This window comes from Panthera onca, chromosome F1, assembly GCF_046562875.1.
Source record: "Panthera onca isolate mPanOnc1 chromosome F1, mPanOnc1 haplotype 2, whole genome shotgun sequence".
In the NCBI taxonomy this organism is placed as follows: domain Eukaryota; kingdom Metazoa; phylum Chordata; class Mammalia; order Carnivora; family Felidae; genus Panthera; species Panthera onca.
The window spans coordinates 32,647,745-32,719,833 of record NC_138355.1 but is presented as its reverse complement, the minus strand read 5'-3'; the positions used below and the strand labels follow the sequence as shown (position 1 = coordinate 32,719,833).

Below are 72,089 nucleotides of genomic sequence, written 5' to 3'. Positions count from 1 at the left end.
TTGGCCATGTATTCTGTCCAGGTTTTATACTTGCATTCAATGGAAGCGAAAGTATGGTGTGTGCTCACTTCATCTTACCTGGAACTGGCTGCCTCACTGTTGTTTGAATGCACATTTCTATGGGTATTTGTGAGATTGAGTGCCTTTTCACGTTATCAATTCCCATCACGTATTTTCTTCTGTGAATAATATTCATATCTTATGACTATTTTAATTCCTAGGTTTTCCCCCCTTATTAATCGTAGGAGATTTTTATCCTGAATCGGAAGGCTTTGATTATTTTCTATGTGACAAATACGTTTTACCCTTGAGTTCCTCCTGCGTTTGGTTTTAAATTGTTCATAGCTAATGTTCTTAATGTAATCAAGAATATAAATTTGATAAATCAGTCAAATTTATTAACCTTTTCCTTTGACTTCTGTTTTTGGTAACTTTTTTTTTTTTTTTTTAGGATGGGCTTTTTAACTCCAAGGTCGCTATTATATTCACCTATTATTTCTAATACTCATATGTTTGCTTTCTTATATTTACACATGTTATTCACTAGAATTATTCTTTGTGAATGATATATGTTAGGGATGTAGCTTAGTATTTTTTCCTAAATATGTTGCCATTTTTTCCAACACCATTTATTATACTTTATTTTATCTGCTGATTTTATCAACTACTAAGTTTCCATATACACAATGCTTTGTTTAAAAAACTTTTTAATGTTTATTTTTGAGACAGAGAGAGACAGAGCACGAGTGGGGGAGGGGCAGAGAGAGGGAAACACAGAATTTAAAGCAGGATCCAGGCTCTCAGCTGTTAGCACAGAGCCTGATGTGGGGCTCGAACTCACAAACTGGGAGATCGTGACCTAAGTCAAAATCGACACTTAACTGACTGAGCCACACAGGCACCCCAACAATGCTTTGTTTTATTTTATTTTATTTTATTATTATTATTATTATTTTTTTAATTTATTTTTGGGACAGAGAGAGACAGAGCATGAATGGGGGAGGGGCAGAGAGAGAGGGAGACACAGAATCGGAAACAGGCTCCAGGCTCCGAGCCATCAGCCCAGAGCCTGACGCGGGGCTCGAACTCACGGACCGCGAGATCGTGACCTGGCTGAAGTCGGACGCTTAACCGACTGCGCCACCCAGGCGCCCCACAATGCTTTGTTTTAGAATTATATTCAGTTCCACTGACCTATTCATTTGTTCTTTCAAAATATTATATTATTTTAATGAATGTGGTTTTATAATATGCTTTAGTAAGTAATAAGCCAGTGACTTTCCTAACCATTTTTCTTTCTCAAAATTGCGCTTAATATTCCTGGCATTTGTATTCTTTCATATAAATTATAGAATCAACCAATTTGGGGGATATTGAAGTGCATTAAATTTATAGGTTAATTTGGGGAGAATTTTTATAAATACTGTATTTGAGTCATCTTATTTATGAACATGGTGTATACCTTCATTTATTCAAGTCTCCTTTTATGTTCTCCTGGAAAGCTTTATAGCTTTTTCTCCATGGAGATGTGTGGGCATTTTATGAAATATATTCCCAGATATTGTATAATTTTATAGATATTTTAAAGGGTATTATTTCCAATATTTTTAGTTTTTTTAAGTTAAATTATTTTGAGAGAGAGAGAGAGAGAGAGGATAAGTGGGAGAGGGGCAGAGAGAGAGGGAGGGAGAGAATCTTAAGTAGGTTCTGTGCTGTTAGCACAGAGCCCAATGTGGGACTCGATCTTATGAACTGTGAGATCATGACACGAGCTGAAACCAAGAGTTCAACGCTTAACTGACTGAGTCACCCAGGTGCCTCTCTATTTTTATTTTATCCTTGATTATTGTAGATATATGAGAATACTATTGATTTTTTATACTTATCTTGTATCCAGGGTTTTACTAAATGTATTTATTAGTTCCAGCAGTTTTTTAATTAAACCTTTATATATTTATGGGGTATATGATCATATTTTCCATAAATAATGACTTTTTATTTCTTTTATTCCATATCTCTCTCTTTTCCTCCTTAGTGCATGTGTGTGTGTGTGTTTTGTGTTAACTAGGAGTCCCAGTATAATGTTAAATGTAGAGAAGAGAGAAACAATCTTTGTTTTATTTCAATTTCATTAGGAATTCTTTTAATGTTTCACCATCAAGTGTAATGCTTGCTATAGATTTCCAGTAGATAGTATTAATCAAGTTCATGAAGGTGATTTTATTTATGTTGGGTAATAGTTAAAAAAATTTTTTTAATGTTTATTTATTTTTGAAAGAGAGAGAGAGAGAGAGAGAGAGAGTAGGGGAGGGGCAAAGAGAGAGGGAGACACAGAATCTGAAGCAGGCTCCAGGCTCTGAGCTGTCAGCACAGAGCCCGACACGAGGCTTGAACCCATGGACTGCGAGATTGTGACCTGAGCCAAAGTAGGACGCTCAACTGACTGAGCCACCCAGGTATCCTGGGTAATAATTTTTTTTTTAAATTACAAATGGATATTGAATTTTATCAAACGATTGTTCAGCATTTATTCAGATTGCATAAACCTATTAATTGTTTTCTAAAATGGAACCATCTTTGCTCTCTTAGGTTACTGTGCCGTGGTGATTTTTTTTCTTTTTTACACAGAAATATTGAATTGAACAAAGAGTTAATTTGCTAATAAATTATTTAGAAGTTTGACACCTATATTTATAAATGAAATTGCTTATAACATTTTTCTTGTAGTGTTTTTGTCTAGTATCGATATCAAAATTTCTATTTCCACAGGGAATAAATATTATCAGTTTCTTATGTATCCATCTAGAGATACTTTAAGCATACACAAGCAAATGCACACACACATATAATTTTATCTTCTCTGCTTTTATAAACAGATGTATATATGTGTGCATATATGTCCCTTACATGTTCTATGTACATACATGTCTCCTATGTATGTGTGCTTTAATTTAGTGATTTTTCTTAAAATATATTTGTCATAGCATTTCATATTCAGTAGAAAAAGAATTTCCTCCATGTGAGTTTTTAAAAAATTTTTTTAACATTTTTCTTTATTTTTCAGAGACAGAGAGAGAGAGACAGAGAGAGACAAAGCACAAGTGGGGGAGGGGCAGAGGGAGAGGGAGACACAGAATCCAAAGCAGGCTCCAGGCTCTGAGCTGTCAGCACAGAGCCTAATGCGGGGCTTGAGCCCACAAATGGTGAGATCATAGCCTGAGCCGAAGTTGGATGTTCAACTGACTGAGCCACCCGGGGACCCCTCATTTGGAGTTTTTAAACGGCCTCATGATACACCATTGTATGAATGAGCATAATTTATTTAATCAGTCTACTCCTGGTGGACAACCGCAAGTATTTCTATAAGGCGTACTTACATATATCATTTTACATACAGGTGAGGATATCTGTAGGATAAGTTCTTAGAAGTGGGTCAAAAGACACTTGTGATTTGGATAAATGTTGCTAAATTGACCTCCATAGAAATGGTACAAATTTACATGCCCACAACAATTCTTGAGGTTTCCTTTCTACTCACACTGTTTTCCAACACAGTGTTATCAAACATTTTGATTTTTGGCACTCTGATGGGTGAGAAAACAGGTACTTTACTACAGTTTTCATTTGTAGTCTTCTTATCAAAGAGAATTGTGACTAGTTACGTTTTCCAGAATCCCTTATGGACAAGGGTGACAATGTGACATGTTTCTGCCAATGAGATGTGAAAACAAGTCATGGAGTATGGCTTCCAAGAAAGCAGTTTAAGAGGGAGGTGGGTGTAGACTCAGCTAGCCACTGCCCTTTTTTTGTTTTGTTTTGTTTTTTTGTTTTTTGTTTTTTGTTTTCTTAGACCTTTAACCTCTTCCCTTTTTCCTGTCTGGATGCTTAAGAGCACATGCTTAAGATGACTGAACTGAAAGAGAAGACGATTACTCAGTGTGGCAGGGAGGACGTCGTAAGCACAAGGGATCTCACCGATACCAAGTAAGTAGCCGGATCACAGAAAGTTCGAGTAGGAAGTAACCATGAAACTCAGCCAATCCAATGCCTCCCTTTTACAGATAGGGCCACTGAGATTTAGAAACGTGAGGTGGCTTAATGGTGCTGTCACTAAAACAGCCAATGCTCACTCCCTTGCCCCAAGCCCTAAGATTAGACGGGTAGTTTTCAGAAAGGTCTCATGAAGCTGGGTTTATAGGAAGGAGAGGGGGGCACAGAAAAAAACAGGAGAGTGCCAGTATAAGCAATTATACATAAGCCTTTTCAGAGGACAAGAATCCAACCTCTATTTGTCACATGATGAACTTATCAGATGAGGTCCATTCAATAGTGCAACATAAGAAAGCAGTATAAGAAAGCAACATTCAAAGCAACATAAGAAAGATATATCCTTCACCTCCTCCCATAGTCCATACCCTCCATATTCTTGGCCAAATGTTTATATATATATATATATATATATATATATATATATATATTTTTTTTTTTTTTTTTTTACATATGTAAATTCTGGGCATTAAGAAGAAAATTGAAAACAAATGAAAAAGCATCCATTATTCCATTAGTAAACTCATAGAACTTACATTGGAAATACATCTCAAGGAGAATCGAGAAAAGTAAAATCTCACAATGTGCGTGTCTCCTCTGTTCAAAGTATTTCGTGTAAATATCTTACTTAACCTTGAGAATACTCTGTGTCCATGTTATGCAGATGGGGAAACTGGGGCTTGTACCTCATTAGCTGTTGAAGATCACAGACTGGGTATTATCATGATTGTAAGTGGTAAAAACCCGAAAGACTTAAATTGGACAAGGAATTCAGTAGTTAGGCCAGCAGAACTCTGGGGAGGCAGAGAAGCGGCTGGCCTCCAGAACAAGCAGAAACTGCTTTGGAGGTTTCCTTGCTCCTCCAGAGGGTCAGCCTCATTTCTCAGCCCAGCTTTCTCTGCTTATCAGGGCTCAGGGCAGCCAGTTGCTCAGGCCTTACATCTCATAGCCTTGCTTTCAGAGAGGAACTAATATCATCTTCTTTGAATGGCACTGTGATTGGCAGCTTCCACTGAAAGCAAGCGGTGTGAATGGGGCAAGGAACGGCTCCCCAGAAGAAGAGGGTGGGTGCTGAGCCCAGAAGCAGAGAAAGTGTCAGGACCAGAAATTCCACTTTAGCCAACATTCATACTCAACGGTGTTCTATTCCAAGTTTCTTCTCTTAACCAGCATAACACGAAGAATAATAACTAAACTGACTAAGGGCAAAGAGAGAAAGAGAGGCGGTGTTCAGATCTGAGGGCACATCAGAATTCTCCAGCCCATTCTTCCACTAACTAAGCAGAGTCTCTTGGGCTGAGGCTGGCACACTGGGTTTTGTTTCTGGTAGAGAATTGAAAACCATGGAGGTGCCTCATCAACTTGAATGTGCACTTGAAATTACCCGGGGAGCCTGTTAAATTGCAGACTCTGGTCCTGTGGGTCTGGGGTTGGGCCACAGACTTGGCGTTTTGAACGAAATACAAGGTGATGCCCACGCTGATACCCGGACCACGCTTTGAGTAGCAAGGCTGCAGAGGGGCTTGCTCGTGAAGCAAATTTTAGAATAAATTAAAAAAAAAAAACCTTGAACTTTTACCCGGTGAGTAGTAAACCAGGAAGATACATGGACCCAACACATTAGCATCCATCCTACTGGTAGCTGCAGGGACACCCACAGTCTTCACTGGTCGACGGTCTACACCTGCCATTCTCCATCCTTCACAAGCCAGCTGTGAGGCCACTTCTGGTCCCTTAGACCTCCCTCTGTCCTGAGTCCCTCTCAAACTACAAGGGAAAGTAGTCATATCTAAATTCCAAATCTTATGTTCGGAGTAGACATAAGTTATAAAGTTCAGATGCTAAGAACATTCTCTGTTTGCTTTTGCTTTTGTTTTGTTTTGTTTTTGTTTTTGTTTTGCTCTAGCAATCTTATTCCAAGGGCTTTGCATGGGAAAGTGTATTAAAATTTTTTTAATGTTTATTTTATTTTTGAGAGAGAGAGAGAGAGAGAGTGAAAGGGGGAGGGACAGAGAGAGACACAGAATCCAAAGCAGGCCCCAGGCTCTGAGCTGTCAGCACAGAGCCCGACACGGGGCTCGAACTCACCAACTGCGAAATCATGACCTGAGCCGAAGGCAGACACTTAACCAACTGAGCCACCGTGCGCCCCGGCAAGGTGTATTTTAGCAGCAAGTGGAGGCTGACCAGCTAAACAAAAGCCATTAACGGGCGAAAACTCCAGTGGTAAATGGCATTTCACAAAATTATCTTGACACACGGGGATAATGACAGTAGTTACCTTTTAGGCCTGTTGTGAGAATTCACTGAGACCGTGTGCAGAAGGGTGCCGGGACCAAAGAGAGAGCATCCTCAAAATGTATCCAGTATTGCTATCATTAGCTTTTGTCCCCGAGTAGTCGCCCCGCCTCTGTGTCATCCGCTTGCCCGGGGTAAGGTTTGTTGCTCGCCAGGTTGTGTATTAATAACAGCAAGGAGGTAGAAGAGGCAGAGGGAGGGGTAGGGAGTCACGGGTTCGTGGCAATAGCTCCGTTTTCTTAAAGGCTTCGGTGCAAAGCCTCTGATACAATTTGTTAGCCCACCCAACCCTGCAAATCGGAAATTGGGTTTATATTTGAGCAATTTGGCCAGGCCACTGAAGCTTCATGTGTCAACAGCAGCACCGACTTATCGAAATAAAGCTCCCAGATGCCTGGCCGGCCGCTGCAGCCTCCGGTTCACACCTCCCACGATCTTGAACTGGAAAGAAATGAGCCCACACTCCTGGGGGTCGGTTCTGGGTCTGAGACTGTCAGAGACGACTCAGCCGGTCTTCGCAAACAGGGGCTCCGGTAGCTTGAGGGAGAAACAAAGGCAGCGGCCCCCGAAGCTGGAGTTTTGAAAATCCCTGTGTTTCTCATACGGCTGCTTTTAGCCTGCGAAGTATAGCCTCTAACCCGGGAAATTTTGAATATTTTAAAGCAACCCTGTTGCATGATTTGTGGTAAACGCTAAGGAAGAGCCACTCCAGGGGCACCTGGGTGGCTCAGTCGGTTGAGCGTCCGGCTTCGGCTCAGGTCATGATCTCGTGGTCTGTGAGTTCAAGTCCCACATCGGGATCTGTGCTGACAGTTCAGAGCCTGGAGCCTGCTTCGGATTCTGTGTGTCTCTCTCTCTCCCTCTCTCTCTGCCCCTCCCCCACTCACGCTCTGTCTCTCTCTCTCTCTCAAAAATAAATAAACATTAAAAGATTTAAAGAAAAAAGGAAGAAGAACAACAACTCCAGGAAGCGGTGTCGGTACCTTACTTTGTTGGATGCAACCACTTGGTTGTGGGAACCCAGGACCCAAGCTACTTTAGTGACAAAAAGAATACATTCTCTAATTATCAAAGTGAGAGCAACGTGGAATTTTCTGCGCGGGACGAGAGACTGCACTAGGGACGAGAAGGTAGCAGAAGGGGCCTGCAGACCAGGGGAAGATGTGGAAGGTGGTAGAAAGCTGGAGGCTGGGGACCAGGCCAGCGAGAAAGCCTTGTGGGGAGGAATGGCTGGTGACTTTTCCAGCCAGTGATTCCGAACATACACATTTCAGCTGGTTCCTGTTCTGTGCGGGCCCCCGGCCCCTTACTGTTAGTCTGGGTCTGATACAGGCATTGCCTTGGGGAGCTAATTAGAAGGGGTGTCTTCCAGGCGGGGCTATCAGGCAGATGACACAACAGAGAGAAGCAGGAGGGGAGGCAAGGTGCAGCGGGCACACAACCCTTGCCCCGGGCAGGAGGAAGGGGGGAGAGGACGGAAACCGAGCCCACCCCCGGCGCCTGCCTGAACTCTCCCAGGAGTCATCAGGGATCCTGGAGAAAGCAACCAATCTCCCTCGGTTCATGGGAGAGGGACTTCAGCTAGTTCATCGGCTTAGACAATGTGACTCAGAATAATGTGTTCACATTCATAGTATTTCTTTTTTTTTTAAGATTTTTTAAAAGTTTATTTATTCATTTTTGACAGAGAGACACAGAGAGAGAGGGAGAGAGAGAACGAGCAGGAGAGGAGCAGAGAGAGAGAGAGAGAGAGAGAGAATCCCAAGCAGGCTCCGCACTATCGGTGCAGAGCCTGATATGGGGCTTGAACTCTCAAACTTGAGATCAGGACCTGAGACAAAACCAAGAGTCAGATGCTTAACCAACTGGGCCCCCCAGGCACCCCTCTTTAAAAAAAAATGTGTATTTATTTTTGAGAGAGAGAGAGCATGAGCAGGGGAGAGACAGAGAAAGAGAGAAGGGGACAGAGAATCCAAAGCAGGCTCTGTGTTGACAGGGGAGAGCCCACTGAGGGGCTCGAAACCAGGAACTGTGGGATCATGACCTGAGCCCAAGTCGAATGCTTAACCTACTGAGCCACCCACGAGCCACACATTCATAATATTTCTGAAGCACAATTTGAATCCGAGAGCCATCGAAGTTTCTGCGCAGGACCTAGTGATTGAGCCCCGCTGACTGCCTACATTCGTGTCCTGAGCAGCTTCATTGTTCTCTACGTGCTTGGGCGGGTTCTATTTTCAACAATATCCCAAACTGGGAAGATTAGAAAAGTTTTGGGAAGGTGGCCCTCTAGAATCTACAGAGTCTACCGATTTCATTTCCAGAATTCAGTCTCACTCCATCAAAAGGGGTTGCTTTCAACTTACAGGGTCCTGAAGGGTGTCAGCAAGGGAAGACGTGTCCCTGTTAATAAGAACGGGTATCAGTAATGGCTCACACCAGCGAGGAACAATCTGCACGTTCCTGAGTTGGCACTTTTCACGTCTATAAATCGGGTTTCGAGAGAAAATGAACGAGTGATTATTATTGCACAAATGGTATGAGTGGATTAAGCTACTTGTTTTCAGCAGAGGGCATGTCAGACAGGGAAGGAGGAGACCTGCGTTGGAGTTCTTATTCTACGTATACCCGAAACTGATCACCTTTGACAACACTCCTTATCCTTGCTTGGCTGCGTCCTCTGTGAGAGATTGTTCTAAATCAGCTCTCAGGTTCCTTGCAACTCTAACTTTCTGTGATTTAAGAAAGTTGCATCGGAAACCCAAGTGTGGGTAATCCATTAACCTGAAGGTTCACAGCATCCTTAGGGCCTCAGTGATATGGTTCATGGTGTCCTGAGGTCGAAATAAATACCCCAAAGTTCCATCTGTTCAATGGCCCAAACAATAAATAGCTATGTCCTAATCATTTAGTAGCCATTTGAAAAAATAATACACATGAGTTGAAGTGACATGAATTGGAAGCTATTTCACGCCTACATAACCACACTTACTCGCAGGTGCTTGTGACTTTCGACTACTGCCCAACTTCTCAAATCTTCAAGGCAGACTGGACCACAGCACTGTCATTTCCTGTTCTGCATTGCTGTTTACTCAGTATTTGCTTTTTATCGCAGCAACCACTAAAGTCTAGCTTTTCACAGCTATGATGTCACCGAAAGGAGCATAGCACCATCTATCTTGAAACTGTGAACAACCTTGAAACCCTGGTGAGTTTGCGGCATCGCCCTGGGGTGCCTGGGTGCACGGTTTGGGAACCATGGCCTTAATCAGTGTACAAGGTCTCCCTCTCACTTTCAATGGTACCGCGGGCACCTCCCCGTGGCAGACATTTTTGGAATCCGTGGGCTAAGCACAGAATGAGATGTTTTTCAAAACTTGAGTGCACTCCCTCTCTGAATCCTGCCCTGTTAAATAATGAATCACCCAGGGTGATCTTCCCCGCGTCCCAGCACTGGGCATTGACATTCCAGAGATGGGCAAGTTTCATTCTGACTCCACTGTGGCCCCTGCTTGCTCCCAGGGCACACACTGGGCTTTGTCAGCCCTTGGAACTCTCCGCCCTCCTCTGAAAGCCCAGGATATGACTCTGCTGTCCTGCCTACCACTGGGCTCCGTCCCTGCTCCCGGCCCACTTGCTGTTTGAAGTCATGGAGACCCGCTGTCTCCTGACTTTTTCTTGTTAATCTCCCGAGGGGGCTTCACTTCTCTGGCCAGCCCTAGGATCTATCCCTTCTGCCGTCTTCTCCCCAGCGCCCTCAGTGGCTTACAATCCTGCAGAAGCTCCTCCTTGCTTCAGTCCAACGAATCATTTGCATCACGCCTTCTCTCAACTGAGTTCAGAGGAAGTAGTCCCCCAAACGGGTGCCTTGGGGCCACGGCGGGTGGTGATCTGTGGCCTCAGCTGGGCCCTTAGGTTCCAGGGCACATTTTAATGCAACCAGATAAGCCCCTTCCCATCTGCGCCCCCAGCTCCCAGTAGAACACTGCCTGGTTTCTCCACTCTCCTCCCTCATCCCAGCCTCTCTTGCTCAGCAGATAACCTTGTAGCTCAGAGCAATGCAGAGCTCTGAGAAGCAAGCGCCAAAGCTCCGGCCTCTCTGCGAGGCCTTCTCCGCGAGGCCTTCCCTCCTGCAACCCACCTTCTCATTTTGTCCCTCCAGGCTCGAGGAAGAGGTATCGCCCCTGCGCCAGACCCTCGCTCTGGGGCCTTGATCCCCTCCCTTCCCGTGACTCCTGGCCCTGCATCTGGCTCCACTGACTGAGTCATTCCTCTCCCTGTGATGTTTTCAACATCCCCTTCTTCGCCGGTTCCTTCCAGGTAGCCTATGAGTGTGTTTTAAGTCTCATACTTGAAAAAAAAAAAGTCTCTGACAACATCCTTTCGATAACTGGTGCCTGACCGTCCTCCTTGCAGTAGCAGACGCATTTCTGGCGAGGAGTCCGTACTCACTGCCTCTATTTCTTGACCCCCACACACTCCTGCACTCCCTGCAGGCAGCCCCAGTCCTTCACTACCCTCTCCAGCCTCAGCCTGTCACTTCACTTGTCCCCACCCAGCCCTCCAGCCGCAGGAGCCACCTGCCATCTCAGAACAGGCTGTGCAGGCCACTTTTTGATGTCATTGTTCCCCACGCTCACTTTCTCCCTGGTCCACCTGGTAAGCACCACTTAATTCAAAACGTCCTCTGAGAAGCCTTTCCGGACTCTCCCTCCCTCCTCCGCCCACCAGGGAGACATGGTCACTCCTCCATTGTGTTTTCAGCTGTCCTTCGAGTCCCAGTGTCTGTGACCATTTACTTTCCATGTGTCTGTGCTTTTTTTCCCCCCCAGCAAATATCAGAAGCTCCTGGAGAGCTAGGATTGTGCCTTAATTGTACCTGCATTTCCAGTGCCCAGAATACCTGGTGCATCTCCATGACCCCCAGGCAGCGAGCCAGGGAATGAGGTTTGGTAACTCAGTCTCCCCACACGGCAGTGGTGGGGTGGAGGGTCTGCCTCGTGACGTCCCTGTAGGAGATACATGATCCCAGAGAGTTTCCTCTAGATCTCTGAGCATGCATGGCACTTTCTAGAAGCTATCTCATTCTTCCTCATGGCAACTCTCAGGTAGGTAGTATGACCTATGTTTGACAGATGAAGAAACTGAGGCGCAGGGAGTCGAAGTAAGCTTGCCCTGGTCACACCGCTGATAGCGGTGGAAGCAGGATTCCGGCCCCACCCCGGCGCCTTTCCACACACCCAGGCACCCCTCCATGGCCCAGCCTGTCTAGGCTCCTGGACCGCCACCTCAGTCGTCAGCCTCCAGAGACATGATTAAGACGGCGGGGCAGAAGCAAAACCGGTAAGTAGTACATTCAGATCCCAAGAGAGTCCTAAGTGCTATGGGTTATCAATGTTTGTTTGGGGGCATGAATTTGTGCTTTATTTTTGCTAATTTAGCAACTCTCGTTCCTTTAATTAACAAGTGCACCTTACTGAGAAATTAGACTTTACCAGAACTATCAGCAATGGCACCCTGAGAAGCCCTCAGCTCTGTTCATCAAGGTATGCGTGAACATCCCTCTTAACACCCCTGCCTGGGACAGTCCAAGAAGTCCCCTTCGTGGACACCAGCTGCCGACTCCCACCTTGAAGCATTTGCAGGGCTTCCCAGTGGCCTGCGGAACTGAACCCCGGGGCTGGGGTGGGGCGACGGGAGGGGGTCGGCCCTTCGGGGAAACTTGGAGAAGTCTCCTAGCTCCTCAGAGCCCCTCAGCTCTCGTCCTCCTCCCCACCCTTCCCTTTTTGTTTAGTTTGACCTTGGTCACTGATGACAAGGCTTCTTTTCCTGCCAAACCAATCAATAAGCTAAACAGACAGAAGATGAGTATTTAGAATATGGGAAGCCAAACTCAAACACAGATAGGTTATCAGTCTAGACCAGAGCAGACTTCTGAGCAAATATTTCATTAACAAATTTTTCATGGCAACTTGCATGTTAAAAAAAAAGAGGGGGGGGGGAGGGAGAAAGAGAGAGCAAGAGAGAGAGAGAGAGAGAGAACAGTGGTAGGGGGTAAAGAAAAAGGCTGGCTGCATCCTTGACGTTGCACTGCCCTGGGAGGGGGTGCTTTTGGGAGTGAGGGGCACAGAGTGGGGAGAAGGGTAGGGCGCACCGAGGAGCCCCCAGGAAGGGGAGCCCCAGACCCTTAAAACCTTCCAGCTTTAAACCTCCCTCTCCTTTCAGCACTGGTCTGTGTGATTCATCTTTAGCCATCTCCACGCACTGGAGCGGGTTGAGTCTCAGCATGCTAACCCCACTCGGGGACCAGCAGCTGGCTGCAGAGCCCTGGGCTGGTCACACCGAGGGGGCTTGGGAGAAGGGAGGGGACACGGTGCTTAGAGAGCCCCACTGGGGAGCTGGGAGACAAAGGGAACACTGACCATAATAATAGTAAGAGCAACTGTTTACTGGTGCCTAAGTTATAGGAAGGCTCCCAGTCTCCATCACTTCATCCTCCCACCCAGGCCTGAGCTGTGGCGAGCACGGGTACACAAGCCCACCGCTGTCTGCTCTGACGGCTCAATATTTTGCACATCGTACTCTACGCACGGCAATCTACGGGTAAAGTACTTTGGTTTTCATTTATAGGTGAGGAGCCTGAGATTCAGAGAGGTGAAGCAGCTTGCTCAAGTTTGCCCAGCTGGTAAGTGGTAGGGGCAGAATTGGGAACTAGGTCTGTCTGACTCTGAAGACAAACCATTTCTGGCTCATTTCCACTGCTTCCATGATAGTTTTAAGAATACAGTAAAGCCTTGGATTGCAAGTGACTTGTTCTGCGAGTGCTCCACAAGACGAGCAAGTGTTTCTAAAAAAATTTAACTTGATAAACGAGCGATGGCTTGCAATACGGGTAGCACGTGACGCCGAATGTCATCTGATCACAACCGAGCCAATGGTTCTTAAAATTCACTTCGATGCACAAGTGCTTGGGATTACAAGCGTGTTTCCGGAACGGATGACATTCGCAAACCAAGGTTTTACCACGCTTTAAAGGAAGGGTCAACAAAACGTGGAGTTACTAATATTCAACTCTTTTAAGTGCTGAGGGAATAGAAGTAGGACAGAGTGGGTTTTCAATTCCTTGTGTCCTGTGCTCCTTCCACCTTAACTTGTGTAGACACAGCTCCTGCCTCCTGAAGATGCCTTCCTGCCTTCATCTGGACTCGTGTGCATACCATTCAGGCTTCAGCCGACAGCCACTTCATGGGGCAGCTCCCCGGCTCACCCTGTGCTATTTGTTCTTGTTAGTTTCCATCCTTCCTTCAGAGCCCTCTGCACCAATGCTAATCTTCACGTGCAATTTATTGATGCATCTCTGTGTCCCACATAGACTGGATTAATACTAATACTGATACCTAACCTCTATTCACTGGTTCCTACAATCCTGGCACTCTCTTAATGGTTTTACATATGTTAACTCATTTAATCTTCTCAAGGGCTCTGCAATAGTAACTGTTAGTGTTCCCATTTTACAGATAAATGAGACATAAAGGAACTTGTCCGATGCTACTTCACTAGCGCTTGAGCGAGTGACAGAGCAGGATATGAACTCAGGGGGTCTTTGGTTCCAGAATCCACGCACGCCCTCTCTCTCTCTCTCTTGCGCGTGCGCGCACGCTCTCTCTCTTTTAGATAGAGAGCCTGTACATGTGCACGCAAGCAGGGAAGGGGCAGAGGGAGAAGGAGAAAGAGAGAGAAAATCTTAAGCAGGTTCCATGGCCAGTGCAGAGCCCCATGAGGGGCTTGATCTCATGACCTCACTGTGAGATCATGATATGAGCTGAAATCAAGAGTTGGATGCTTAACTAAGGGAGCCACCCAAGTGCTCTTAATCATGATGATGGCCACAGAGTCCTCCCATCTCGGTCTGTACACTCCTTAGAGGTGAATTCTGTTTCTCTACCTCGAATCTGGGATGCTCACGTGATTTGCTTTGACCAGCAAAATGCCATAAAAGCGATGCTATATGACTTCCAAGGCTAGGGCTTGACTTTGCAGCTTCTGCGCTCTGTGTGTGTGTGTGTGTGTGTGTGTGTGTGTGTGTCTCAGAATGCTGCCCTGGGACTACTGCATAAAGAAGCTGGAGGAGAACAGAGACACTCCAGCCAACAGCCTGCACCCACCGCTGGACTTGTCGCTAGAGTGAGGCTATCTCGGACCTTGTGGCCCAGCCAAGCTTCCAGCTGAAGGCAAGCACACGACCCAGCCAGGCAGTCAGCAGGGGAACCAGCCAGCCAGCCCACAGAATCATGAAAATTAATAAATCATGGTTGTGCTCAGCCGCTAAGTTTTGAGAAGTTCTGTCGCACAGCAAAGGCTAACTGGGCGAGAACTGTCTTGCTCATATTGTATGCCTCGTGCCTGGCGAGATGTCTGGTTCATTGTGCTTTCGTGGCAAAAATGTGTCGACTTAGTGAATAAACAGAAGTGGAATTGAACCAGGGAGACCCCTGAAAGATGGTGGCTGGCTATACAATACGTTATGGAATCCATTCCACATGATGCACTGTGGAATACCAGAACAGATGATAATTTCAAAACACTGGCACTCTTAGTTTTCTGTACTTGTTTTCAAGTCCTTATTGACCCAGTTTGAGAATAGGTTATAAAGTCACTTGTTGACATTTTAACATTTAAAAAAATTTTTTTAATGTTTTTATTTATTTTTGAGAGAGAGAGAGAGAGAGAGAGCCCTTGAGCAGGGAAGGAGCAGAGAGGAATGGAGACACAGGATCCGAAGCAGGCTCCAGGCTCTGAGCTGTCAGCATACAGCCCTACATGGGGCTGGAACCCACAAGCTGTGAGATCGTGACCTGAGCCAAAGTCAGACGCTTAACCGACTGACCCACCCAGGCGCCCCAACATTTTAACTTTTTATCCTTTGTGTTCTCTTCTTTTTTAAGGCTCTCCAACCCATACCTTGACATTTTACATTTGTTTGTATGATTATTTGATTGATGTGGGTCTTCCTATGAACTCAGACAGGTCAGGGACCCCGTCTCATTTTGCTCATGGTTGTAGCCCTTGTTCTGGCTCATATCAGGAGTCCAGTACGTACTATTCCATGGCCTGAATTAAAAATGTGAATTTTAATTTATCTTAACTTCCGGTTTCCTTAGGCTGGTATTAAGCCCTCATCTACATGTTTGAGCTTTCCTTTTCAAATTCTCAATTACAGAATGCTAGCGGGGGCAGGGGGCCTTTTTTTAATAGGAAAAGGACATTCAAAGGATAGCAGGATGTCCCGTGGTCACACAGCTGGTTTACAGCAGAGTCGGGACATTAGGTCACATGGTCGTCATCCACTGACTTTACATTCTTCCAAAGGGTAGACTCTGAAGTCCCCATCGTACAGATGGGCAAACTGGGCCAGAGCCAGTGCCGGACCACAGATGACTCATCTCTCAGCTGAAATCTGTCTTCATGAGTCCAAGCTGGCTCTAGGGTTAAGCTTCTGCCAGCTCCAAGTGTTTTTTTTTTCTCTTTCATGTTGCTCTCAAATATATTTCTATCCTCGTCAGACCATCCCCCTTGTTCCCATTTAACCTGAGAAAGTTAAACCCACTTTTGATCATCATGTGAAAATCTGAAGCAAAGTGCTTCCTTCAAGGCAGATGTTTGGAAATGCTGAGCTGCAGGCGTTCAACTTGTCAAGTAACTTTTCAAATGATGAAAAAAGGGGGAAATGTAGGTCAGAAAGCAATAAACTATATTCACATCCAATATATCATTCTGGTTAAGGAGCTGACTTTGAATCTCCACCTTTTACTAAAATGAAACAAAAATCCAAATCCAACCCAAAGCATTACAGCTTTAAGTACTGAAAGTATTTATTATTTCTAGTCAAGTAATCCAAAAACATAATCTCAAGAACATCTATGCTCCAGGAATGTCTCAAAACGCCATGGATTTGATGTGATTCCTTTATCCAGATGTTTGTAGAAAAGACTCTGGATGGCATGAGGGGAATTAAAGGTTTATTTTTAATATTTGAGAAAAGTCATATTTCTAATAACAGTGAGCCTTAAAATGTGTCCTCAATCTTTGCTGCCTCTCTCATCTTTCTCATTATTATTTCCTCAAGTAAGAGCTCTCTCCTTCCAAATTATCAGTCTGTAGTTTTCCACACATTAGTATTTAGATATTAGAAGAACAAGGTCATTGAGGTGCCTCCACTATGACTTTGGCATTTACATCAACTTCATTTCAAGAGACAGTTTTCACCCACTGGGTACGTTAGAGCCAAGTCCTACAAAAAAATCACTTTTCATGGGGCTAAATCTCCAATAAACTGCCTGAGTCTTGCAGTCTTGCAGTATAGCGTGACTTGCCTTTGAGGACGATGATATGTTTCCCAAGTGTCCCTGAAATCTAGAATCATGGCACCAGAGACCCCAACAGTTGCTGTATCCGTCCTGTGTCCAGACATCTGACAATAAAGTGGCTGGGAGTCGTGAGCTTTTTATTATTTGAAGGCATCTCCCTCACCCATTATCCTCTTACCCGTAGAGAAGGATATTCTAAAACGTGTTAGATTGTATGAGTTGACTGAGTTTACCTGCTGGAGAAGATACATTTCAGGTTCTGGTGGCAGAGAGAAATTTAAAATTAGGTCACCTCATGGTTACAAGTTGTATCTATAACAGAAACTAAAAGGTCTCGGAGATCATACGCGGTCTTTGGTTGGGAGCCCAAAAGGGGCCTACTGTGAAACATTCTTTAATTGGTTTGTTACATTCAAAATAAAAAAATATATACTGAATATCTCTGTGGAAACTGAAGTTTTGATATAAAGTAATACAGCTAGGTTAAAATCCGAAATCTGAGCTCCAAAATCAGTCCCTGGAATACTGCCGTGTGTGTGTGTATGTGTGTGTGTGTGTGTGTGTGTGTGTGTGTGTGTGTGTTGGGGATGCCAACCTGTGTGTTGTGATTTTAGGGAAACACAATAGTCCTCTCTAGCTTCCAAACCTTTCATTTAGTTTACTGTTTCTTGAAACTTGGTGCATTAGAATTCAGTCTCTTGTTTTAAGATTTGGAGACTTCTGTAACACAAATACTTCTTTTCCCTTTCGCTAACATTCATATGGTGCTTACTTCCTGCTAGGTACTCTTCTAAGGCTTTATGAGGAGTAATTTACTGAATCCTCTCAGGAACCTTCTGATTTAAGTGTGAATGTTGTCCCCATTTTGCAGATGAGGACGTCAGAAGCCCCAGGGTCATGTGTGAAATCAAGAAGTCTGACTCCTGGCTTTCTTTCTGCACCATGCCGCCTCGTTGGCCCCTTGGTCTGCATGCTTCAGGAGGCTTCCTCCTTAGGGAAAGGCCGGGAGGATGAATGGAGTTACATCTTACAGAACAGGGTAGCACTGGGGGGAAACAGGTGCACCAAGTACACTGGGGAGGAAGGGAAGCCTAAAAGAGAGCAAAAAGAACAAAAGAGAGGGTGTGAATAATGAGGACAAAGTCTGCTTATGTCTTCATTATGGCAGCAGCTGAAAGAAAATTGTCACAGTGGATGCCCTTGCAACTGTAGGCAGGACCCTTAATTGTGGAGTTCAATCCCTCATTTTACAGCCAAGGAAAACTGAGGCTGGGAGAACAGACTTAGGACAAGGGAAAAGAAGGTACTGAGACTTCATAGCCGGTTAGTGGCAAAACCAGGACTGGGGCGCCATTGCCCCGATTCTAGATCCGGGGCCCTCTCCTCTGAAAGTAACCTTGTGGGCTCCTTGTGGGCTCCAAATCACTGAGGGAGCGGGAGGAAGCTCAGTGCAAAGAAGCCTTCTTCTGTCTGTGGTTCTTCTCATGAAATGTTTGCTCCCCGGGTGGCATCTGGGTAGACAATGACTCATGGAGGAGAATTTTTGTCCTACGTCTACAAGGATTATTTCCTTACGGACACATTTCCTGGGAGCACCCTCTTCTCTCCCTCGCGTTACTTTTCAGGAGCGGGTGATGTAGCTGAGACTAGAAGCAGAGTTCATTGTCACTATGCCATTTCATGAAGACGCCCCTGCATTTCTGAGGAGCATCGGAGGGGCCAGGTAAAAGCACAGGGGCTGAGGTGAGGGAAGAAATGGAGAACACGGTTGGAAATGAAAAGTATTCAAATATAAATTAATATAAACCCAGGGGTCATCTTGCATGCAGTCCTGGCAATAAGAGAATCCACAATGTGGATGAACAAGTTAAAAAAAAGTAATCAAAGGTAAGAAAGAGGTGTATGTGAGGCATTAAGCATCAGGTACAGAGGCGGCCGGGGAGGATTACCGAACAAAGTCCAGAGAGTGTAAAAAAAGATAAGAAAGGCAAAGGTAGCGAATGAAAAAGATTGCACTGAAGGTTAAGAGAAATCATGGGAAAATTTCCCTAGTGCGTAAGGAACACAGGGGTCATTGAGCTAGACAGCTGGGTGGCGAAGACACGGGAAGGGTAATTTATTGAAAGGAAAAAAAAAGCGGTAGAGGTGACTAAAAAGGTTTAAATAAATTTTTTGCCCTGGAACTTTCAGGAAGATGGGGAACAAACGTTGGAAACTGACATACATTTTCTAGGGGAAACCAAAGAAAGATCGAAGACTAGCGAGGAAATGTCGCTTTGACAGATTCAGAAATGAAGCACGGAAAATGGAAAGAACCTTTAGAGACTTCAGTCCAAGGAAGAACATACACTATCACACCTGAATAATAAATAACAGGAACTTAAGAAGGGAGAGTTTGAAAAGCAAAAGGTTTTTTTTTTTTTGGGTGGGGGAGGGGGGGAATCCCATCAGCAAATGGTCAGTGATGGCTCCTAGCTGTCTTACATCATTAGACCCACCTCATATTTGAGTCCTCTCTCTTCTCCTTACCTATGTTCCTTCCATATATATTGGAATATATATGGAATATATATATTGGAATTCCATATATATTGGAATATATATAACTTTCATATATATTGAAGATTTGCTACATGCTCGGCATTATGCTTTCTATTTGGGGAGGTGCGTAGACGAATAAGATGTCTGTGGTCCCTGCCTCAGGGAGTGTACATTTCAGCGGAGTGCACATGCTCAGTGTGCAGCTGTAGGATGTAGCCAGAAGCCACGGAACTATGGGTGGTCATTTTGGGTAGGAAAAGAGAGCTGGGTGGTCATTTTGGATTGAGGCCATCAAATTCCACCTGAAGGAGGAAATGGATCACATTAATACTTCTTAGAATCACAGTAAAGAATAATGGCCCCAGAGTGTTGGGTTTTGTTTAGTTTTGTATAGAGTTGAAAGGTTTCGCATGAAGTCAGGTGCTGGCGGTAAGGGTTATCTGGGGGGTAGATATTCGAGGAGCCCCTTCCATCACATTATATGTGGTAATTTCTGCAAAAGCTTGGGGAATCCATTCCTGGATGAGGCTGGTGAGTGATGACTGTGTCGCTGAACCTGGGGACTAGAGCAGGGGTGAGTGTTCGACCCACAGGGAAAAGGTATAGGGGCTGAGCTGGGCATACTCGTCTAGGGGACCCCCAGTCCCCCACACAGAGTGAGGGAAGCCCCGGCGGGAGCTGAAGAGCACAGAAGTGCCTGAGGCAGGAGCAAAGGCAGTCAGGAAGGACAATAAAACTCTAAGCGGTCCACCAGGAGAGATGGGTAATTTGATTATCCAATTCAGTGTAGTGACAAAGAAGGCAACGAGACTAGGGACAAGAAATTCAGAGGTCAAACAGACCCTCCACGGCCACAGGCAGTAGACTTGAGAGGAGGAATCCGAGGGCAGAGGAAGATAAAATTTTAATGCCTTTGGCACCAGGATCTGGAGCAATAAAAGAAATCAAACGTTATTCTGGATTGCATAAATAGAGGGACTGTGAAGAAGTCAAAGGCGATTAACTCAGCGATAAAAGGGAATGGTGGTGTTTGACCAAGGAAACTGGGGGAGATACCTGCTAGGATGTCTCCATTCCCTGTCTCTTTCCACCCAGCTCTTCTCGTTGCTTGTGTTCACATTTCACCTTGACTTTGGTTCTGTATGTTGTTGCTGGCCCTACGCAGCGAGAACAAAGTTGCATTAGTAACAGTCGTTCATCCAGATGATATTCTTATAGACAAGTAGGACTGGGTGGGAGTGGGATGTGGGGAAACATAACATTTTCGTCCTCCTCCAAGCTTTGCTAGGGGCGAGGTGCCCTATGCTGTCTGAGAATCCTTCCTTTAGACCTCATTCCAACAATACAAAATACAGATTCAAAAAACCAATTAGTCATTTCTGCTTCTCAGACTGTCTTCTATGACTACGAGGTACCAAAGAATATTCTCTCAGAAAGAAATGAGTTATAATCGGGTACAATTATTATATTACTAGTGGTCGGAAGGAAAGTTGCTACAATCTTTAAATTCAAACAGAAACAGATCACGTTACTGATTTAAGAATCTTGCTTCCTTTGGGGGGTGGGGGGTTAACTTCTCACTGACACAAATGTTCAAGTTTCTGTCTGTTACAATGCAGCTTTCTCAACATTTATTCTCGAGACGGTTATTACCTGTGACCATGCCAGAGGCACATAAATGCCTGTAAAGGCATATCGTCCACAACATCTCTCAGAAATAAATACCTTCGTATACCTTGGAGTCTATCGAGTTTTAAAAAAGAAAACGATAGGGAAAGGGGAAGTAGTTTATCTGACTTCAGGGAAACTATCTCCCCCATCCCTTGTTTACACCTGATACGTCCACCAATTAAGCATTTAACTGATTTCTTTAAGGTCAGGTTGCAAAGGGGTCAATTCAAGTTGGGGCGTCAGGGACAATTTCACATGGGAAATCCACTTTATTCCTACAGCAGGTGTGTGTCTTGGGTCAAAGAACAAGCTTCTCAGGTGTGGTGGCCCCCATGTGCTCTCGGGGAGATCCGAGGTCACTGGTTTAATATTAGCTCCGGGTGCCTCAGCCTGGTTACAAGGGTCCCTAAAGCTACCCAGGAGGCGAGTTTGTTTTGAAATGGTTGACTGTATAAGGGACAGGCAAAGATAATTCATTTCGTTGGGGGGGGGGGGGACAGGGAGAAGAAACGGGAAAGGGAATGAAGTTTAAACGTAAGCCAGTATCTCTAGAGAATGTGAAAAATGTCAAGTGCCAGGTTCTGAAGCCTTAGGGGATTTTGATGTCAGTGAGCTCATTTTAGACCCTCCTCTGCCTCACCCGCCCAAGGCCTCTGGGCACATGTCTGGAATGCGGAAGGGAAGAAAGTGATCTTCACCTACGAGGGCAGCCCCAGGATTTCCATTTAGAAAAAGGAGACCCATTTGGAAACAAAACAAAACAAAACAAAAGCAGTCATTGCTCACTGACTCAATTTAATTAATCACACATTTATTGAGTACCTACTGTGGGCAAAGCCAACCCGCAAAGAAGATTGTAAGTGGCTCATTTCTTTTTAGATGTGTATTTATTTATTTATTTTGAGAGAGACAGAGCATGCATGGGGGAGGGGCAGAGAGAGAAAGAAAAAGAATCCCAAGCAGACCCCTGCTGTCAGCAGGAAGCCAGACCGGAGGCTGGATCCCATCAACCGGGAGATCAGACCTGAGCCAAAATCAAGTCGGTAGCTTAACCGACTGAGCCACCCAGGTGACCCTCAGTGGTTCATTTTTAAGCCGCTTAGGAAGCCTGTTGCCTATACAAATAACACAAACGCTTAGAAGGCTGGCATCGTGACTTTAGTAAAAGAGAAGGAATGAAGAATCATGTCCTCTGATTGTGGTTTATGCCTCCCTTTGTTCACACTGCCTTCTGTGGCCCGGAGAAATCAGGGGGTAACCGTGCAGGCCGGCCTCCCCCTCCCCGAAAGCGTGCACAGTAGGGCGCTGCGCTAACACCATCGGCTTCATCCAGGGTCTGGAGAAATCGTTCTCATCGATTACGGTCATGCGGCATATTTACCCATTGTGCCAATTAGCAGCCTGTAAGTCCTGCGGCAAGATTTCAGAGGTCATTCTGCCTTTAGAAACCAACTCTGAGCAGCGAGGCTCCATTCTGTCAGTTTGAACCTTGAGGGCTGTTTTCCCAGCCTTCTCTGGGAGCCTCTTCTAGTCTGGAACATTTTCATCTGAAGGGAAATGCTTTAAGGTATGGCTGAAGTCGCTCCGACGACTGGTTAATCTTGTCCCCGCTTCCAGATCCCAGAGCTGAGGCCACCCCCCTCTCTTTACCCTGGCAAATGGGAACTCCCTTCCCCGACATGCAGCCTTTTTGAAATTACAAATAAGTCGATAACTACAGGACTGACCCAATTACTGGCGCGTGAACTGGGTGAGCTGGAGCCATGTCCTAGTCTGGAAACCCGGGGCCAGTGTCAAGGAGGCCGATGTGATGGCAGGATCTCAGGTACTGGGAAATGAAAAGCAATCGCCTCGGCCCAGATCTGGAAGTCGGCGGAGTGGAACGGCCTGGGCGAGCCTCCTTGTCATGCCTCCAATGGCCCTTTTCACAGTGTGAGCAGACCTTACAAAGAGGCAGTGACCTCGCCTTTCAGATGACTAGCAGCTCACCGTGATAACCAACCCCTCGGGGATTTCTTTGCAGTGATGTATGGTAAAGGTCAGCCTGAATCAGGAAGGAGCCTGAAATGGAGGAGGAGTTTAAGAAATGCACTTTTACTTCTTATGAGGGCAGATGATAGCTCAAGCACCCGGACCGGGTCTTGTTGAGGAGCCAAAGGATCCTCTTTAATGAAACGACAAGAGGGATTTATAAAAGAACATCGCCTCCGCCATTTTACCTGAACGATGCTCGTCAGGATGTGGGAGAATAACGTGAAAACGTTTGACTCTCTCAAATGTGGTAGATGTCCCCCTGAAATATTTAAACGTGCCATGTGTCCTGGTTTATGAAGCATGAATTGGCTTAAATGAAGGTGAAGTTTTGCCTAGCCAGTTAGAAGAGTCACAAATTCTAAATTCGTGGAGCTGGAATTAGTGCCATACCTCTGTTTTCATGTTAAGATTCTAACTATCTATATTCATAAAACCCTGAAATATAGATCCCACCGAATTCATGTTCATGTGATTGGAACTGGACTGAAATTTTGAAGAAAGCACTTACCATATCCATCCCCAGGGTGAAGTTAAACGCAGGAAGAATCCGGTGTTTTCAGGGCCTTTCCTTCCCTTCCCTCCTTGTCAACGTAAGAAAAAGATCCACCGTCTGACTTTGGGATTACTGGTTTGGCTTCCTTTTTCCCAGGCACACAGGCTACACACCCAAGAACCACCTTTTTTTTTAAAAAAATTTTTTTAATGTTTTTATTTATTTTCGAGACAGAGAGAGACAGAACATGAGCAGGGGAGGGGCAGAGACAGAGAAAGACACAGAATCTGAAGCAGGCTCCGGGCTCTGACCTATCATCACAGAGCCCGACATGGGGCTCGAACTCACAGACTGTGAGATCATGACCTGAGCTGAAGTCAGACGCCTAACCGACTGAGCCACTCAGGCACCCTGAGAACCACCTTTTTTGATCACCCCTGCTCACACACCTACATGACAACTCCTGTCTGTTCCTGTGACGAGTATCTTATCAGATCCCTTCCCTCCATCTTCTTGGAGCCTTCCTTACCTCCTGCCTGGTCTATTCTCACAGATTATTGATATCTCCTTGCTCTCTGTTTCTGTTTCCTCTGATTCATTCTACTCACTATCAACTAATTAACTTTCCTACAGCATGACTTTGATCATATCTCTTCTGCTTATAAATGTTCAGTGGTTCAAGATTACCTACCAAATACAGCACACACTTCTCGGCCTGGAGACTCTACTGGTCCAAACATCCTTCTTGCTCCCTTTAAGTGCCCTAAACTCCGGCCAAGCCGGCCTCCTTGCCCATGTGCAAGCTCACTTTGCCATTTTCTGTTCTAGACCTTTGCTAATGATCTGCCCACCTGTTTTTGTCCCCCATCCCCAAAGCTTTCCTCTTAAATCCAATCCAAGTTCGTTCATTCATTCATTCATTCATTCATTCATTTCTCCCCCATCCCCAAAGCTTTCCTTTTAAATCCAATACAAATTCATTCATTCATTCATTCGGTTCTTTTAGCAAACCTTTACCAAGTACATGCTAAATGTTGGGCACAGCTTCTGAAAAAAGCATCCCCTGATTTCCCCAGCTGGAAGCAGCCTGCTCCCCTCTCACTGATATTTTGGTGTTTTCTACCACTCTGAGAAAAATTTCTCCTAGGCAGCAAGTCAGGTCCCGGCTCTGCCTTCTGGACTGTCTACATCTCTGTTCCCCCATCTGTGAACGTATAGTTCCTCCCTCATGGGGTAGTCGGGTTGTTGTGGGGATTAAATGTGATATGTTATTGTCCTTACTATTATTATTTATGGTGTTATTATATCTCATTTCGTTCTCCTTGAGACACGGGCTGGGACTCTCTAGAACCTTGCAGGGGGTCTTTGCCTTCATCTTTTAATCAGTTTTATTTCCTTGCAAGACACAGAGCTCTTCTCTGTTACCTCAGGAGAAGAGGGTTGATTATAAGTGTCTAGACTGGAAGTGAAGTCTCATCACATTCCAGAGGTAGCTCTTGTTCTCTATGTGTCAGCTCCTCTCTCTACATCCATTTTGTTCTCTCTTCCTCACTAATGGCTTCTGCAGCTGACTTAGAGTCAGGACCTATTCATAATTTGGTAGGTCCGTTGCAAAATAAATGAAGGGTCCCTTGTTTAAAACGGAGGAAAAAATGCAAACTAAAATGTAACACTTCTTTCTTCAGCGGCCCTTTGTCTCTCTTCTCTGTCTCTTTCTGTCTCCACTTCCTTGGTGTTTTATATTTGCTATTTAACACCACCTTCCCCAGGCACGGAGACACTGGCAGGGCAGTGCAGACTCTCTTGGTGTCTAGGAGCCCAAGCCTGAAACTTGGCACCCACGGCTGGGTTCCCCTTCCTTGCCATCCACCAGATGAGCACCATGCCTAAGGGAGGAGTGGAGGAGTTGAGCCAGGCATCATCCCTTCCCACAAGTCCACTGCCCCAACCCAAGGCAGACGGCCATCCCCAACACCCAATCTCTGCGGGTGATGATGCACTAAGTACCTGGGTTGGGGGAGGCTGAGAGATTGCTCCACTGAATCACCAAATGAATCACACCAAATGAACCATGGTGTGCCAGCCTGGGGCAAGGACAGCTGTCACCGCACCCCATTTCCAGATGCCACAGGGCACAGGGGTCCAGCCTTCCCCGGCCCAGACTCGGCTCCCTGCTGGGCAGTGTAGGGAGGAGGAAGGAAGGAGAAGGTGGGACGGACGAGGGGGAGCAGGTCTGAGAACTCAGGGCTGGGACGCAGCCTCGGGAAGCCGAGCGCCTGGTCCATGTTCCATTGTCCCATCCACTTCACCAACAAAACCCAAACTCAAAAAAATAAAATTCAGCACTAAATCCAAGCATGGGGCCCTGTTTGACCACTGGCTGCCTGTCCACGAAGCTGGCCCTTTTCGGAGTTTAAAGGGGTCAACATACATACGGAAGAGCATAGTTCTGTCTGACGACTCTTGGGGTTGCACCTTCTACTGCAAGCTGGTTTATTCTTTCAGTTTCCCAAAATTAATTTGCCGAAATAGAAATCTGACTGGCCCCACTGTTTTTCTTTATTCTTTTTTTAAAAAATAAATCACATGAGAACACCTGGGTGGCTCAGTTGGTTAAGGGTCTGCCTTTGGCTGAGGTCATTGTCTCATAGCTAGTGGGTTAGTGAGTTCAAGCCCCACATCGGGCTCTGGGGCTGTCCCACAGAACCTGTTTCAGATCCTCTGTCCCCCACCCCCCCCCCACTCGTCCCCCAACCCCCCCCCCACTCGTCCCCCACTTGTGGCGGGGGAGGGGGTGTCTCTCTCTCAAAAATAAATTAAAAATAAATAAGTCACATAGGTCGTTCGTTGCTGTCCAGCCAATGGATTGGCTGCTTCTGGGTCAGGTGTCCATTTGGGTCCAATCATTTGGAGCTTTAGAGGACACAGCCGCTCAGCATAAAACGTGGACTCCTGGGATGCCCCCTCGTGGAACTGCGGAAAGCAAGTCATGATTAAATCGTTAGTTTGGAGTTCATCAAATATGTTGAATTTTGAATGAATTAATTTTATTTTTTAAATTAAAAATATCCATTGAAGGCCCCTCCTGTGCAATATTTTCTGGCCAACATTATGGTTACATTTTACATATGGAAGGACTAAATGTTTTATTAAGATACATCTTTTCAATACAGTGTTTTCTGAAAGTTACACTGGCTGCCATATATTTGTCTGAATCAATGCAGTTCTAGATCATGTAAAATCCTGACTCTATAGAACATCTTTAAAAATTACCTTGCTCAAGTCCTATCATTTTACAAATGGAGAATGCATTAACTAGGTCAGGACAAAATAAGACAATTATAGCATAATACCAAGCCAGAGAGAGTAAAGAGACAATCCCTATGTCAAAATTAAAAATAATTTAAAAATATAACAAAAGTACCTAAAACTTGCAGATAAAAGAGTTAATATCCTTAGTACACAAAGCATTCAAATAAATCAATAAGGAAAAAAATCAATAGAAAAATTGACAAGCAGGAGCAGACAATTAAACAAAAGAGTGTACAAATTGCCAGTAAAATGTTCAGCTTCACTATTTAAAAAAGAAATTAAAATGACAACAGATAGAATTTTTCTCCCAATTGTCCAAGATTATAAAACCCAGGGCTGGTCTATAAACCCAGGGAAACAGGAATATTCAGATGCATAGGAGAATATTTCAGAGCAGCCTTGTGAAGGTCAGTTTGACAATATTGATGAAAATGTGAAAGATACAAGAATTCTGACCCTAAATTTTGACTTCCAGGTTTGACTCCAAGAAGCACTTACATATGTAGACAATGGCATATATATGGAATGTTTCATGACAATACTTGTGAAAGTGACAAATTTGAAATATCCAACAATCTACCAAAAAAAAGTTAAAATAAACTTATGATATTTTAGTCCATTGGATATTTTAGTCCAATGTTTCGATGAAATATTATGTAGCCAATACAAAGAATAAGGAAGATTTACATGCACCTACATAAAAAGATGTCCAAATTGTAGTGTTAAATGGGAAAAAAAAGTTAAAGAAAAAATATCCATATTATGAACTCATGTATTTAAAAACTTCTATATATTACTATGAAATGTTACTTAATGTCCATTAAACATTGTGTATAACATAAAATAATGTTCCAGTACAATTTCAGAAGATAGCATGTAGTCTGCATACGTCTGTGGGTGTGTAGGAGGAATGTCATCCAGGACCCTGGTCTCAGCAGTGGAGCCACAAGACGTTATTCCTGCTCTTAAAGAGCTTAGAGTCCAGGAGAGGGGATGAAATTGCTTCAAAGAATAAAAAGCACAGGATAGAGTGTCATTGGGTACTTACTGGCTCTGAGGCATTTTCATGTTCACAGAAACCCTGGGAGGTAGATCCCCATTTTTCAGATGACCAAACTGAGACTTTTCTAGCAACACAAGGTGGGGCTAAGTACATGGCCAATCATTTCCCCATAGCCCTTAGACAACCACAATTGTACAACTTCCATACCCACCTGTCCCTTGCAGCAGAGGTCCCGCACCACCTTTGACATCTAAAAAAGAAATTAAAAGTAGCACAAACATATTGTGATTACGTATATAAATATTTGCAAAAATGTCAGAATTCTACTCCTGTTTTCTCTCTGTTGTAACTTCACGGAATTTTTTTTTTTTTTTTTTTTTTTTTGAGATTTACAGTGACAAGATTGTTCGAGAAGCCCTGGGTTCCAGGCCTGGTTCTGCCACTTGCTGCCTGTGGGCTCTGGGCAAGCCCAGTGATAAAAGTGTCACTAACAGACCTGCTTTGTTTGTCCACCTCCAGATGAAACAAAGCATGGGTGAGCCCTTTGAACCCAATAAAATAATGAAGATGACAAGTTTCTCCTCCACAAGCCTTGAATTTGGGCTCTTCCCCCGCCCCCCCCCCCGCCCCCTTCTCTCTGATTGAAGCATCATCACACAGAACCAGGAAACAAGGTCATTTTCTCTCTAAGAACCAGCTCACGTGCATCTCCCTGCAACATATGGGGATATTTCTTTGGAGAGGTTGCTTGGCCAGGTGAACAGCTGTTGCTGGATGCCCTTATGAATAAGTGGCAATAACTCTGATGGAGTGAGCTTAAGAAGACAGCTTAACTACTTTGCCTTGCAAGTAGGCTTGTTTGGGGTTTTCCTTCCCTTACGCCACCCCTGGATTGATTTCTCCTTTACTTTGTGTGGTGGCGATCACGGAAGTTGGCATTCGCTGAGAAAAAATGCTCTTTGGGATCTCTAGCTATTGTAGCTGGACAAAATATATGTTGGCTGGCAAAAATGTACAGAAAAACAGATTTTTACGAAATGTAAGTTAGATGGGTAAACGGCAATATGCGTCAAATGCCTTAAATTATGCCCATCCTTTGTCCCAGTAATTCCACTGGGAGGGTTTTATCTGTCTGATCATATTGGATAATTATGAAAATGTGCATTTTTAAGGAGGTTTATTACAGTATTATTTATAATGGTAAAAATAAAAAATGATCTTACTAGATCCTATTACAGGATTGTTTAAATAAATGAAGGCACATCTACCCAATACAATATATACGACTATTAGCAATGATGTGGCAGATGTGTGTATACATTCACACACATGCACATGCACAAATATGTGGAGAGGTATTTTGTTGTTAAAACTGGGGTGGAAAACAGTATGTGTAGTAAAATCTCATTCTGCTTTAAAATCTCTACCTTCACTTCTATACAAAGTCTAGAAGATTATACGTCAAAACGTGAATGGTGGTTATCCTTGGATGATGACATAGGATAAACACAAATACACACACACACACACACACACACACTGTGTGTGTGTGTGTGTGTGTGTGTGTGTGTGTGTATAACAAAATGACCATTGATTTTATTGCACTTAAAAAAAATATGTTGAGTTCCCGGGTGGCTCAGTTGGTTAAGCGTCTGACTTCGGCTCATGATTACACCGTTCATGAGTTCCAGCCCCATATCAGGCTCTGTGCACAGGGCCTGGAGCCTGCTTTGGATTCTGTGTCTCCCTCTTTCTCTGCCCCTACTCTTTCTCTGCCCCTACCCTCCTTGCTCTCTGTGTCTCTGTCTCTCTCTCTCTCAAAAATAAACACTTAAAAATTTTTTTTTAAAAACATGTTATTTTTTTCTTTAAACATAGAATTAGGAGATTCTATTCCTCCCCCCCATAAAGATTAGATGTATAAATGCAAAAGAATCCCCACTCACTGCACCAAGAATTCTGGTGAAGGGAAAAAATTAACAAAGACCTTAGATCTCCCAGGAATTAACTGTTCTGGAAGGGAGTCTGCAGAATTTTCAGAACTTTGTATTTCCTTTTAGCAATTTCCCTAGTCCTGAATCTCTGATCTTTGACAGTCTTGACGACTCTTTCATCCTTAGACCATGGAATTTGCACATCCACTTGTTAAAGGTTTATTCCACCGTGTTACGAGTGCTGACCTCTCTGCGGCCTCCACAGACAGGGCGCTCCTTGTGGGCAGGCACCTGAAGAGGACATGGCGAGTGGGCAGGCGGAAAAGGACGAGGTTCTCTGTAAACGTTGGGGACTGAATGCTCTGACAGAGTGACAGGCGTTAATGAGGTAGGTTTGTTAGAGGTCTGTGGCGGGAGAGAAGTCGATGTGGAAAAGCATGGAATGGGTTATGGAGGAGATGGTATTTGACATGACTTGGAAGGATTTATCTGAGCGAAAATGCAGAGTGGAAGGCCACTGATTCCAGGCAGAGGGAACAGCAGGGGGAACCAACTGACCTGGTGTGCTTAGCACTGAAGGGGTTCCAGCGACTTGGGCGTTTCGGGGTTAAAATCCTATCAGTCCTCGGCAAACCGTGATTGACTGGTTGCTTGGCAGAATCGTGTAATCAAAGGCAGGAAGATAGAAAAGCCAAGTTAAGAAACATGTCATCCACTTTGGTTAGAGAGTGGCTTCAGCGTAGGGAAACCGTAGACAGCAAGGTCAGGGAGGTTCCGTTGGGCCTAACTGAAGAGGGCCTTGAATGCCCCAGTGAGATTCTTGTGCTTCATTTTGTGCAAGTGGTAAGACCAAAGGCACTTTACATCCTAAGGCTTGACTCCTCTAGCACACATTAAATCTCTCTCTCTCTCTCTCTCTCTCTCTCTCTGTCTCCAATATCTCTCTTCAAAAGCATCTGTTACACTTCTGGCTCTTTTGCCCTGACATGATGTCTTCCCCTGATAAAGCACACCTCGAATTTTCAAATGTCGTAATCAACTGCAAACGAGAACTGCCTTCCCTTGTTTGAGGGAAGTCACTTTACCCCTCATGGGGACAGACGCCACGGAGCCCTCCACCTCCACATCCAACCCTTCTGTCACTGGCGGACATGTAGGAGATGACTCACTGGCTGGAATTCAAGACAGGGTGGGTGGCGTCTAGGGAGCAGAGCAGAGGTGGGGGGCTCCTGGGGAGTGAGAGCGGGTGACCCTGGCCTCGTGTGCACCGTGCTGCTGAGCGGGGCGCCGCCCGCCTCTCCTGGAGCATCTGAGGAGAAGCTTGGGCTGTTGCAGCATTGGGGTCTACACAGAAGGCCATTGCCATCCGCATCCTGGTGTCTCTGTCTGTGCACCATAAAAACTGACAAAAGGGGCCTCACTGCTGAGTTTCAGACTGAATGTTTAATGCAATTAATGCATATTTCATAGCACAATAACTGCCAGAGCTTTGCTCTGCCATCCTCCCCGGCTGAGTTATTTACACAGCCATTTTGAGCCCAGTCACAGAGGAAGTTGACAAATGAGTATCTGTGCAACACGTCTGGTCTTTTCCCATGCAGATCAGGGCCTCACAACTTCAAAAAGTCCCTGAGCAGCATCTCAAACTCACCCCCCCCCACCCCGAGTTGGGTGAATAGATTTTCCCTTGGTAAAAATCCTTTGACTTCCATCCTTCCCTTTTCTCTCCTCCCTAGCCCCAAGAAAAGTATTTAAAAAAAGGGGAGGGGGGGTATGCTAATATCATCGTGCCCCGAAATGAATCTTAGTGATTTCTCTCATTACAAAATCCCTAAAAATGAAGAGAGTGAGCTGTCCCCCTGGTCAATGACTTCGTTTATTCATTGATCAGTTCTGACAGTCCTTTGCAAGGCAGCTCTGCCCCTAGGATGCTTTGACATAAATCAGGGGCTCCTCAGCTCACCTGCTCATCACCGGTGATGGATTTGGCAGGTTTTCAGGTTCCTGTGAAACAGATCTCTGGACCAGGAGAGCCAGACTGGGACTCAGAAGGTAGCATTCAGCACGAGAGGGATGTCGACTGACTCACATCTCGTGCTGTTTTTCACTTACTAGGCACAAATCCAGCCCTTTGAGTCTTAGTTGTAACCTTCGATTAAACATCAAGAAGCTTCACGTGTACTTTGTGCAACTGTCGTGTTCCTGACAAGTTGTAGATAATCATTTCTTTGGGTAAACGTGATCCTGTGTTTCCAGTGACTCATTTAGAGACTTTCCGGGTTGCTCTTTCTGTACCATGTGAACTTTTTCTGCCTCCCTCTCCCCACCCCAGTCACTCTGCCAAATACTTAGTAAGAAAAAAAGAAACCAATTTAGGAAAGAGCAGTTGAAACGAACATTGAAACGAATCCTTTTACAACGTGTGAATATTCACCCTTAATATATCGATTTTGTCACTATGGGCTTTTAGATGCCAAGTTTTCCCAAATAGAGGTCCGTCCACAGTAAAGCACCCTAGCAAATCAAAACAGCCGGATGGTTTTATTTTTTAATATAAGTACAGAGCTAAATTCAGCAAGTTTGATTTTTATGATGAATAGATTCTTAAAAGTGCAGTCGGATGTAGCCAGCTCTCCCCTATCTACCACGTTTGGTTTGGGGGAAAGCATGGGGATAGTTGTAAAACTCAGGCCTCAGAGTCAAAAACTGGGCTCCAAATAGGACACCCAGACACTCAGAGAGAAAGATCATTTAGCCCTTTTGGCCGAGGAGAGGATTGAGATGTCAGTGACAGACTGTGGTGACATGAGACACTGTCATGGATATGACTTTATACTTGGAAGTCCTACCGGCCTGAGTTTGGTTGCTCACTCCACCTTCTACCAGCTGTGAGACTTAGCGTCACTAGTCTTCATCAAGCCTTCCTTTTCTAACTGCAAAGTGGGTATAAGATAAAACTTACCTCTAATGCCCTTATGATGGTCAGACGAGATAGTGCACGTAAGCCGCTTAGCGTGGCACCTGATCGTCACAAACATGCGCTAACTACCAGCTCGAACGGGGTAGACTGTGATTCAGTGTGTTTTGATCTTCCCAGGCTCTCAGTGAGGCTGGCGGGACTTTGGATGTTATCATCCCCATTTCGCAAAGAGAATACTGGAACCCAAAGAGATTCTAGGTTCTAGGTCTTGCCAGCCACACAATGAAGGACGTAGGAATAGAGGCCAGTGAGTTCTAAGAACACAAACATTGCAGCCCTTTACCTCGCCCCTTAGACACTGGGCAACGTGGGATAAAATGGAAGTCCTCACTTCCTTTCCCAGCACCCAGTTATTCAGCCTGAACTGACCAGGGCTGGAGAGGGAAGCAGCCAGCCTCCCACTCAGTAGATGTGAGGCCTCTGACACTTGGCTACTCCTCTCTCTTCTTTAGCATAGAAAGGATGCTGAAATGCTAACAGCTTCTGATTATTGAGGGCTCGCTGCTTTTTGCCTGGGATCTCGCTAAATGTTTTACCCACACGACTGCTGTCCTTTGTGGATGTTACAAACGCCGGCGCAGGCTCAGAGAGGTGGGGTGACTTACTCAAAGGGGATAGCTAGCAAGTTGTGACGTCATGACTGAAATCAGTTAAGTCAGGGTGATCCCAAGTAGAACTTTAAATTGCTTCACCACGTGGTGAAGCAAGTTCAGGTTTAAGGTTCCCTCAAGCAGAAATGACCAAACCTGACTGGTCATCAGAATTGTCCAGGGTGCTTATAAAATAATGTAGATTCCTAGGCACCACTCTTGGAGACTGATTTTGTAGGTCTAGGCGAGACCAAAAATCTGTATTTTTTCAATCCTCAGTTGAGTCTTGTCATCAACCAGGTGTGGGAAGTCAGCTTTAGGACACATACCCAGCTGCCCTCCAGAGTGACCTTGCAGATGGCTTATTCATTACTTCCTTGTCCTCTGGGGCCATTTTGATCTCTGGTGCCTTCCTCACCTTCAGACTCAGTGTTTCAGTCCACACATCAAATATTTATGGAGTGCCTATTGTGAGCAGGACACCCTTGCTCTAAGAGACCAATAACTTAAGGCCGCTGGAATGACTGTGTTCATAGTCCAGAGCTGGCTGTGTGTATGCAAGGTTCTGGAGGCATGTTTCTTTGTAGAGGCTTTAAGTTTTTTGCATATGTTTTTCTGTTATCTGTTTTCCCAGAAATCAAGAGCCAGTCCCCTTTGTCTGTTTTTAAAACACAACCCATACAAACTAATGATGCTTAGTACCTGGCTCCGTAGTTAGTAAAAATGGTTGATAGCATGGGTTTGAACAAAAGGGAAAATCCCTCCTTCAGAAGGTATTAAGCAATCACCAGTTGGGGGTCTCTGACCTGGCCCATGGAGGTTCTTACCTGAGTTCTTTTCTGCCTCCCAATATACAGCAACCCAGCCTTCTTCTTCCTAATTACCCTTCCCAACCCCACCCCAAACATAGACTCAATGAATTTGAACAGAAGCTGGGAAAGAGGCTGAGAAGGAGCATGCAATACAGTGATCCTGAACTCTAGCTCCACATGACCATCATATAGGGAGTTCCTAAAATATACTGATGCCTGCATCCCCCAAAGTCCAATGAAATGAGAATTCTGTAGGGATATTGGCAAAGTTTTGTTTGTTTGAAGATCCCCAGGTGATTGAATGTGTAGCCCATTGAGAAGTACTACTGTAGCAGAAGAGAACTGGGCTAGGAATTGGAAGGATATCTGGATTCACTCTAGCCTATGTGACCATTTACACATGGCTGTCACTGGCTGAGCTTCCTAACACCCGTACAATGAGGATGCTGGACTGGATTTCTCATGGACTAGTCTATTTTCAGCTATCACATCCTAAGTTTTAATGATCTGGGGTCAGCTCAGATGAAGAGGGAGGGTTGGGTGGGGAATAACAGCACAGACCTTGTTTCTTTATAAGGGCCAGATGCACAGAGGGAGGCAGACAGCAAGAGGGAAAGAACGGGAGCTGGATGCTAATTGGAAAGGATAAGGGACATGTCGAGTTGTCAGTTTCACTCGCAGGGACCTGGTCTGTGCCTGCTGGAGCAACCCTGGTGGATCCCAGGAAGGATCTTGGGCCTGCCAGTGTCTGTCCTTTCTCCTATCTGTCTATCTGCCGGCATGCTGTTCCATGGCAGAGGGCTTCTGTTTGTTTTCTTAAGACGATTAAGTCTTTCTAAGTCCCCCTCAGCAGAGCCTGTGATTGAAAGTGACAATTGAAGGCTACCCTATTTAAAAGCTGCCACTTTGTATTAGCAGAAGGATCAGCTCTGGTTGGGGGATATTTTACTGATGCATTTTAAAACTTGATCACAGAGAAACGAACAGGTGTACAGGGGGGGCGGGGTGGGAGGTACAGAAAAGTTGGAGAAGAAGTGACAAGGTTCCAGTGTTTAGAAAGCAGCTCCAAACAGGTCAAATCCAAAGCCCTCATCCAAAAGGGCCAAATACAATGGGAGACTGGGCAACGGGGAGGTGACTTTGAGTGGTGTGAACAGCTGACCTAGGGGACCTAAAGGCCAACGGGGCAGAGGACTGTGACCATCTGTCCATTGCTGAATTAGAGCTCAGCCCTCACCACAACTTTAAGTTGTTGCAAAGTATTTTGATGCCTTCCTACCTTCCTTCTCCCACAGGAAGACAACTCCGCACATGCAGCTCCTTTCTTTCATCTCCATTCTTCAGACAAAATTGCTATGAGACATTTGTAGTGCCTACTACGTGACAGGCACCATCCTGAGCACTGGAGGCACGAAGACGAATGATTGGTACTCTCCCAAGGACTCTAAGGACTCTAGGAGACAGAAGTAGGGCCACATGTGACCAGTGCTAAGGGGAGGGAGCTTAGAGCATTGAAGGCATAGAGCACTCACCAACCTGGAGAGTGAAAAGGGATGCTTAAGCTGATTTTTGCATTAAGAAAGAGAAAGTTATTCTAGAAAAAGAGAACTGCATGCACAAAGGTATGGAGGCCCCAATTCTGCATGTTCTGTTCAGAGAATGACACGTGTTTCAATAGAGCCTTAAGAGAATTGGAAAGGAAGCTAGAGAAGAAGACAGGAGCCAGATCACAAAGGATAGTGTAGATTCAGTTGAGTGAGAAAGTTAAGAAGCCATTGAAAGGCGTGAGACAAGAGGGGAGCCTGGGTTACTCAGTTGGTTAAGCGTCCGACTTCGGCTCAGGTCATGATCTCATGGTTTGTGGGTTTGAGCCCCGCATCTGCTGCTGTCAGCACAGAGCCTGCTTCGGGTCCTCTGTCTCCCTCTATCTCTGCCCCTCTGACACTCGCTCTCTGTCTCTCTCGAAAATAAACATTAAAAAAAAAGGCTTGAGAGAAGAATATACAATTAAACATATATTTTAGAAAGATCACTTCAGCAGCAGTATGAAAGATGCATTAGAAAGAGAGAAACTTGGTGAAAGGGAAAATAAACCTACTTCACACTAAAGGTAGAGGGCTTCTCTAATAGCCAGGAAGAGGGAGCTGTTTCTCCAGCACATATTGAAACCTCGTGACATAGGGAGATGTCTTTGTACTAAGAGTCTTACCCTCCTCTTGCGCATCTAGGTCTGGTCATGGGGCAGACACCCTGGTCGGAATTTCTATAGATAGTGCTTGTAAGAGTGCCTGACCTTGACTGGGGAACATGCCTATTTCATGCTCAGAACCCACACCTGCCAGGGATATGTCATCAAATTCTAAAGCCAAACCCTCATCACTTCCAGCTTCTAACATCCACTGAAGTTTTTCTAGTGTGAGCATTGCTAGTCTGTCTTGTTCTCAGGTGGCTGACAGATTCACCTCTCTTTCCTCTTCAACACTGATGAGATCTACCAACAGTGAAAATCTAAGTGGCTTCTAGACAAGCAATGAAATCCAGTGCTGTTTAAAATCCAGGGTGGTTTAGACACACAGTGTCTGATTGTGTGTTTCCCGGAGAAAACTTGACTTGCCTTATTCTACAGTCCCCTGGCAGATGGGGAGTTGAGGCATTTTTTCTAATCAGGAGTAACAGCGCAGGGCATCTCACTGGGCCGCTGATCCATGGTTATGAATCTAGCATATGAATCCCAGTTGCTGTCACCCCTGCGTGAGAGCTTCTAAATCAGAACCACATGGAAACTTTAGTCTTTCATGGCTTTGGGCCCAGGAAAAATTCTTAGTGTTGAAGCCCTGGAGGCTCTCTCATGCATAACTCTCTCTCTCTCTCTCTCCCTCTGCCCACAGTTTGTCCATCCCTGTGTAGCTTCTGTGGAGGTGCTTGCCACCTGTAGCTGGCACCACATTCTAGCAGGTTTCTCTAGGATCTGACGGAAGATAATGTGTTTTGTCTGCATTGGTCCTTCCACAGACTGAATGTTTGGCTGACCCAGACTAGCGTCCAAGGCACAGGGTCTAGTGGCAACCAGGGGAGTAAAAAGAATGCCTTGAACTGGCCTGAGAGTACCTGGCACCAATATCCTCTTTCAGACTGGAAGGACTCAACTAAGAAATTGAATATTTGTGGGGCACCTGGGTGACTCAGTTGGTTAAGCATCTGACCCTTGGTTTGGACTCAGGTTCATGATCTCATGGTTCTTGAGTTCGAGCCTCTGCTGACAGTGCAGAGCCTGCTTGGGAATCTCTCTCTCTGCCCCTCTCCTGCTCACTGCCACTCTCTCTCTCAAAATAAACAAATAAATGTTAAAAAAAAAAAAAAAAAGAAATTGAGTATTTGTAGGGTCCAGATAAAAATCAGTTCTGACCCTTATTTCTTAGGGAGGTTTTACTTTTTCCCTCTCTTAGGTTTATAAACTTAATATGATATATAAGTCTAGTTTTTTTTTTTTTAATGAAAAGTTCTCTACCTAACGGTATTCTCCCCTAAATTGTAATTTTAATCTTACCATGGTCTTTTCAAGGTGCCTATGATTTTCTTAAAAGTCATCATGGCTCATAACTGGGCCCACATTTACTTTTTTTATCCATACATTCTAGGGATTCAAATATTCTTAGCACCAACTTAGGATAATCATTCTAATGTTGGGTACAGGTGGTTATGGTACCCTAAGTCTAGAATTCTAGATGACATTTCCCCAGATTATAATTTTATAACTATGGACCATGTGGTCAAGTCCCATTGGGTTATTGTTGTTTAAAAACAAATCATCAACAAGCAAAAGTCTTTAAAAATAACTCAAGTTTTCTACTTGTATTTTCAAACCTTTGTCTTTCTCATTCACTATTATATCCCCAGCCTCTGAGTTAATGACTGATACATACTAAATGCACAATAATGTTTTTGTTAAATTAATGAATAAATACATTGACCATGCCAATTTATCCCCACTTTCTCTTTTTTTCTCTCTCATTCACTTCCTCATTTACAAGAGCTCCTCTTGGGATTTTTACCCCAAACTCCATCCCTCATCCTTGCCCCATCTTGGCCTTAAAAGGTAGGAGAGGAAAAACAATGAATGGGCCAAGCCAGAGGAAGGGCAGGCAACTCTATTTAAGTTGTTTTGTCCCATCATACAGAGACTGGCTTATAGTCACTGGTGAGTTTTTAGTAGGGTTCCCTTTAGAAGAAGGATTGTGAATTTGGAGACCTGCCCCACTCAGTCCAGCATATATAAGTTGACTGATTCCTTATATAGATGGTCTTCCCAAGGAAGAGTTATTATGGAGAGTCTTTCCTCCGTGCCACAGAGCTGGGTGCTCATGGGATAAAAAAAAATATTGCATCTTGGAAAATGAAAATTCTATGTTTTTATATTTTAAAGAAGTAAATAAAGACAGAAGGGAAAGAAGTATATAACTTGGAACTTGGGCAGGCTCTTGAGTTTTCCTAGCATAACCTAACCCCAAACTCTCTCTCGCACTGTTGATATCCAGGTTCTAACATCATGATGGGAATATTCTGGGTAGAGAAGTTAGAAGGAACAAAGACCCCTAGAAATGCAAGACAGAAAACTAGAAAATGAGACTGAGGTTGTATGCAAGAGAATGGTCTTGGAGGTCCATAGGAACCAGGGTGGGGTTATGATAAGATAAAAAAAAAAAAAAAAAAAAAAAAAAAAAAGGCTTCAACCCAGGAAGTGCCATGGTCAGATCGACATTTAAATGGACTTTTTTTTTTTTTTTTTTTTTTTAATTTGGTGGCTCTCTAGAGGATGGATTTGAGAGGGATAAGATTAGAGGCAGGGGGATCAGTTGGGAGAATGTTTCATATTGATGGGAAAAATAGAGAGGATGGGGCAGATTTGAGAGTTTTTAAAGAAGGTGCAACAGACAGGACTTCAAGTTTGATGGCATTTGAGTGGAGGGACAGGGATTCTCAAATTTCTGGTAGTATGGTCACAGGGTGGATGGAAACGCCAGCAACTGAGATTGGAAATGGTCAAAGTAATGCTGTTTGCAGATGAGAAATGATGAGTTCACAATTGGATAGGTTGAGTGGTCCATCTGGGTAAAAAAAAATCTAGCCCAACTATACAAGTGTGAAGCTGAGGAGAAAGTTTGGGGCTGTAAATATTGATCTGAGAGTTACTCGTTTACATGGTAGTTGAAACATTCAGACTGGATGAGGTCAGAAGACAAGAGTCTAGGATAAAACGCTAGAACGCCTGTATTTCACGGGTGAGCAGAAGAAGAGGTCCCCACTCAGGAAATGAAGGAGCAATAAATCAGAGAGATATGATGAAGACCAAAGGGGTATGCAATCACAGAAGCTAAGGTAATCTAAAATTTGAAGAAAAATGGCATTTTAAGTGTGTTATTTCGGTGAAGAGGTATGATCAAGATTTGAATTTGGCACTTGATATTTTCTAATGACTTTGGCAAGAGTCCTTTCAGTAGAGTAGTGAAGGCTGCCAGCAGACTGAAATTACTATGAGAAGGAGAGGGAGCTATAGAAAGAGAGGCTCGGAGTCTAGACAAATCTTTCATGAAGTGGATGAGAAAGGGAGGAAAGAGAGTGGGTTGTGGGCATCTTTGTATGGAGATGTTTTTCTTTGCATGGAGAGTTTTTGTTGATTATTTTATAGGATGAGATATATTGAGCATGTGCATGGACTGAAAGGAAGCCTTGCTCATAGAGAAAGAGGTTGGAAATGGCCAGTGGAACAAGGTCCTGAAGATATGGGTGGGGGTGGAATCAAGATCATCCCGGTAAGACTTGAAGAAGAGGGACTGACTCCCCATCCTTTGACACTAGGATGGGTGTGCTTAAAGATCCCTGTATAGGTAGGGATTGGGGTTGGAAAGTTGAGGGCCATCACCCTTGCTAGCCTCAATTTTCTTAATGAATACAAAAAAAAAATCTGGCTGGAGCTGAAGGTTGTGGAACGCTCAGATTTTCTCCCTCCTCTGTGCTTTTCAGTCAAAGCTGCCAACAGTTACACATGAATTTCGCATTCCAAACTGCTGAGCGGGGCCCCATCCTGATTGAGCCCCACAGCTTCCTGAGAGTGAATAGTACCAAAGGTTTGAATCCGCAATACTGTTGAGTGAACCTGGCTAAGCTAGGGACCTGCTCAAGGTCACAGAGGGAGTGAGTAGGAGCATTGGAACTGGAAGCCGCTTTCCTGGCCCTGTCCCTCAGCCAAAAGACAAGCGACAAGCAGGAGGAAAGAAGGGATGTGCATGATTCAGTGGGACCATCCCCACCACAAACGAGGGGAAATCAGAAAAGCAGGTGCACTCCGCTGCTTCCAGGTCAGTCCTCGCCTGGCAGGTGCAGCCCAGGTGCAGATGTTTGCAAACACAGCCAGGCCCCCCATCCCAGCCTGGGGGAGGGAGGCAGCCACTCACTCTCCATTGTTATGCTTGGCTCTTCTTGCTGGGGGAACATTTGCTGTCTGTTCTTGAGAGCAAGGAGGCTTTGATTCTGAAGGAGCGGTACTTCTGACTTTGATCTTTCACAAATCAGGTCTTTGCACACTCCCAAGAGAACATTTTACATTTTAAAGGCTCGGAGCTGGCTGTCTCTTTTGCTCACCTGTGGAGCTGCTCTTCCCCCCACTGGCTCATCCTTCCAGCAAAATGGGCCCCTGGGCAACTTGCCCAGGATGGAGTCAGTGAAAACAGGCTGCCCGAGAGGGCTTCTGAGCGAAGAGCGAGCTCGCAGCAGCCCAGATCATAGACTGACACAGACCCCTCCCTTGGCTTGGGGCTTTGGGGGGCATCCACAGTTAAGGGGAGAAGAGTGAGAATAACAGAAACTGGGAAGCCTCTCTCACCCGTGAACAGCACAGGGAACTCTTCAAGGCACTTGCAACACCCCACTACTGAGGCATCACTGCCTGTGGGAGGGGGTGGGTTGGGCAGGTAATGCCACCTCCCTGGTGCAGGTGACAAAGCTAAAACCCGGAGCAAGTCACTTGAGCAATTTCGGATCCGGCAGGTCCAAGGTCATAGCACTCACCTTCAGACTTCTTACCCTGCCCCCTGTTAACCACTCCAGAGGCCCCGCAAGTAGAACCAGAAGAACCCAAAAAGGCTTTCCGGGGCACGGATAGCCAGGCTGGCAGACAGTGCTAGCCTTACAAGGTTTCAGACCCCATAGCTAAGGAGCACTGAACTTGGGAGTTAGAAGAAGTTGACTCTGATCATGGCTTTCCCGTGTGTCAGCAGTTGGAATCTGGACCAAATGACGTAACCTTTCTGAACTGCTTCTGTAATAAAACCTGTCTGCCTGCATCATAGGGAAAATTGAATAAGGTAAATTATTTGAAATTTCTCTGTGAATTGTTAAGTGCTCCAAGCAAGTAAGTAGTTCTTTGTCTTCATTCTTATTTTGCTCTGTAATCTTCTTTGAGTCAACCTGGGATCACTGGGGTCAGGAATCCTCAAGCGAGGCCAGGGACACAACTCCCTGGCCTCTACCTTCCCTATTTGCTGGTCGAGCACTGCTCTCCATTGTTCTTTATTTATCCTCAGGATGTTGGAGGTGGAACAGACCAAACCCCTAACTGTGATGAGAAATCCATTTCTCGAGGTCTCCAGGTTAAGGCTCTTTCCACAATGTACACAGTTAGAAAAATGCGTTTTCCTTCCCACCTGCTACTTTCTAATCCTCCTCACCCCACCCCCTTCTCACCCTCTAGGGACCTTGGCCCAGGCCTCCCGAACTCTCCATTCCCCACCTGTTGCTGTGATTTCTTTGGTGGTGGGGAGGGGAAAGGGCCTCCCAGAAACCAAACACTGGCCATGGGCAGAGCCAGCTTCCTTCCCCTACCTGGGAAACCTGGCCTTGCGTGGGCAAGTCCTCCTTAACTAGAACTACCTGGAGCTCCTTTCCAGGCACTAACTTACAGCCATAAAAAACAAAACAAAACAAAACAAAACAAAAAACCCTCTTTCCAATACCATTCAAAGAGAGAAAATAAGACCAACTTTCTGAGACCAAGTTTCAGACCAAGCTGATGTGTGTGGAGTTGCCGTATGTAAGACTGTGCATTCATGGCCCTGGTTTTTCTGACCTGGCAGTCTAATCTAGTTACCATTCTCCTTACGCACCCTACTTACTCCTGTCTCCTGTCTCTGCTGATGGTAGCCCCTTGCCTCAAACACACTCTGATATTTATAAATCTCTTTCACTTAGCATTTCAAAAGGCTTTCATGTCTGTGATCTCACCCAATTGGATCATATCATGATCCTCACGGCTACCCAGAGGGTTTTGTTATTACTATTATTTAAATTATTATTCCCCGTTACATTTGAGGAACTGAGACCCAGAGAGGCTCAATGACTTGTTCAAAGTCACATCAGTAGTCACATCAAGAGCTGGAATTAGAACAAGGACTTTGCGGCTGCCCCTCCCGGGGCTTCTCCGCTGCCCCATGCTATATCCCTTTCACCAGTAAAACACCTACCTAAGAATGCCTCCAGGACCTGCCCCCAACTCAGCCTCTGGGTTAATTTTTGCCTGAGTCATAATACCCCAATTTCCCCCAGTCTCGAGCCCCTCAGATCATGTGATTCAGGTGGGAGTGACCTCATCCTTTGGGTCTATTGGTGAACGCAGGATCAGAGCTGGGCATTCCAAGCAGTGTATCCCCTTGACAACAGAGATTGGTTCCGAAAAGAACGTGTGACCAAAACCAGCAGGGTGAAATGCATTCCCAGGTCTTCTGCTGGAGTTATCTGGGAAGAGACTCTTTTCTGTGGCGATTTCTCAATCTGGAGAATGTAAGCACGGACCTGTGGGGCCACCGCTGGGAGATGCCTGCCTGAGAATAAAACTGACCAGGAGGAACGCAAGGCCAAGTAGGACCGAGGGAGCCAAGTCCCGAAGAGATTGCTCAAGTCATTGGGTTCTATTGTGCATGAAGACAAATTCGGGCTGGTTGGTTGCCTGAAGCTGGTTTCAGCTCGGTTTCTGTCCTCTGTATTAAAAAACGGCCTTGACTCATTTTCCCACCAACCCCCCCCCCCTTGGGAAATCCTATATTTATTCCTTGCTTCTACATCCCCTCATATAGTCTGCTTATCTGTTACTCTGGATTAAAACGCTATCAGCATAACACACTTCAGTCTTTTTTCCACTTTCTTACAAGCAGTTTGAGGACAGGAAACTTTCTTTTCTTTTACTCGTGCGGTGGAAAGAGCACAGGCTTTGGAATCAGACAATCAGGCATGAGTCCTGCCTTCACTACAAGCTGAATGGTCTCGAGTGAATAACTTCATTTTCTTGAAACTTAGTTTTTAAAAAATCTGTAAGAGTTAAAAAGAGAGAGAGAGAGAGAGAGAGAGAGAGAGAGAGAAAGCCCTACCTTTCAGGCTTATGATGAGGATCAAATGAGGTGATGCATATAAAAGTCCTCCTCAAACTTTAAAACAAAATGCTGTTCCAAATGTAAGACATTATGCAGAACAGTGTCTGGCATGTTGTCAATACCGTAGAAGCATCTGGTAAACTAAAAAAATAAATAATTATTGAACACAGCTTTTGTATACTGTCATCCCCTGCTTGTCTGCCTTGCTTTATGAGCAGGTTGATGGCACATTGGGAACAGAGCATTTGGATGTTCCAGTGATGTAAACATTTTACTTGGCAAATTTGTCAGTAGAGTTCCTCATCGCGGGACATCGGTCACCAGGTGAGAGAAGGTGTGTAGCCTCCGAGGGAGGTGAGGAGACATAAGGCATTTCTTCGCCTTTCATTTGCACTGAGACCACACAATGGCTGGCTCAAGCACCATCTCTGAGTTGGAGGCCATGTTGGAGGAGAGGGAGACGAGGGGGTGTCTCCCATCTCGGTCCACAGCTGCTCACTCTAGTCCCCTCGTTCCAACCATTTGCCAGCCCTCTCCATCAAGAAAAAGTCCAGAGAAGTGAGATCGGCTTAGAACATTACCCTCTGGAAGACACCCATGCATTTCCAGAGCCTTTTTTGCGGACCTTCTTTGGAGGCCACAAAGCTTTGGCGCACTCATCCGAGGGAACGTGTGGTAGCTGAAGCTCCTTTGTGGTTCCAGCTGAGAGAGAACTCCTGAGTTGGAAACCGAGGTCGGTGTAGTTCAAAAGCAAGCTCCTGGCAACCTTGACCTTTTTAGATTCCTGGTCACTCACCCAGGTGGACTTCACCCAGGGAATTTGAAAATGCCCTGAGGAAATAGTTGTTTGTTAAATCGTTTTGTGTGGAGGACCAGGAGAACTGAATGTCTGAACAAGGCATCGTGTCATGAACGTCCCCCCTCTTTTTTTTTTCTTTTCCTATTAATTTTGAGCATTTACCTCTGGTAGCCCTCATAATGAGCACATAATATGCAGTATATTTTTAAATTTTCAACTTATCTCTGAGACACTTTCTAGTAGTCCACTATTATAGACAGGTTTAAATAACTCCCAGAAGGTCCCATTGCCAGTAAAGGGGAAAGCTGGGTCTTATGCCCAAGTTTATATCATTCTAGGGTCTGAGTTCTTGCTGGCCACACCTCACCCCCTCATCTGTGCTGAGAATCTATGGTGCCCATGCCTTTTCCTACACAAATGGCACTTCATTGAATTATGTGTGGTACCACATATATGAACGGATATATAATACCATAAACTCATCAAAGTTAGGGATTGAAAACTGTTTTCCTCTGCGTTTGTAGCAGGTGAAAACCGTAGGGAAATATGCCACACAGTGGTAGGTGGTAGATAAATGGAGATATGTGGAGACAGAAATGTGCTAGAAGTTCTCTGGCCTCAAGGACTTGACAATTAGCAGGAGCGACCAAGCATCTATGAACGGCTAAGAAAATCCCTACTACAGCCATGATTATTGGCAAGGAAATGATAAACCCATCGGGCGTTAATTCTCACAGAGAGATAGATGTCTTTGAGTTGGTTCACCCTATACTGGAGATATCTGCAATCTTGGGTTCTGACTCCCTAATTCACTCCTGCTCAGGTTCCAAGGGAGTCTCCGGGAAGCAATTGCACCCAGTGCCTGTAAGGCAGGCCCTTGAGAGGAAGATGCCGAGTAAATGCCAGTTTATGATGATTGATGACCACTCCCAGGGTACTCCCAGCCTGCGTGTGGCCCCAAGCTTCCTCAATTTTCATTTAATTAGCTTCCTCCTTTCTACAGCTTCTCCCAGGAAAAGCAAGCTCTTGTTGCTTCTAAGAAATGTTTTGCCAGTTCCCATCCTTTTGGAAGACACCTTATGTAATATGGAAGACACAGAGAGGAGGTAGCTCTCCCTCTGCCTACATTCAATAGCTCAGTTCCCTCTTCCCCAATCTCAGTTCAAGGCCACCTCTAGTAGTTCTGGCTATACACTACCTGAGACAGTCCTCAAACTCCCTGGTGTCATAAATATCATCATATCACTTACTTTGTTTTATTGGCCCGATTGAACTTCTTCCTTAGTCCCCACCCTCCTTGCACTCTCTCTAGAGATTCTCTGATCTTTCGGTCTCTACAGCTGGGAACCTCCTGGCTTGAGCTTCTAACACGCCCAGAGGTAAATCAATTTGCTTTTAGACCTCTCCCAGATAAGGAGCAAGCTGGGGGGGGGGGGGGGGGGAATAACTTAGCTGCTTGTATTTCCCAAAACTTTCTGAAAAATGGGCAAGTTGCCAGACCTGATGGGTAAAGATTGACTCACTATGATGTTGCCCTTCTCCTCAGAGAACTACCTTAAGTACTCCTTAGATTAAACTCCCACAGGGGTGCCTGGGTGGCTGGGTTGGTTAAGCATCCGACTTTTGGTTCCAGCTCCGGTCAAGATCTCAGGGTTTTGTGAGATTGAGCGCCGCACTGGGCTCTGTGCTGGCAGCGGGAATCTTGCTTAGGATTCTCCCTTGCTCCCTATCACTCTCTGCCCCTATCCCACTCATACTGTCTCTGTCTCTCTCAAATAAGTAATTAAACTTAAATAAATAAATCTCGGGGCACCAGGGTGGCTCAGTCGGTTAAGCATCCAACTTCAGCTCAGGTCATGATCTCATGGTTTGTGGGTTCGAACCCCGTGTCAGGCTCTGTGCTGACAGCTCAGAGCCTGGAGCCTGGAGCCTACTTCGGATTCTGTGTCTCCCTCTCTCTCTACTGCTCCCCTGTTCATGTTCTGTCTCTCTGTCTCTCAAAAATAAATAAATGTTAAAAAAATCAATCAATCAATAAACAAGCTCCCCCAAACTCACCATCTTTCTGTCCCTGTCTCCCTTTTCTGAAGGCATGTGTGTGTTGTCTATTGATTCAGGATTTAGCCCTGGCCTAACTGTGAAGCAAGTGGGGTTTTCTCGGCAGCCCCTTGCCTTTGCATTTCACACACACAGTGATCCAGGCACCACACCACAATCACCACCTGCTCTGTAGTGAGCCTCCCCGGCCTGTTAGAGAAAACACACTTTCAGAAAGCTGGGAATTTTTCCAGCACGGTGGTCTATCTTCCCTCTAACTAATGTTCTTTTTTTTTTTTTTTTTCTCATTTTTTTGGGGAAGAGAGAGAGAGAGAGAAAATAGGAAGGCTGGAGAGAAGGGGATGGCAGTGAGATTCATCGTCTTGCAGGTGAATCTAGGTATACTTCATAGAACTGCTGCATTGTGTGTTGAGGACTCTTCATTGAATGCCCATCTTCCTCTGGCAGGCTCCTGGCAACAGTCCGAGGAGGGCTCCCCCACTAACTTGAAGCTCATCTCCTCCCTCTGTCTGGATTTTAGAGGCGGACCTGGGTCAACCCTCTGCACAGGTGGCTGAGGGCTGGGCTGGAATGGAGGAATGATCAATCTCTGGGTCCCCCCAAGGTCCCTTCCTTTACTTCCCTCCCTTTCATGTTCAGTGCTTCCTCAGCACCCTCCACCCTCAGCTCCAGGACTAGCTCTGGTGGCATTGTCACAGGACCCGCCTGCTGGATGGAAGTTGCAGGCTCCAACTACACAGCCGTGAAGTAGTTTTCAGTCTTCTAAGTCTCCTCCCTCTAGGGCCCTTGAAGGTCTCCGTTCTCACACTGGGCTACCATGATTCCACGGTTCAATGCATTTCCATTCTGTGAAGGCCAGGATTGTGTTTATTGGGTGTAGGTAATGATGGGCTGTGTAAGGCAAGAACCTAACTTCCCTGAGTTTTGGTTTCCTCTTTTGCAAGTTGTGGACTCGATCAAAGGTTCTCAAATTCCTCTGAAAATGAGAATTTTTTAAAAGCTGCTTCATGTCTCAGATCCCAGGGGTTCTATTGCCATATTTCTGTAGCAAGGTCCAGGAGTCTGCATTTTAAACCAACCTCATTTGGGTGCAGATCGTCTGGAGAACACCCTTTGAGAAACATTGGGTGAGGTGGTCTCCAAACTGAATGTCTATTAATAAACATACAAGGGCCCCTCTTGTGACCACCAGGGCAGAACTCCCTAGAAACCAAGAGCCTGACTATTAGCCCTACAGGAAAAAGGGGGTTGGGGCTTTCATTTAGGCATTTTCCTTCAAAGGAGAAAGTCAACGGGATGAACTTCCTGCACAGAAAGTGTAGGTGGCTGCCTGCTAATATGAAGTTCTGTGAGCTGATGATAGCTAGCCTTTCCCTCAAATATTTTTATAGATTTAACTTCTTGAGTTTTGAATGCTTCAAGAATCCTCGGATTACAATCCAAAAGATGTGTGTTCAGGGGTGGGGGTGGCAGAGGGAACATTGGCAATACATAGTCTGTGCAAATTGTGCAGAACTCCAAGGAGCCACAGGTTTTGGTCTGCAAAACCATGGTGTTGAGAGACATGGAGAACAAAGGGGTCAAGCCAGCCAAGGACTGAGAGGTTGATGAGTCTGGAGGTAGACATCCTCCTTAGGTTGCCAAATTGGAACCTTTTAAGTGCCCCCCTCCCCACCCACCTGCTGTGTGGTCCAGGGACAAGAGAACAGTCTCATGGAGCATAGTTACCTTTAGACTTTCCTGAAAGGTTCTCCTTCCTTTGTTCTGGCTTGCCTTTTCCAAGCAGCTATCCTGTGAGGGATCTTCTCCAGGCATGCCCCTTGGCCTTTTGCCTCTTTCCCCCACCACACACACACTTGTTCTTTGCTATATGTTCTTCCTGTGTTTTCCTGTGTTTCCTTTGCATTGGTTGGAATGGCTCATGTTTATTGCTTTGAAAGTCCCTTGTATAGCTCACCCTGTAGGTTTATCTTGTCTCTCCAATCAGGCAGCAAAGTCCTTGAGGGCTTCTATTTCTTCTCTTTTGTTTCTTCCCTCAGTGCTCAGTGCAATCAATGCTCAGGAAGGATATTTTCTATTTGTTTGTCTACTAGCTAATGATACCTACTTCTACCTAGCAGGCCATTTTCCTGGTGGCAGGTAAATGAATAAATTTTCTGGAAGGGAGGGAGAGAAGGAGAAGCAGAGAGAGAGAAGAGAAGAGAGAGGAGAGCAGAGAAGAGAGAGAGAGAAGCAGAGAACCAAGTACTCCATGTCCTTCCAGTTCCCTCTAGAATGTACTATCTCATCAGTCAGTCACTAGACACTTGTCTAGGGAAACCCTCCCTGTGATGTGACCCCAAGTTCACTGACTGGCCAAGCAAAGGGTTTCCACGTTGGTCTCCTAGCATTGGGAGTAGGGTGCACTGAGCTGTAAGACAAGATGATCTTATTCTTTTTTGGAGGGGATACTGTCTCCAAAGTAGCTTAGAGCCTAGGTTTTGAAATGAGACAGATGTCCATTGCAATTTTGGCCCTACATATTGCCAGCTCTCTTACTTTTTGTGAACTTCTCAATCTCCATGAGCCTCAGTTGTCTGAGCTGCAAAATGGGGATAAAAATAGAGTGTCTACCTCATAGGTTTGTTGGTGAGGGTGGGGGGGTAGGAATAAATATACATGAAATAATGCAATTGAGACACTTTATCCAGTGACTTGCACAGAGTGGGCACTCCAAAATATCAGCCATTGAAGGAGCACGAAAAAGGCTTTCCACTTGTGTGAAAGCCCAGGGCTCTCCCCACAGTTGCCTTCTTTATTATCCCACCATCTCCCCCTTGACTGCTTTACTCCCCACCCCTCAATCTGTTGGTGGACATAATCCAACAGGTGGACATGTGTCCAACAAGAGACAGTGTGAGGGGAACCCCTCGTCCCTCCCTGGAGGGGCCCCTCTCCAAGAGCTGCCCACTCCCTTTTCTTACAAACCAAGCCTGTAAGCTCCAGGAAACAGGCATCCCCCCTCCCTTCCACTGGTCAGCTTGTCCACTGTAAGCCTCCTGGGCTCAGGGCCACCCCCAGCTCACCCCATCCTCTGTTCTTCTGGGCCAAAATAAAACTGAGAGACTCACATTTTAATTGAAAATCCCCAATCAGGACAGTACAAAAAGATTCTCTTTTTAATGTAAACCTCCAAATGCAAATACTTGAGCGGATATGCGGTCCTCTTATCTCATGCTTTTCTTTCCTGTCTGTAGCAAACTCCTCTTGTGAGACCTTGGGGTCCCAGTAAAGAGGCCTCTTTGCAATCGTACATTACGAATTTGTGCAAAGGGACTCCTTAGTGGATTGGTAAGTGCCCTTAAAACAGATTTTATAAATATTTCAAGCAGGATTTTCTATTAGATTCCGTCTTGTAGAAACTTCTGCTGCTAACTGGATAGCCAGTTTTTCAAGGATATACTTCCTTTTAGTGGAAATCACAGTCTCAGAGAAGTGCCTCTGCCTCCAAAGCACCTTCTAAACAGTGTGGTTGACCCAGGAGCCCAAATTAAATAACTTTGGGTTCTAATGATAGGAGATATTCAAGGAACAAAATGGCCCTAGGGAAACCGTGTTTTCTTATAGTTTTGGCTAGTGGAACTATTAATCTGGGATGTAGTGGGGTACTGAAAGCACCCATGAGAAGGAATTTTTCAGGGCTATTTCATCAGAGGTGTGAGGAAGAAGGCTTATCAGGACTCAAGTCCTTATCAGAATGCATCTTCTGTAGGCAGGAGGCAGTGACCTTCTGGCTGGAGAGCTTTCCTAGAGGAGCAGGAAGGCTCAAGGACAAGTGACACAGAAGGGGACTAGGTATCTGCAGAAGACCCGCTTTCACTTTCCCTGAGGCTCCAGTTCCTGGTACTGACCCAAAACCCTGCCCTAAGGGGCTTAGCAAGGACATCAGGATACACCAACAAAGGCAGATAAGAACAAAATCCAAAGTCTGGCCTTCAGGGCTGGATTATGTCAACTGCCTCCCAACTGTCCTCTGGTGTCCCTCCCCTCTTGCCTTCCTCCAGTCCATTCTCATCTGCCAGAGAGGGTTTTCCAAGAGTACCTTCTGGCTATGCCATCCCGGCTCCCACCCCCAGCTTCCATTCTGACAAACTTGTGTTCTATCCTTCAGATCTCAATTTAAGATGCTTGTTATAGACACCCTCCTCCCACCCCACTCCCTCATGCCGAGCTTGTGGTTCTCGAGCTGTGTGTGCAGGTATGGCAACGGCCCTTTGCACGGCTGCTGCCAAACTAGACTGCGAGCCCCCTGAAAACCACCCTTTGTTTCCTTACAGGTGTGTTCCTAGCGCCCCAAGCCCGACAGTCAGGGGTGGAAAAGGAACCCAACAGCTGCCGTCAAACCCCTCGTTCAGACACGACAAGAAGGGGAGACAACACCAGGTGGTTCCCGGCCCACAGAACAAAAATTACGACCATCCTGCCCCGGCTGAGGAAGGAACCTGGTTGTGTCGGCAGTCCCCCACCCTGCTTTTCAGAGAATCACTATTATGCAGGGTCCTTCAAAGCAAATCAGACGAGGGCATGGAGAAGAAGACCCTTTCAGGGGGGCGACAGTAACTTGGCTGTCTACTTCCTATGGGTGTGAGTTTGGGGGGCCCGGGCATTGCCTTCCGTGTTAAGCAGCCAATAATACATTTCTTTTAAAAACTAGCTTGGTTTGGAATCTGCTAGTGCCCAGTGAATTCCACGGGGCAAAGATTTTGTCTAGTCATGGTCCTGGAGTCTGAGAATTCCCACCCCCCCCCCCCCCAACCATCTGGCCTCCGGGTTCTGTCCATCACCCCAGCCCCCACTTCAATGGCCCCTGCCTTGAGGCAGTTTGGAACAATAGCTTGGTGGGGAGACAACACCCATAATCTGATTTTTCCCAGCTAGCATCTTCACAATAAGCATGAGTGTCTCCTTTGTCTCATGGAGAATGCTTAACAGGAGGTGCTGGGAAGGCTGGGGATCCGGATTATAGTTTGGCTCAATCTTATCTCCTGCTCAATCTCCTGCCTCTTTGCCTCTGCGCCCACTGACTTTATCTAAGAGTAGAGAATTCTGCTTTTTCAACCCTGAAAGGCTTCAAGTTATTGGACTCCTAGTCAATCAATTTAGATCTCAGAGTGTAGACAGACAGAAAGTGCCTCTCTTAGCAAAGCTTTTTTTTCCCCCTCTCTGTTTTAAGATAGGTGACCTTTAGTCTGAGCTGATCTCATTCATGTAGAACTTGACTGAAGACTTCAGAAAATAAGAGACGCCAATATTCTGTGTTTCCCCTGGCATTTCCCCTAATACCACAGGCTCTGTAAGCTCAAGGCTAGCATCCTGACTGGCAGGAGACAGACAGTTGGACTGCATATCTGCCATCCTCTAACAAGAGTCACCAACTTCCCCACAAGGAATGCCGGGGTCCTCCCTGCTTCCTGCCTTTCCTTCCTCTGTCCGGTCTAACTGTAGGGTCTGCTTCTTGCCTAACCCAGTTCCTGGTATCCATTGTGTATCGTGACGATTTTGGATTAAGGCAACACAGGACCATATGAAGGAGGATAGATTCCCCTCAACAAGAGTAACTGTGTTTTGTTTAGTTAGGAAGGAGGAAGAACAAAAGGAATGAATGCTGGGGAGAGAGCCATTTTCTTTAACATTCATGTATCAATGAGCATTTACTGAACATCTACTCCATTCCAGGCACTAAAGAGGCAGGAAAAACCGAAAGGCAAGTTCTGATATGCCCATATTCGAAAGACCCCCAAGAACAAACCACCAGAGTCCAGAGTCAAAGCCAAGCGGCAAGGGTCGTTTATTGCAGGTTCGAACCCGGACCTCCGCGCACTCGTTACCGGTGACGCTAAGAGGTCCCGAAGCGAGGATCTTACAGCTTCTTTTATAGACAGGCACAAACAAGTTAGGGATTTTTCCAGGTTACAGAGCTGTTATTGGTTGACATTTAAATTTGAACACTCAGCAGAACTTGATTGGTTCCTGCCTTTTTTTCAAACCACTCAGCAGAACTTGATTGGTTCCCGCCTTTAGGTCAGACCACAACTGGGCACGCCCTGGCTGGTTCTGGGAATGGGGGGGGGGGGGGAGGGGTACACCTGGTAATTTTTCTCTTAGTCTCTCAGTTCCACCTCCCCAAAGCCCCACAGACCTATGGAGACAGATGCCCAGCGTGAGAATGGCATAACGGAAGCCCAGAGAGTATTGGGAGAAACCCAGAGTTGGAGCAGCTGACCCAAACAGGGGGTCCCAGTAGAGGTGACTCCTTCCCTCACTGAAGGTACATTCCATGAGGCTGGGCATTTGGTCTGACATACTCATTGCTGCTTTCTTAACGTCTGTCACAATGCCTGCCGCATGGTAGGCACTCAATAGCTATTTGTTCAATGAATGACAGTGGCATCTATAGTGGGGGCAGAAGGAACACTTTGCAAAAAGAGGTTTTATCTCCCCTTTTCTTCATGCTCTCAGTGGGCAGGAAGCCCACTGGTGCCGCTAATGGCATTCTATTAAGAGGACTCTAGGATCAGGACTGCAAATCCAGCTTGCAACAGGCTGGCCTTCCCTTTTGGGGATTTTGCCTTCACCCAGGATGGGTGGCCATCAGGCCGGTGGTATTGTTTTATCATCTCATTCTGTAGCCACAGCTGGGCAAGACATCAGCATTCTTTTCTACCCACCTGCAATTCCTTTTGAGACAGCTTAAAAGAACAGCTTATTAAAACAGCTAAGGACATTCATCAAAGGGTAGAGTAGAAAGTCCAAAGTGTACTGCGTTTAAATAAAACACGAAGCATCTTAAATTGTTGTCAATAACTTTATTATCATTCTTATCTTAACCTCAAAGATGAGAAAGCTGGTCTCTTAAATTGTCCGAAAGCTTTGGCTTGGATCCCTCCAAAGCCTTCGGTCAGATTCAAATCCAAACTTCCTCCAGTGAACTGCCTTCGCCTCCTCCACTGCCTGGAATCAAGGTCATCTTGCAACAGCCCGTAGTTGTTGATTATCTCATCAGTGTGGGAAGTGACTTTTGATACTGTTTTGCCTTTAGGTTGCTGAGGAATAATTCCTGCACCCCTTTCTCCGTGAAATTCTCTTCTTAAGAAAGAAGCTGAGAGAAAGAGCAGAAAACTTGGAAGTGTCCCGTCTACGACTTATTTAAAACTTTAAAAACTTTCTTTCTTTCCAATCGAGTACATTTCTCAACCTGATATTTTCACACCTTTCTGAGCAGAGTGTGATCTGATAATCATTAACAGATACAGTCATTCTTCAATTAACCAGAAACGATCATAAAGACTCAGAATCAGGGACAATTCAATATATGCGGGAAACTCTTCTAAAACTGTCCCTTCTAGGGGCGCCTGGGTGGCTCAGTCGGTTGAGCACCTGACTTCGGCTCAGGTCATGATCTCGTGGTCTGTGGGTTCGAGCCCCGGGTCGGGCTCTGTGCTGACAGCTCAGAGCCTGGAGCCTGCTTTGGATTTTGGGTCTCCCCCTCTCTCTGTCCCTTCCCTGCTCATGTGTGCACTCTCACTCTCTCTCTCTTTAAAAGTAAATAAACAGTAACAAAAATTTTTAATCTTAATGCTCTTATTGCACAAATAGAACTTACTAATGTAAAGGAATCCTCTATCCTATTGAAAGCTTTTTGCCTCTAGGGGCTCCTGGGTGGCTCAGTTGGTTAGGTGTCTGACTTCAGCTCAGGGCCTGATCTCACAGTTTGTGAGTTTGAGCCCCGCATGGGGCTCTTTGCTGACAGCTCAGAGCCTGGAGCCTACTTCGGATTCTGTGTCTCCCTCTCTCTCTGCCCTCCCTTGCTCATGCTCTGTCTCTCTGTCTGTCTCAAAAGTAAATAAACATTAAAAAATTTTTTCTTAAATAAAAAATAAAAAATAAATAATAAAATAAAAGAAACCTGTCCCTTCTAGACAAAGAGCCATGTACCCAGCTAATGTTAGAACATTGTCTAAATAGAAATTTTAATATGCTTAGTAAACGTAGATCTGTACTTATATAAACCTTATACATAGTTATAGTTGCTTTAATTATGCATAACTACTTCAGGGATATATATTGATTTCACTACAACTGGTGTTTGTGCCCCCAGAACCAGAGCAAATGAATCATAACCCGAGCCTTGGGTCCTGAGATCAGGATGTAAACGAAATCCCCAAGGCTATAGCCTTTTGTACCACCCGGAGTTCCCTGTGTGGTTAAAACAAAGTATAGCCATCTGGTTATTTTAACTTAAGGTGTGATGTCCAGAGGCAAATCCCTCTTTCCCTTCATCTCCACAATTATCAGCATTTCCCCCCTCAGTCACACCATGCATACAATCAGCACGTACAGACTGGACTAGAAACAGAGATGAATTCGCTCCATTTGGGAGAGGCTGTATTTCTGACTTCAGTTTATCTTTCGTGGTTGGTTTTCAGCCACCTGAAGGCTACACTATTTTATATCAAGAATTCCCAAACCCGGCTGCACATCATAATTACCTAGGGATTTGTAAAAAATGCAGAATATCGGTCTCCGACTGAAACCTGCTGATTTCAGAGTACTAAGAGGCGGGCCCTGGGAAACAATATTTCTCACAACCTCTGCGGCGGCTAAGACAGCCAGGTCAGTAGTCACCAGGAGGCCAGCCCTGGGGAAGCCCACATCTTGGTGACAATGGATAATTGTGCAAATTTACATTCCTGATGGGTTTTTGTTTGTTGGTTCCTTTCTTTGTCTGTTGTTCTTTGTTATCGTTGTTTTTAGTTCCTGTGTAGACTGAAGTTAGTTTGGGGGCAGAGATGCGAGGCTAACTGTGGACCTCAGTCTCAAAAGGGCCCAAACAGGCCAGCATTTCTGGGTGCGGCAGATTGCAATCCTCTGGCGAGAAACCCAACAAGACAGGATGGGGTCCCTCTGACCCAACATGGCATTCACCACCCTCAAGAGGAAAGTGTCTCCCTCAACCCCAGGGCAGGCTGTAATCAGCAGGGACCCTGTTTTATCTCCTTTGGGATCTAAGAACACTTGTCTCTCCATCACTCGGCCTCTGCCATCTCACATTTCCTGAGTTCTGTACCCCGGCTTCAATCTTGCCTGAGACCTGAGACTGAATCTAACAAGGACCATCGTCTGTTGGGACTGTGATAATTTACAGAGTTCCATGCTGCCTGGCTTGGCCAAAGCAGATTGATATAAAATGGAAGGCAAAATCTTTCCCCTGCCCCTCAGCCCTATTCTTTCCATTTCTGTTGGTTCTGGTGGTTTCCTCCAGGATTCTCCTTAGTGTGCTCATCCTCCAGTGTATTGATTTCTCAACTTTTGACAATATTTAAGAAACAACCTCATTTCTACTTACCTTCTTGTACACCTTTCTCTTTCTAATATTATGTCACATGTTTTGCTTGTTTATTCTATTGATTTTGTTTATAAATTTTAATAATATACTTAAAACTTTGTTTCTTGATACATTAATTTGAGACAACATATCCTGACTCTTTAGTAAGTTGAAGAAACTAATACCTCTTGAGTTTCCCTCCACTTCTTCCCCTCCCTGAGCCTCATAAATATCTCGGTCATATTTTTTTTGCCCTGTCAAGGTTTATTACATGTACATTATGAGTATAATTATATTTCAATTTTCTGGGATTTATTCAAAGTTTGAGTCTAACTGCCAAAAAGCAAACAGTACTTTTATCTATTTTAGAGTTCATCTTGAGCCATGATTTTCTTGTGCAACTTTCGGAGTTTCCAATTACCTGTTATTTTTCCTGTTGGAAAAGAAATATGCTTTTTCATTCACCACAGGAGACGCTCGCTTTTTAGGTTGTTGAAGGCTGAAAGGGGCCATGTATTTTCTTTCCTAGAATCCTAACAACTAGGAGCAAACATGAGGCAGAAGCTAGGCCATTTGGATGAACCTGAGGGTTTGGATCTTGATGGAGTGATTCATAGAGGATGGTCTGACCATTTGTGGCAGCTCTGGGAGTCCAGCAACGCAACATGGGGAGTAGACCGTAGAGATGGCTTTTATGTGGCCTCAGCTGGGTCTTGCTTCCTTTGGATTTTAATTTTATTCCCAACCTGGAGCTCTCAAAATTTTCACCTTTCCGCAGAATAGTCCAATATTCTTCCAGTAAATTCCTTTTTTTTTTTTTTAAAGTTAGCCAAAGTTGGTACCCACTGTTGACAACCAAGCATCTTGAATTATATAGACAATTGGTACCGATAGTGGATTATCCATAAGAAACACTTGCTAACAAAAGGGAAATGGAAGGAATCTGGGGTTGGTTTTCTGGCCCAGCATGAAGACAGCAGCACTCCTAATATTCAGAGATGGGAATCTTCATACGGCATGGAGGAATGAAATCACTAAAACTAGAATAAAGTTTTCGTAGTGCTGTAGGACCAAAACAGATGAGATACTCACAAAGGTCCCACTTGAGAAGAATGACCAGAAAGTAAACAAAAGCAACCGAAGACAAAAAACAAAAAAGGCAAAAAAGAACAAACAAAACTCTCAATCCAATGGATAAAGGCTTAGAGTGACCCCTTCCTAGACCTGTCAATTCACAAATCCAGAGCTTGTTGAATAGAGGGAGGGCTGGCTGGGACTCTACAATAACATTACAAGGAACCCCTGTACAACTTCTTCCTAATCTTCCCCCCAAAGACTGTCATTTACTAAAGCAACAGTACCCAGTTGTCTTCGACCAGAATCTCTGGAAAAGAGAACCTGAGGCAAGGATTTTTTGGGGGGGAAATAAAATCCCAGGGTAATGGGAGTGAGGTAAATGGGAAACAAGGAGTAGAAAATGACAGATAAATGCAGTATTGTGCATTACTGCTTCAGGACATGCTGCTAAGGGAGCTGCAACCCAACAGGTGTACCCCCTCAGCCAGAGGGGATCCTCCAGAAAGGTTGTCGGCAACAACTGTTCCTCGGGACAGGTGATCAGATGGAGGATTAGAGAGGAAATTTATCTGTCTCCTGTCGCCTGCCTCTTTTGGCTAGTCCAGTGGAAAATTAACTCCCTTGCACTTCCGGATTGTGTCACTTGGCTCCTTCTGCAGCTGTTTGGGAATTCAAATCCTCCAATCATTGGAGTGAGGCCTCACCAGAGTTTGGAAGCAGTTGGAGGAGACTTGGATTCTGAATGTAGTCCTGAGTCCTCGTAGGAACTATGTAGGGCCCATACATTGGTCTGGCTACCCCAGTTGAAATACGTGAAAAAGGATAAGGGACCAGGATATAGATGAAGCCAAGAGAATCTGAGAAACGCAGAGGATGTGTCCAAAACATGGGAAGTAAATACTTTGGTATTTCTGAAATTATTAGACAACGGTTCTGAGTCTCACTAATTCTTTGGGATCCAGAATATCCTTCCAGCCAAAGTGGAGACTTCTGAGGTCAGATAAAAAAACAAAACAAAACAGAGTTTTGAATTGAGTCTGCTTCAAGGTAAAACATTGATTATTTTCCGGCTCTTGAATATACAGTTGAAATTCATGTCTTCAGAAACCCACATTACTTCCTTACTTATAAGGATAAAATGGATCAGCCTATGTTAGTAGGGAAAGCCAAGCAGAAGCCCCAGGCTCTTCTCCCTCCCAAAATGGTAAATCAAATATAATGACCTTGAGGGGATCACAGAGATTGGTACCACCATCAATATGTTAAATGCTAGAATGATTGAGATTTCTAACACATCCACCATTGGATTATGACAAGCTTAATCAGTTGACTTTAAATGCAAATGACGTTCTAGATATGATTCCTCACTGGAATAAATCACTTTAGTCCCTGAAACCTGGTATAAAACTAATAATCTAGTAAAAAGCTTTTTCTTTCTTTCCCAACCCCCCCAAATATCAGGATACTTTCTCTTTACTGAAGGAGTTAACAGTACCTCTCAGAAATACATCAGCTGTGCTCAGGGATACATCGACCATGCAATGATTTAATCTGCAGGCAACTTCTCTGGCTCACCATCCCATGGTATACCAAATTAAAAATATTATGCCGGTAAGACCCCAAGAGCAGGAAGTAACAGGTACCCTAGCTTCCTTGTTAAGACATTTGTTTGCCAGCAGAGTGAAAAATAAATCCCATAAAAGTACAGGGAGCTGCCATCTCAGTAAATGTTCTGGGACTCTTATGTAACATAGTCTCGTTACATAAGTTACATCCCATCACCTTTGTGATGCTCTGTTGGTTAGAAGTAAGCCACAGATCCTGCCCTAACTCAGAAGGAGGGAATTACACAAGGCTATGAATTCCAGGAGATGGAGGTCATTGTGAGCCATCTCAAAGCCTGCCCATTACCACAGACGAGCTAGATTTTTCTCTCTGGAAGCTTTTAGTAACTGTTTGTGATCACTGATGTCCTGATAATCCCTGAGGATTTGTCTAGATGTGTGTCTTTTTTTATTAGTCAGGCTAGTACTGGTTGTTTCCTTATAGTTAGCCTTACAAAGTTTTCTTCTATTATTTCTCTGTTTAATCTCTCCTTTCCATTTTGCTATTTTCCTCTTTGGGAGAAGAGAATTGGTCTTTCTGGATTGATCCTTTACGTCACCTACCCGTGTTATTTTCCCCTCACTTGAGCTGTCACGAATTGAAAGCAGTGAGTTCAAGTCTTCTATGTTACAATGTTCCTTTATATTCCTGAATTTCTACTTTCTTAATTATAATACTATGTTATTTCTGCACTGTGAATTTCACCCCTTAGCATTATAAATTACCATTCTTTATTTTTATTTAACTAATTTTGGCCTTAATTCCCCCTTATCTGAACATCCACTCCTTTTTTATTTGTTTTTATTCATTTACTGTATCTCTGCATAAAGTTAGGTTTTGCTTTATTCTTTTTCTAAAGAAATTTTAAAATTTAAAATTATTTTTCTTTAGAATGATAAATTAGGCACACATATTTTTAGCACAAGAAATATGTTTAGCTTTAGTCTGGTCATATTATTTTAAATATTGTTTAAATATATGTGTACACACACATATATTATGTGATTTGTTCTATTTGCTTTTTGTATATTGTTCCTCTGATATTTAGAAAGGTTTGTATTATAGTGCTTACCTTTAAAATATAACTTCGGGGGCGCCTGGGTGGCTCAATTGGTTAAGCGGCCGACTTCGGCTCAGGTCATGATTTCGCAGTCCGTGAGTTCGAGCCCTGCATCAGGCTCTGTACTGACAGCTCAGAGCCTGGAGCCTGTTTTGGATTCTGTGTCTCCCTCTCTCTGACCCTCCCCCGTTCATGCTCTGTCTCTCTCTGTCTCAAAAATAAATAAACGTTAAAAAAAATTTTTTTTAATATAACTTTGGGTAATACGTTTAGTTCTCTATTTTTTAATTCCTTATGAGCAATGACAAAATTAACATATCTCTTCTTCTTCCCTATCCCCCCTTCTTTCTCCATTTTCACTTGCTATTAGTAGATAACATTATCTTCTTTAGTATTTACCTTTGTACTATTAAATAATATATTTGACTCCCAGCTATTGCAGAAACTTTGTTTTTATTTTTATTATTTTTAAATGTTTATTTTTAAGAGAGAGAGAGAATGAACAAGTGGGGGAGGGGCAGAGAGAGGGAGACAGGGAATCTGAAGCAGGCTCTGGACTGACAGCAGAGAGCCCGATGTGGGGCTGGAACTCATGAACCACGAATCATGACCTGTGCTGAAGTCAGAGGTTCAACCGGCTGACTCACCCAGGCTCCCCAATTGTAGAAACTTTAATGTGCCTCTTTCAATCAATGAAATTAGTTTGCCTCCCATTTTCTTTCTTTCTTCTTTTTCTAATTTTATTAGTCTGATCATTTCTACATGGCCAGACTAATAATACATATGTCTGGCTTATCACTGTAATTCCCACCTGTGATTCTACCTTGATTTTTTGGATAAGTATATTTAATTCTGACAGAATATCATTTTTCCATACTGTTCTCAGTTATCACTTGCTTGGCCAAAGTTCATTTCCAGTAGTTTCCTTAAGAAGAGCTCATCGGGACAATACTCCTTGAGTGCTTGCTTGTGCAAAATTGCTTTTTTTTTTTTTTTTTTTAAGTACTTGGTACATAGTGATTATTATATAATGGTTGGCTGTGATTATTTTGTTATAATGATTATTTTCACCAAAAATGTCAGGTTGGGTTTTTAAAATTTTTCTTTGTGCTTTTGGATGGTTTCTGGGAAGAAGAAAGTGCTGACTTAGCCATCTTTACACATTATCCTTCCCTTCTATCCTGTTCATTCTCCTCAACATCTATCCTTAGTTGTCCATTCATACTTGACAATGAAAGATTCAAGCGATTAATACAGGTGGCTCCTCTGGGTTTCTTCCGCCATGTCAGGCCTTTCTCGGTCCTGAGAGCCCTGACTACCTGTCTGGGCAGGTGTGAAGGGCATGGCATAGTGTGGGCTTCCCTTCACGGGTGTATTCCCTTCGCTGTGTAAGTCTAGGTTCAAATCATTTCTCGCAGAAATTTGAATCCATTCTCTCTGCCCAATGCCAAAACAAGGAGGGCCCTATTCTCAGGCATCAACTTCCACTCTGGGAACTCTAGGCCCTTCCAGGCAGATTGGCTTGATTTCTTTGGAGAGTATTTCCTGTGTTCCACCATTCAACCTGGAGATAAACATTGCTGCTGCTGGGGGTGGAGGAGACCAACAGTGCAGCCATTCACAGGCTGTTTGCCAATCAGCCCTCAGGAGAGAGACTGACTGCGGGCTCTGTGTGTGTGTTGGGGTGTGGCGGGGGGAGCATCACTCTGCAGGCTTCCCTGTAGGAAGGGGGCAGCAGGGCCAGGGGCTGCAGAGAAGAGTCTCTGGGAGTCAGCAGGGGCCCAGCGTGAGGTGGGAGGAGCAGAAGAGCAGAGAGATTGTTCAGATCATAACCGAGGAGAGAAGGAAAAAGCCAACCCTGGGGAACTGAGACCCTCATCTAGGTCTAAGCTGTGAGGCAAGACTGAGAAACGAAGACAGGGGGAGGTCAGAAGTAGGGACAGTTGGAAGGAAGTTGAAAGAAATATGCGTAGTGGTTTGTAAAAGTGACTGTAAATGTTATGAAAGTGTCAGAAACTCGTGTTTTGTTTTTACGAGGAGCTGTCTCTGATGTGGAGAGAAGTCAGAGACAGATCCAGGAGCTTAAAACAGCCAGGAGACTGTATACTTGGGCATTTACATATCTTCACATGTGGACAAGACCATGTTCCTAGCCTTCTGGAAAAACGTTGGGTCCCAGACAAGTGCCTATACATTTTGATTGAATAGGGAGATGGTTAAATGTCTCAACTATCCTTTATTAATGAATCCAAATGCGCAACACAGTCTCACCTTGCATTTGGTTCAGGTCTTCGAGGTAAGTGAGAAGCCAACAAAATAAGATAAGACCTGGGGCCCCAAAGAATTCTAGGTGGCACTCATGGCTTGGATCCTAGCTGTTTGAAAATTCACAGAGGGCCTTAGAAACAAAGATACCTCCTTCTAAGAGGTAAACTCTGAGAAGTATGTATTTTTCTTGAATTGTTTGAGATCTGCCTGGACCCCAGTAATGCAAATGGATCCGAAAGATTAGTCCGTCATCTGTTTTCATCATTGTGGCATTTGTAAGAAGGAAGAATATAATAAAGCCAGGCAAGGCACTTGAGATTGAAAAAATCAGTCATTCATTCTCCCCGTTAGCCCTTTCTCTCTTTGCTCTGATGAATCAGTAAGGTGCATGTAGGGAGGATCCATTGTGTCCAAACTTCTCTTTCAAATGCTTACATACTTATAATAAATACACAAACTTATGTGAGAGGTAACTGGTAAGTTTTAGATCTGTTTTATTTTTTTTTCCAGCATTTCCCAAAATAGTCTACACAAGTTCCTTGAAATGTTTTATAAAATGTAAAGTTTTATGGTCTAATAAATTTGGGAAATATGGCTTTATTTATTTTCCTCTTTGAAATTTTTGAAGCACATTAATACGTTCAAGAATCTGAGAACTACACTGTGGATGTCTATTTAATTTGTTTAAATAGGAGTTTCCCAAATGTGAGTTCTTTTTTCCAATACAATTCCTAGCATCCCCTGGATTGCACATGGGGGAAGGCTTTTTACTCTAGAGCCCATGGCTCTGGTCCAAGCACCCACTTGGGTGCTGCTGAGGACCGCAGCTGGCCTCTGTGGGTCAGGATTCCTGGGCTCTTTGCCTAATTCTGAGAGACACTTTTCTGATGCTCCTGAAGACAGCTTGCTCCAGAACATTCAATCTTCTGAAAACTCAGCCCAGTAGCTATTTGCCATGAAACTGGCGTGCTGGTAACAGAGACCATTTTCCCCTGCTATTCTTAGGGAAGTGGACAATCTCCTTCCTAATTCCCCAAGCCTCCTATGAATAAAGTACCTCATGTTTTTAAGCAGATCTTATTACAAAATATTTTAATGTAATTTGGCAATTTCAATAATCTCACTTTCTAAAATATGATGAAAGATATATAGAAACTGTACTTCTGTGATTTTCTTCTTCAGTCCTCTGTAGCTCCTGATTTGTACTTTTCTTATAATACTTAACATTGTCTATAGTTTATTATTGCCATTGGGATACACATTTTTTCATATCTATTATATGATAAATTACTTAGGCACAAGGACTATGACTTTTCACCTGTTTTACCCCTGAATAAAATTTCATACCAGGTTTTACACAATAGGGGTTCCATAGGTGCTTATTAAATATTTAGCTAATATTTATGACATTCCTATGAGAAAGACTGGGGAAAGTTTCATTATATCTATTTAACTTATGGTGACACTAAGGCAAATTAGAAAGAGCGAGTCATTTTCCCAAGATGAACTAATTATGGCAGAAGTAAAATAAAAACCAAGTTATATAGACTCTGAATCAGAGGGCCAGAAAGAAAGTTTAAGAAATGAAATTCCGCTTCCAAATCCTCTTGTCCTTGTCCTCTTTATTAGCTGGGGGAACCCAGCTAATAAAGGTGGAAGGTGCCAAGCGAGGCTGGCTTGTTAGCAGCATGGCGAAATGAATAGGACACTGGATTTGAGAAGCTACAGCTCTGTCCTTGATCCAAGTCTGGTGGTACAAAGATAAAAAAGACATGACCCTGTCTTCAAGAAGCTTACAGTCCAGGGGTAGGTGCTGTGTGTAAATCGTTAAACGAAGTGTGCAATAGAACCACACACTGTTACGTGTCGCAGAAGCACAGAGGAGAAAGCGATCATCCCTGCTGGAGGACAGCAAGGGGGCTGCACGGAGGGGTACCTTCTTTGGGGAGGAGGGGAGGGGAGAGGGAGAGGGAGAGGGAATCCCAAGCAGGCTCCACACTTAGTGCAGAGTCTGACGTGGGAGTTGATCCCACGACTGTAAGATGATGACCTGAGCCGAGATCAAGAGTCAGACCCTTAACCGACTGAGCCACCCAGGCACCCCGAGAGATATTTTCTGAGATTGGCTTTAAAGCAGGAGTAGGAAAGGACCAGACAGACAAGAGGGAAAGAGGATATTTCAGACAGAGGGAAGAGCTTGTGTGAAGTTAATGATACCTTAAAAACACACTAAACTGATGGATTGAAAAGGGCTTTAATAGACTTAAATGTTTAGTTTATGTGGGAGGGATGACAGAAGTGGGGTTGGCCAGAGAAGAAGCTAGACAGGTAGATTGGGGTCAGAATTTGAATGGCCAAAAAAAAAAAAAAAAAAAAGAATTTAGATGTCTTTTTTTTTCTATTTTTTTCAGCTTTACTGAGGTATCATTAACAAATAAAATTGTAATATATTTAAAATGTACAAAATAATGATGTGATATATGTATATATTATGAAAGGATGCCCAGCATTGGGTTAACTAACATATCTATCACTTCACTATTTTTTTTTTTCTTTTTGGCAAGGGGAAGAATAGTTAAGTTATACTCTCTTGGCATATTTTAATTATACAATATGGTATTTTCAGCTGTAATAACCATGTTATACATTATATCCTCAGAGCTTTATCATCTTGTAACTGAAAGTCTGTACCCTTTTACCAGCCTCTATTTCCCCTGCTCCTTAGTCCCTGGAAACCGCCATTCTAGTCTCTATTTCTATGAGTTCAACTTACTATTATATATATTTATATATTATATTATATTATATTATATTATATTATATTATATTATATTATATTATTTGCTTTATCCATTCATCCATAAGACACTTTGGTTGTTTCCATAGCCTAGTTATTGGATGATGCTACAGGGAGCATGGTATGCATGCTTTGAGTTCTTGTTTTCATTTCCTTAGGATATATACCCAGAAGTGGGATTGCTAGATTATATAAGAGTTCTATTTTTAATTTCTAAGGGAACCTCCATACTGTTTTCCATAGTGGCTGTGCCAGTTTACATTCCCGCCAATAGGGTACAAGGGTTCCCTTTTCCCCACATCCACACCAGCACTGGTTATTGCTTATCTTTTTGATAATAGACATCTCAACCTGTGTGAGGTGATCTCTCATTGTGGCTTTAATTTGCATTTCCTGATGAGTAGTGATGTTGAGCACCTTTTCATGTACATTTTGGCCATTTTTATGTCTTTTTTGGAAAAATGTCTATTCAGAATGTCCTTTCTCCCTTTTTTAATTGGGTTATTTGGGTTTTTGCTATTGAATTATATGAGTTCTTTGTATGTTTTAGATATTAACCCCTTGTCAGATATTGTGGTTTGCAAATATTTCCTCCCATTCCATAGCTTGCCTTTTCTTTTTGTTGATAGTTTCCTTTGTTGTGAAGAAGCTTTTTAGTTTAATGTGGTCCCATTTGATTATTTTTGCTTCTGTTGTCGTGCTCTTAGTGTCAAATCCAAAAGTCATTGCCCAGACCAATCTCAAGGAGTTTACCCACTAGGTTTTCTTCTAGAAATTTTATAGTATCAGGTCTTATGTTTAAGTCTTTAATTCATTTTGAATTTATTTTTGTGTATCACATACAATAGCGGTTCAATTTCATTCTTTGCTGTTCAGTTTTCCCAACACCATTCATGGAAAACACTATCCTTTTCCCATCGTATATTCTTGGCTTCCTTTGTCAAAAATCAATTGATCATTTATGCGTGGGTTTATTTCTAACCTCTCTATTCTGTTCCATTGATCTGTCTTTTATAAGCCAATGCCACCCTATTTTTAATGCTATAACTTTGTAATATGGTTTGAAACTAGGAAGTGTGATGCCTCAAGTTTTGTTCTTTCTCAAGATCGCTTTGGCTGTTTGGGGTCTTTTGTGCTTCCATATGAATTCTAGGATTTAATTTTTCTCTTTCTGTGAAAAATGCCATTGGAATCTTGATAAGGATTCCATTGAATCTACTGATCAATTTGAGTAGTATGGACATTTTAACAACATTTATCCTTCCAATCCAGGAATGCAGAAAATCTTTTCATTCATTTGCGTCTTCTTCACTTTCTTTCATCAGTGTTTTATAGTTTTCTGTGTATAGGTCATTCATCTCCTTGGTTAAATTTAGTCCTAATTATTCTATTATTTTCAATGCAATTGTAAACCTGATTTTTTTCTTAATTTCTTTTTCTAATAGTTTATTGTTAGTGTATAGAAATGCAAGATTTTAGTATATTGATTTTGTATCCTGCAACCTTACTGAATTTGTTTATTAGTTCTAACATTGTTTTTCTTTTTGCTAGAGTCTTTAGAATGGTTTTGTGTAATATCATGTCATCTGCAAACAGAGACAATTTTACTTCTTCTTTTCTAATTTGGATTCTTTCTTTCTTTCTTTCTTTATTCATTTTTTGCCTAATTGCTCTAGCTAAGACTTGTAGTACTACATTGAATAAAAGAGGCAACAGTGTGCATCCTTGTTCTTTTTTTTTTTTCTCTTTAATAGACTTTATTTTGTAGAGAAGTTTTGTGTTCACGCAAAATTGAAAGGAAGGTACAGAGATCTTCCTTATACCTCTTCCCCACCCCCCACACGCACAGCCTCTTCCATTTTCACCATTCCCCACCAGTGTGGTACATTTGTTACAACTGATGAACCTACACTGACAAATCATTATCATCCAAAATCTGTAGTGGACATTAGGTTCACTCTCGGTGTTGTACATTATATGGGTTTGGACACATTTATAATGACATGCATCCACCATTACAGTATTGCACACAATGGTTTCACTGCCTTAAATCTTCTCTGTGTTCCACCTATTCACCCCTCCCTTCTTCCCTCCAAGCCCCTGGCAACTACGCATCGCATCTTTTTACATAGATATTACCTTCTGTGTGATGGGAGTCACTGAGAGTTTTAAGAGAAGAACGGATGTGATCATATACATTCCTTGAAGGCAGGAAATGTGTTTTCTTTCGCCTTTTATTTTCTGATTGATCCATGGCACAGAGTATGCACTCAACGAACACTGATTGAATGTGTGTATTTTCTTTCTTTCTTTCTTTCTTTCTTTCTTTCTTTCTTATTTATTTATTTTTAAGTGTGTATATTTTAGAGAGAGATGTTTTCTCAGGGCCCGTCTTTTTACCTGCAAAAATAGTTTGCAGACCAGATTCTGCTTGGATGCGAACCTCCACCGAGAGCATCAGATCCCCCCCTTTCCCTATGTTAATGGTCATGTGGACAGATTCCCCAGAGACCCTCCTCAGCCTCCATTGTTCTCCCGGTGCAGCTTCCCACCACCATCTTTTCACCCCCGCTGGACTCCAGAGTGCCTATGAAGACGGCAAAGGGAGGCCGGCGGGGTCATCTTGTCGCTCCCACCCCACCTCTTTCTCTGTTGCCTCTTTGTGCTCCCCAGGCCGACTAGAGACACGGACCTTCAACAAGCTGAGCAAATCGTCTTCTGCTAAGGAGCTTAAATGCTTAGTTCTCCATCTAAAATAAACTTTAAAATTTTAGAAAGGCCTTTCAAAGCCATCGGTTGTCCCTGCAGGTACTTGTGGCAAAATGGTACAACTGTTCTAACCTCCTACAACCCAGTAGTTCGACTGCCCAGACCACGAGGCTGGTGATCAGCTGCCTCGTCACACCTGGGACTCCACTGGAGCTCCCCGAGTGGTCAGGATGGCGGTTATTATCCCTCTTTTACAGGTAAGAAAACTGAGCCCTGTGAGGGTGAGCCGCTTTGGCTGCTTCTAGCACTAGTCTGTTTTCCTTCTGGTTACACCATGCCCTCTTCACCTGTGCTATCGGAAGCATTGTAGTCCCTCCCTTGGGGACATTTCAGTCTCCATTTTTATTACCAAAAGAGGCTGACTGGATGAGAGAGACGTCATTGGGAAGCAATGACAATATTCTCTGTTTCTCCAAGGCTTCAGGGAAACAGGGGCTCCAAGGGTCCCATCCTCTACACACACCATCTGCTGGTAACTATCTCCTTCAGTCTCCAAAGCTCCTTGGTTAGTCAGCCTGTCATTTCTTAGACACCTAGTCCTCATCCAGCATGAGCTGGACTTTGGAGAGGTACCATTCTGACTTGCATTTGCATGTGAATCACCTGGAGAGCTCCCTTCCTTCCTTCCTTCCTTCTTCCTTCCTTCCTTCTTCCTTCCTTCCTTCCTTCCTTCCTTCCTTCCTTCCTTATTTCCTTCCTCCTTCCTTCCTTCCTTCCTTCTTCCTTCCTTCCTTCTTCCTTCCTTCCTTCTTCCTTCCTTCCTTCCTTCCTTCCTTCCTTATTTCCTTCCTCCTTCCTTCCTTCCTTTCTTCTTCCTTCCTCCTTCTTTCCTCCTTCCTTCCTCTTTCCTTCCTCTTTCCTTCCTTCTTCCTTCCTTCCTTCCTTCCTTCCTCCCTCCCTCCCTCCCTCCTTCCCTTTTTTCTTTCCTTCCTTCCTCCCTAAATTAATATATTCATCAATGGGCTGTACCTTGCAGTTTAAAAACCACTGCTGTGGGATAAAGAAAGCAAATGCAGTTTATGATGGGTACCAGTTTCAATTGATTGCCAATGGTAACCTGGAATAGTATGTTAAAAAAGATTCTGTGATAGAATCTAAGCTTGTTGGCAAAGAAAGGATGATCTATTAATCAGGCCTACAATCAGTTTAGAAGTAGAAAATGGCAATCCACATGGCCATTATTTGCCAGTTTTTATAATGGCAAAATTATTTGCCAATTACTGGTGAATGAACCAAGAATTTTCTATGAGATTGGGAGAGATGGACATATCCATACACCTTCCAGTACAGGCCACGTGTGACAGGCAAAATAAAGACTTCAGAAGCACTACAGGGATTTGAATGACTCAAAGTTCTTCTCTCCGGGTGTAAATACTCAGAGCTATGAGGCCTTCAAACGACTCCAAGACTGGAAACGAGTTCTCAGGGAGATTTAGAGATGTCGAGAGTGGAGTTCCCCGAAAGACAGTCATTGCAGACCTCAGTGTGCACAGGTCAGAGTAGGGCCCAGACCCACAGCAACTTCCTGGCAACATTACAAAGGCAGACAAATGACGAACCCACAGATTGTCAGCTTCTTTGTGAAGTAAGCTCTAACTGCATATTCCCCAGAGGGTCAGCCTAACCCAGGTGGTACCGAGGCTACGTGGACAGTGTTTCAATTCAAGGAAGAGTTCCCAAGCATCCTCCGGGGTCCAGCCCAGTGAACGTTGTGCACTACTGTGGGCTCACTGAGATGGAAGGAGAGCTGGAGACATCAGCCACCTGGAGACCTGGAAAGAGCAAGATCCTCAGGCAGGCAGGCGTCAGTTTCTGAGCAGGTGAAGAAGCTTCTCCTGAGCTGCCTGCTCCTGCAGGGGTGCTGAAGTGAGGGAGACACGTAGAGAGGAAGAGCAGTTGGAACTGGGAAGGGGGAGAAGAATGAAACTCCCTCTAAAGCTCATTTTATCGAGTACTGGGAGAAAAAGACTGATACGTAAAGTGGTCTGTGGTTAAAAAAAAATCAAGGGAGACAACGTGAGAAGGAAAATGGCAGAGAGTGATTGAGCATATGGGGGGGTGCAGAGAGAGTGGTCACCTCCTGTAGGAGCTTGCGTGCTGCCCGGCAAAAAGTACAAGCAGAGTACTGAGGGCGCAAGACTGGGATGCTAAGAAAGCTCCCTAACACCCGCCTCCTCCATCAGCTAGGCGAGAACAAAGCCCACCAATGACCAGCTGGTCTGCCTCACTCCCACAGGAGCCCAAAGGCAAGACTGGCTCTTCCTTACCCTTGGGCCCATCTTCTCTTCGCCTTCTATTTCTGGGTACATACCGTATTCAGTAAGTATTTGCTTTGAAAATGGATATTCCTTGTCAAGGGCACCATCCAGGAACATAAAACGTTGACCTGGGAATTGCTGAGGCGACCCAGGTGAATGCCAATAATAATTTAAAGTTAAATACAAAGGATAAAGTTACTGGACCTTCCATCAGCACTGTCTGGAGAAGGATAATTTCAGAGAAAGCCCGAAGCATTTTCATACTGAGATCCTGTATTTGTTAAGGCTGTCATCTGTGACTGAACACCCTTGGTCAAGGAATCACAGAGAGAGAGAGTTTGGGAAATTTCCATGGCTGTCACTCCAAGCCCTTTGGTGAGAAATCAGAAGATGTTAAGTTAGAGCCAACTGAGTTTCTTATAAGGAGTGTTGGGAGACAGGTCTGTGCCAAAAGTCTTCATTTCTCTCTCTCTGTCTCTCTGTCTCTCTGTCTCTCTCTCTCTTTCTGCCTCCTTCTCTCTTGTGCTCCCTACTTTTCTGTTCACTTCTCACTTGTGTATCTTCACTTTTGCCACGAGTGCATTTCATCTGCGCACATCTCTCCCCACAGTCCTTGCTTCCAAATCTGTAAAAGCTGAGAAATGCAAATGATTGAGAAGGACAGTCCTGGAGGAAGAAGCGTGAACCTAATGTTTAGTAAAAAGTCGTGGGAAGGTTTGATGTTCAAGGGTTCAAACAAGAGTCATGGGAGATCTTGTTCCCTGGTATGTTGCTCAGGCTGCTGTAAAGTGGTCAATAAGGAGGAAATGTGGTGCTCAAAGTCACATGAAATTACCACCTCTGTTCCACTATTTTGAACAGTCTACATGGTCAGAGATTACCAAGGAGCTGATTCTAGGAACCAAGCCAAGTCCAGTCAATTAAGAGAAGTCGGGGAGTGTTTAAGATCTAGTAACACCATCTATCGTTAGAATTGAAGAGATCAACAGAGGATAGCCTGGAGGCTCATCACAAATTTTTCTTGACGTTGGAAAAATTGGCTTAAGGGAATTTTTTAAAAAAGTTCCAAAGGTTCTTGCTTGGAATTTTAACATCATGTAGCTTGATTACAGCTAGAAAGAAGGAAGTTACTCAAATAGATTCACATTTTCAGCTGTCTGGCACAGCAATAAAGAATAAACTGCCAGAGAACTCATTGTAGGTATGGAGGATTGGGAGATGGGGAGATAGACACGGTGACCTACAGAAAGATTTCACCTAAGATGGCGAAGAGCTATTACAATGCCCTTATTTTCAGTTTGTAGTGGCGTCTACTTGTATTTCAAACCCCTTTTGCTCAAGAAAAATTAAGAGACAATTACTACATGTCCTGTGTTTCGATGCCATATGACCTCACTATATAATCGTACAAAAGTGAGATGGTCTCTCTCACCCTCCATTGCCATCACTAGGAAAGACGATATAATGCATCAAAGCACAGGGCAATCTTCCAGGGCAACTCTAAGTATATACATAAATGGGCTGATTTAACTCTGGTTTCAGGGAAGAAAATTCTATAAAGCTTCTGAGCAAATAGTTGAACAAGTAATAATAAGAGTAATAACATTTCATCCATGGTAATGGGGCAAAGGAACTGTGGATAATGGAACTCCTCCTAGTGAAAAAGCAAACCCTCTCTCAATTCCTGTCTGGTCTGCTAGGTCCGTGTGTGGCTGGGGAGAAGAGGGAAAGTGACAGGTATTGACAGTGAAGCTTAGTTCTAGGTATGGGAACAAATAAATCTTGATGTGGCCTCCTATGCCACCTTCTTCGTCCTGTGCTCACTTAACGTGGCTCTGCCTTCTACTCCAAGAAGACCAGACTAGTCACTGCTTGCCACATCTCAGAGGCATCACCAAGAGCAATACCTACTCCCTCTCCTCCCACCGTGCCTCCAGAAGAAGAGTTTTGATAAAGCTAGGAGCGATCCAGGGACATTATTAATGGTGCTTCTAAATCTATGCTGTGTGTTATCTTTGGGGATTCATTCTCATTCATTCTCTCTCTCTCTCTCTCTTTCTCTCTCTCTCTCTCCCTGGAGTGGAAAGGCAGATTTGAGGCTACATCTTTCTGAGGAAGATTTAGGATGAGTGAGTAACTTTCACTACTTCACCCGCAAGTGAGAAGTTTCTGCCTCCATATCCACTCCCTTTCTTTTGCTTTCCCTGTGCACACTGCCAGGTGTTGAGATCTTGAAGGCCGAGATTTGGCTGTGGTGTGAGTATGGTGGCACCGGGGGCTGCATGTAAAAGGACACAGACAGGCTATTCCAGGTGCTCTCCCCTAACTCACCAGAAGTCTCCCTGAGGATTTCGGCAAAAGACCTGAGTCAGAAATGAAGTAACCGAACATCACTCAGATGCTTTACTCATTTCCCCCAGGGACGTAGCTTGAAGAGAAGTGGCTGGTCTTGCCATACCTCCGATCTCTTCTGCGAGACATGACAAACACACCTCGTGCCCAAACCCTTTCCCGGCATTGACTTCTGCAGTGC

The 72,089-nt window shown here is 44.3% G+C and overlaps 1 long non-coding RNA gene across 6 annotated transcripts; it reads right to left on the bottom strand.

Moving 5' to 3' along the window:
• Nucleotides 1-16,347: 16,347 nt before the first annotated feature.
• On the bottom strand, nt 16,348-32,871 carry LOC132686208 (uncharacterized). 6 transcript variants are annotated; one of them, XR_009613515.3, is made up of 8 exons: nt 32,663-32,871; nt 30,259-30,350; nt 27,978-28,007; nt 26,287-26,424; nt 23,467-23,635; nt 22,652-22,985; nt 20,310-20,410; nt 16,348-17,803 (listed from the first exon to the last, which is right to left on the bottom strand). It is a non-coding gene; the product is annotated as an uncharacterized LOC132686208 (long non-coding RNA). The 6 variants fall into 6 exon arrangements; XR_009613514.3 differs by lacking the exon at nt 27,978-28,007 and adding an exon at nt 22,306-22,471; XR_009613516.3 differs by lacking the exon at nt 27,978-28,007 and having other exon boundaries at nt 16,348-16,971; nt 17,485-17,803.
• Between the last annotated feature and the right edge of the window lie 39,218 nt (nt 32,872-72,089).